This window comes from Heterodontus francisci, chromosome 18 (genome assembly GCF_036365525.1).
Source record: "Heterodontus francisci isolate sHetFra1 chromosome 18, sHetFra1.hap1, whole genome shotgun sequence".
Taxonomy (NCBI): domain Eukaryota; kingdom Metazoa; phylum Chordata; class Chondrichthyes; order Heterodontiformes; family Heterodontidae; genus Heterodontus; species Heterodontus francisci.
This window is the reverse complement of record NC_090388.1, coordinates 26,061,076-26,133,164: the sequence shown is the minus strand read 5'-3', so window position 1 is coordinate 26,133,164 and position 72,089 is coordinate 26,061,076. Positions and strand designations below refer to the sequence as shown.

Below are 72,089 nucleotides of genomic sequence, written 5' to 3'. Positions count from 1 at the left end.
CCCATTCACCTATTACCCCTATACTGGTTAATCTAAATTGACTCTTGGTTAAACCATAGAAACCATAGAAAAATTACAGCACAGAAAGAGGCCATTCAGCCCATCATATCTGTGCCGGCTGAAAAAACTAGCCGCCCATTCTAATCCCGACTTCCAGAACCTGGCCCGTAGCCTTGCAGGTTACAGCACTTCAGGTGCAGGTCCAGGTACCTTTTAAATGAATTGAGGGTTTCTGCCTCCACCACCGACCGGGCAGTGAATTCCAGACATCCACCATCCTCTGGGTGAAAAGGTTTTCCTCATGTCCCCTCTAATCTTGCTACCAATCATCTTAAACCTGTGGCCCCTGGTAATTGACCTCTCTGCTAGGGGAAACAGGTCCTTCCTGTCTACTCTATCTAGGCCCCTCATAATTTTGCACACCTCAAATAAGTCACCTCTCAGCCTCCTCTGTTCTACGGAAAACAACCCTAGCCTATCCAATCTTTCCTCATAGCTGCAATTTTCAAGCCCTGGCAACATTCTTGTAAATCTCCTCTGTACTCTCTCCAGAGCAATTATGTCCTTCCTGTAATGTGATGACCAGAACTGTACACAATGCTCCAGCTGTGGCCTAACCAGCGTTTTATACAGTTCCAGCATTACATCTCTGCTTTTGTATTCAATATCTCGGCCACTAAAGGAAAACATTCCATATAGTTTCTTCACCACTTTATCTACCTGTCCTGCCACCTTCAGGGACCTGTGGACATGCACTCCTAGGTCTCTCACTTCCTCTACCCCTCTCAATATCCTCACATTTATTGTTTATTCCCTTGCTGTGTTTGTCCTCCCCAAGTGCATTACCTCACACTTCTCCAGATTGATTTTCATTTGTCACTTTTCCTAGAAAGAAAAAAACAAAAGGACCACACTACCCTCAGTTATTCTGACATGAAAAAGCATGCAAGGGTCAACATGCACCCTGTAATGGGAATTCAATGGTTTCCACCATCATTGGGTGTTCTCGAATTCTCCAAGAGGACTTTTCTCCTCCACCTAATGTACTGCAGGTGCAGTGCCCTATCTGCACCAGAAAGTCAGCGCTTTCTGTCCTTGCAGCAAATGTTTCCAAGGCTATATGAAACTGATGTTATTGCTAGCTGAAGGTTTTCTGACAATGCCTACTCATTTAAGTTACTGCAGACACTTAATAAATATGCATATGCTGTTTAGCATAATTGTATTTTTGTTGCTGAATTTATACTGCAGCTTATTGGCCAGATACCAATGGATAGGTTCCAACAAAGCAGCACACCATTTACATTGCCTTAATGGAACTCCAATCTAGGTCTGAGGAAGAGTCCATACCCAAAACATCTTTTCTCTGTTCTTTCCATAAATGCTTCCGAACTCTCATTTCAGATTTGTACTACAAAGTTGAAGTGGTATGGAAATTGTAGTGTAAACACACCTGGGTGGATATTCAACTTAGATTCACAATGGGCGGTCACCAGGCGAAGCGCACCTGCCACCCATTCTTTTATGATCTATTGAGGCCCAAACTAATTTGAGGCCTGGGTCACATCTGCAATAGACCAAACCGGTGCTCTGAGGAAGCTCCCCAATTGGGGACTGTGGGGAATTAGATGCCTCCTCCTGATGCAAAGTCAATGAACAGATGGAGCCTGGGGTGGTGGGGTGGGCGGTCGAGTAGCCATTCAGGGGACACTTCGCACAAGTAGTCAGTGAGCTGGTGTATTTTGGTGGGGTTAGAAGGACTACTCCTGCTTCCTCAGCCCCCCAAAAGGTAAAAGTTAAAAATTTCTTGTGGCTGTTTTTTGAACAGCCTCCAGCAGTCCCTTCAAGGTAAATGAGATGCTGTTCCTCGAGCTTGCGTTGATGTTCGCTGGAACACTGCAGCAATCCCAGGACAGAAAACCAGTCCGATTGGTTCTTTTATGATCATAGCACATAAAGGGTTAAACACTCAATGAATTGGTAAGCATATCCACTGTTGAAAAGAAATAAACCCTGTTCTGGTCAACCAAGGAGAGGGACAAGAGGGGAGCCTTTCTACCTTTCTTCACCTGATCGTAACACTATGCTACAAGTAACATCCTCAAAAAACTCCAACAGATTTGTCAAACATGATTTTCCTCTCAAAAATCCATGTTGACTCTGCTCAATCGTACCATTATTTTCTAAGTGTCTAGTTTTCACATCCTTCATAATAGACTCTATCATTTTTTCTACTACTGACATCAAACTAACAGGTCTGTAGTTCCACGTTTTCTCTATCCCTCCTTTCTTAAATAGTGGGGTTGCATTTGCTACTTTCCAGTCTGCAGGAACTTTTCCAGAATCTATATAATTTTGAAAGATAACCACCATCCACTATCTCAATAGCCACCTCTTTCAACACTCTGGGATGTAGCTCATCTGGGTCTAGGGGATTTATCAACCTTAAATTCAGTTAATTTTTCCAGTACTACTTCTTTATTAATGCTAATTTATTTCAGTTTCTCATTTTCACAAGTCCCTTGGTTCCCTAGTATTTCCTCCATGAAGACAGACACAAAGCAATTGTTTAGTTTCTCCACAATTTCCCTTTTCTCCATTCTAAATTCTCTTGTTTCAGTCTGTAATGGACTCACATTTGTCTTTGCTAACCTTTTCCTTTTCACATACCTAAAGAAGCTTTTACAGTTGCCTTTATGTTTCTTGCTAGCTTGCATTCATATTCTCTTTTCCCTTTCTTTATCAGTTTCTTGGTCCTCCTTTGATGGATTGTAAATTGCTCCCAATCATTGGGCTTACCACTTTTTTTGGCAACCTTATATGCTATTTCTTTTGATAGCCACAGTTGATTCACCTTTCTTGTTGGGTTTTGTATCTTAGAGGAATGTTTATTTGTTGTAGACCATGTAATACTTCTTTAAATACTAGCCATTGCCTGTCTACTGTCAAACCACCATAGCCAACCAACCCCTCATATCTTCATCGTTTCCTTTGTTCATGTTTGAGACTCCAGTTTCAGAATGAACTAAATTACTTTCAAGATTAATGTAAAATTCTATCATATTATGGTCACTATTTCCCAAAGGCTCCTTTACAGCAAGGTTATTAATTAGTCCTTTCTCATTACATAGTATTAAATCTAAAATAGCCTGATCCCTAGTTGGTTCTTCAACATACTGCTCTAGAAACCCATCTCATACACACTCCAGGAATTCATCCTCCACAGCATTAGTGTTGATTAGGTTTAGCCAGTCTACATGCAAATTGAACTCCCCCATTATTACTGTATTATCCATGTTACATGCACCTCTAATTTCCTGATTTATACCATGTGCAAGATTACCACTACTGTTCGGTGACCTATAAACAACTCCCACCAATGTTTGCTGCCCCTTGCTGTTTCTTAGCTCTACCCTAATTGGTTCTACAGCTTGATCTTTCAATCAAAGATCCTGTCTCACTAATGTATTGATCTTGTCCCTTGTTAAGAGTGCTAGCCTACCTCCTTTTCCTTTTTGCTTATCCTTCCTAAATGATGAATATCCTTGAATGGTCAGTTCCCTGTAACCACCTGTCTGTAATGGCAAATCATACCCATTTACCTCTATTTGTGCTTTAAAATCATCTGCCTTGTTGCAAATGCTGCATGCATTCAGATAGAGTGCCCTTAACTTTGTCTTTCTGACATTATTCTGCATTTTGATCCTATTTGATCCTTCCCTTCGCTTCATCTGTCTTCTCATTTCATTTACTACTTTTCTACTTCCTGTTCCCAGTTTTACTTCCCTCCAATTTCCCTTTCTGCCACATTCAGATTATCAATTCCTTTATTGTTACCTTGCTCTCTTGCCTTTTCCTCTCTCTCTAAATTATCACATCTTCCCTCACTTGATCCCTCACCCCCACTGTTTAGTTTAAAGCCCTCTCTACCACCCGAGTTATACGATTCATCAGATCACTGGTCCCAGCATGGTTCAAATGAAGACTGTCCCAGTGGTACAGCTCCCATTTCCCCCAGTACTGGTGCCAGTGTCCCTTGAATCAAAACCCATTTCTCCCGCACCAATCTTTGAGCCATGCATTTAACGCTCTAATCTTATTGACCTTACTCCAATTTGCTCGTGGCTCAGGTATTAATCAAGAGATTATTATCTTTGAGGTTCTGCTTTATAGTTTAGCCCCTAGCTGCTCATACTCTGTATGCAGAACCTCTTTCCTAGTCCTATCTATGTCATTGATACCCACGTGGACCACAAAAACTGTTTCCTCCCCTACCCACTGCAAGTCCCTCTCCAGCCCCAAGCAGATGCTGCGAACCTTGGCACCGGGCAGGCAATACAGCCTTCTGGACTCTTGCTCTTGGCTGCAGAGAACTGTGTCCATCCCCCTGACTGTACTGTTACCTATTACCATTACATTCCTATTTACTCCCCTAGCTTGAATGGCTTCCTGTACCACGGAGCCATGGTCACTTTGTTCATCCACGCTCCAGCCCTCCCTCTCATCCATACAAGCTGAAAGAACCTCAAACCACTTGGACAATTGCAAGGGCTGAGGCTCCTCTACTTCTTCCTTCTGGATCCCTTTACCTGCCTCACTCGCAGTCACACCCTCCTGTCTCTGAACACTGAACTAATCAGAAGATGCTAGCCTATAGGATGTGACAGCCTTCTGGAACAAAGAGTCCAGGTAACTTCCCCCCTCCCTAATGCATCGCAGTGTCTGTAGCTCGGCTTCCAGCTCATCCACTCTGATCCGAAATTCTTCGAGCCGCAGACACTTACTGCAGATGTGGTTGCCGTGGATCACACTGCTGTCCACCAGCTCCCACATGCTACAACTGCGACACATCACCTGTCCTGCCATCTTTATTGTGTTTTAATTAACTATTTGATAAATTATTTAATTAATTAAATTGTTTAATTATTTTAAAATAATTTTAAAATATTTTTTAATTAATGCCACTACTCACTAGTAACTCATGTTACTAATTTAAATCTTAGTAATACTAATAAATCTTACCACTTATAAGGTATCTACTTGAGGGTTATTTTAAAAGAAAATTTTATGTTTTTCTAATCTTCCAGCTATTTAAACACAAACCTAACAGCAGTTACTCACCAACCAATCAACTTATGGCTTTCCTGTCACTGTTCAATTTTTTTTCACTCTTTCATCAAACCCAGTGCATGCTGACTTCCAGCCTTTCTGCTCTCCCAGGTAAATGTAGGCTCCAAGCCTCGGGCTGGATTTATACTCTCCCTCTCTGGGGCGTTTCCTCGCAGGTCCATTGCCTCTCCGCTCTCCCAGTTGAATCAGGCAGTGAGGAGGAAAGGGCCCCAAAAAGGTAAGCAAAAAACTATCTTTGAGAGACCAACAAAGCAACTGGGGCCCATAATGTCGCAGAAGTGCCACTACACCAATGCTTGTGCTGTTCAGGCTCTATGTCCACATGCTTGAGTTTAAAACATCTTGCACCACTTTGAAGAGTTTTCTAGTATGGTTCATGGCCCTTATGCTAAAAGCAGCAGTTTCCCACAGCTATCACTCTGCACCCTATTGTGCACATCAGAAAAAAAAACATGAAAAAAATGGGCCTGCCATCCATTAAGCTACTAAATCAATATTGCAAGTTTGTTCTGACACTTGGCTTTGTTTACATTCTCAGCTCTTATTCAATAAAGAGGACATGACCTTGGCCTACAAAGACTGTAGCAACTGGCTCTTAAACCCACCTTGAAGCAAGCTTACTGTGGAAAAATACCTGGTAGTTGTCAGCTGCTATATTAATGTAAAGGATATGAATTAAATGTTCTGTAAAATCCAGCTGTTCATGTTTTTTTTAAAGTAGAAGGGATAGAGCAAAAAAATTGAAGTTTTTAAGCAACTAGTCATTGAAAAATCAGTCCGTGCAGTTCTTGGCATGGACAAAGTCACACCCTTTACAGCTGAGGATAAACTTGACTTTGTTGTCTCAAAAAAGTTTCTAATTCGATTCATTTTCAGTTTTTTATCCACATTAATATTACTTTGACAAATATTTTAGGATTACACAAAGAAAGTTATTTGGGATTCATATTGTTCTGAATTGAATCCTATCTAACAGCAAAGGAGGCAGCCATTCAGGCCACTGTTTCTGTGCCAGCTCTTTGAAAGCTATTAAATTATTCCCTCTCCCCTTCTGTTTTCCCATAGCCATGCAATTTGTTTCCTTTTCAAGTATATTTCCCATTTCATTTTGAAAGTTACTATTGAATTGGCTTCTACCACACATTCAAGATCATTGCAAATCGGTGTCCATTGGTAATCAACCCTCCTGCCAGTGGAAACAGTTTCTCCCTATCTATGCTATCAAAACTCCTCATAGTTTTGAACACTTCAATTAAATGTCCCCTTAACCTTCTTTGATCTAAGGAGAACAATCCCAGCTTCTCTCATCTCTCCCTATAACTGAAGTCTCTCACCCCTGGTGGGCTTCTGGTAAATCTCCTCAGTACTGTCTCCAAGGCCCAATAGCTCAAAAACATTTAAAGTACATTTATCCCATTGCAAAATATCATAGTTTTACATTCATGACCTAGCCCATTGTCTGCATACTGCCAGAAAGAGGAAATAACATCCCAGTTAAGACTTTTAAGGAAAGTATTACTCCCTCTAAATAAATTGTTAAAATTCCCACCCACTGAATGACTTTATTTTCATTTTATCTTTCAGCCTTTAGACACCCACCATTTAAGTCTCTCCTTCCTGCTAATCTTAGCCATGGGAGGATCAGTAACTGGTTCCACAGGGAATACCAGGCCATTGGAGTACCATCACATTGGAAAGTGAGCTCTAGCTAAGACATACCCAACTGATACTGATGGCGGGAATCCTCAGCCTCTGGGAGCACAAATCTGAAACCTGAGTACGTGCGATACATAATTTTCCAGCCAAAATTTAAGTGGTTGGAAAATTATGTGCAGCATGTGCCGGAATTTCTGCTATGCACTTCCAGCAGGTGGGGCTCACTGCCAACAGTACTAAATCAGAAATTACCCTACATATTTAAGGGCATTTAAGTGGTCATTGGATAGACATATGGATGTAAATGGAATAGTGTAGGTCAGATGATCGGCGCAACATCGAGGGCCGAAGGGCCTGTACTGCGCTGTAATATTCTAATTCTAATTCTAATATTCATTTTATAGGTGTCAGGTGACTAATATCATTCCTTGTTACTATATCATGTGAAAATGCTGAGCACTCATTTTCTTTCAAATGAAACTTGAAGTCATGAACTTGCTTTTCCTTATCACCATTTTGATCAACATTAGACTTGCAACTATCCGCCTTTATTTTGTGTTGTAAGGATTGAGGGTTATATGTTAACAGTATCAAGGGATAACTCATGATCAATCATTCCAGAAAGTCACTGTCCTTGGTGAGCATATCCTAGGCTTCTTTTGCCTGTACTCCTTCATTACATAGATTACATAGAATATACAGCCCAGGAACAAGCCTTTCAGCCCAGCTAGTTTGTGCTGGTGCCTATCCTCCACACGAGTTGCCATATATCAGGTTGTATAGATATATTCGTCAATAATGATTTGTTTCTTGGGTACTCTGTAATCCTATGGTTTATAATTGTTGTTAGCTACTAGATGGTAGCTATTTGGGGAATCTAATGCTGCATTGGAAATGTCTGTAGAGTATACCTGAGCAGTATTAACTGAAAGGAGAGGAAGGTCAATGAGGAATATTTCTTAATTAAAGTATCCCTTGTTTGATATATGTATAAATTACAGTTACCATTAAATTGTTCTTTTTTTTGTGGAAAGATCAATTTTATTGCCCACATGGGAATTCTTGAATTGGATTTCCCTTGCTGATTAGCCACTCTGATAATGCTGCAAACAAAGAGCACCTCATTGCTTCCTGTACATAGTAAACAACTGGCACCATGACTTCAGACTGGCCTGAGACCCAAAGTACTCCAGGAAAGCACTCTGCCAGCCGTGGAATAGATTTCCCAGCTAATAGTTTGGCTTACTGGGTTCCCCAGCTCAACTGCAGAGTTCAGGTTGATGTGTGGGTGTGTCTCCCATTGTTTCCTTTGGAGTTGCTCCATGTGCTCCCTGGCAATTACACTGTTGCATCAACTTTAGAAGCATGAAAGATGCAAACCAAGGATCTCTGCGTGGGTAAAAAAAATGACATTTCTGCTATCCAGATGGCTCAGTTAGTTTATTCAGTGAGTAACTGAGCCATATAGACCAGGAAAGTCCCAGGCTGATTCCTGGAACTCTCCTGAGTTGGTTATTGCACCTGAGGTAGCTCTGAGTCACTGTAATTGGGAGGGTGGAAGTCAGCCAGGATTCCTGCTCATTATGCATATGTGCACATTAGATAAGGACAGCACCAGACTTGCTTGCAATGACTCAAATGGTTGAATAGCTTGTTGATACTCACCATCAAGACTCATAGGTGAATAATGACTATATGGTGAATGTTTCAGAGTGTGTGAAACTATTCCATATCAAGAGATTAACACCTTCAGGAGAGGAGAGAAAATTGGGAAAGAGAAACAAATGTATAAAAAACACCAAATAAATTAACGGGTTTATTATTTTTCTGAATAGAATAAGGAATGCTTTAAACCTTTATCTTTGCTCCTTTAAGTTTTCCCAATTCTAATTTGAGTGATTTAAAACAAATTTTGGGGAAAAAAAACATTATTTTGTGAAGGTCGAAACCTTACATGTTATTGACCAGTGCCATGGTGACTATAGCCAGATATTTTGGGGTAAGATGGAATTTTTAGGAGAAAAACTATTGGTATAGAGGTAGCTGGATATGATCATTGGTACCAATCTCACTCCAGGACTTGAGCACATAAACCAGGCTGATACTTCAGTCCAGTATTGAGGGAATGTTGCATTCCTCAAGGTGCCATCATTTGGGTCAAATGTTAAACTGAGACTCATCTTTTTGCGGATGGATGAACCCCAGGCATTATTCATTCTCCCTGTGAATTATTGTTAGCTCAGCAAGGTAACCAAGAAGGTAGAAGGCCCAAGCTCTGCTAGTCTTTGCTGAGTTGGCTAAAGGAGCTATGTTAAGTTAGTTGTACAGAGCCACCGCAATTGGCCTCAGTGTGATTGGATTAGGGAGAAAATGTGAGCCAGGCATCAGCAACAAGAAATAGTGGCATAAGATAAGCTGCAAAAAACATGGATAAATCACAGAGTTAGTGGATTAGAAAGCAACAAGAACTACAACTTACATTTATGTAGCGTCGTTAAAGTAGAAAAACATCCCAAAAAGGATTTTCATGAACGCATAATCAGATAAAAATTGCCAAAAAGGCAGGGTTTGGAGGGTGTGATTAAAATCTTGGTGAAATGCGTGGTTTTTAATGATGGTCTTTAAGAGGCAGGGAAGTTTTGGGTCTCGCTGATGGTCCGGAAGGCAGGGGCGACCTCGCCTCGGCCCAGTTTTGGATCCCCGGCCGAATTCCATGCTGGGCAGCCAATGAGTTGCCTGCTGTCCGGGTCCCCATATCTTTAAGGATGGGGATCCCACCTACAAGAGCTCCCAGCTAATCAGAGGGCCGGCAGCTCAATAGTAGTGGCAACACCACCGGGAGCAGTGGCCACTGCTGGTACTACAGAAGGCCCAAGACCAGGACCAAAACCAGCGCTGGAGCCCCAGACCTCAGCTAAGTGGAGCAGGCTCACCGGTGCCAGTCTGGATGGTCTCGGTGTTGGCAGTGTTGGGGGGTGGGGCGGGGGGAGAGAGGAGGGGAAGGGTGGTTGTTGAAGGTTGGGTAGTTGTTTGCGGAGAAGCAGCATTTTCCACAAGGGGCCCTTCGTGGGCCACAGATTGCCCATGGACGAGGACCCCAACCACAGCCCATGGAAGATGGAAGGCCACCTTCTTTCACTGGGCAAGCTTCTCACATGTCAAGGTAAAATACCAGTGGCAGTGGGAAGAAGCCCTTAAGTGACCATTAATTGGCCACTTAAGGGCCTCAATTGGGCTCTGGGTGGGAGCGTCCCAGACTAAATTCGAAGGCATCCATAAAATTCAGCCCAATGTGGGTCAGCGTGTAAGGGGGTGATGGATAAGCAGATTTGGTGAGAGTAAAGAGAGTTTTGGATGAGCTTAAGTTAATGGAAGCTGGAGAATTGGAGGCTGGACAAGTGAACATTGGAGCAGTCCAGACTAGAGATAACATGAGCACAGATCTAGGTTTTGACAGAAGATGGACTAAAACAGTGGAGGAGATGTGTGATGTTACGGAGGTAGAAGTAAGCAGTCTTTGTGATGGACAATATGTGTGGTGATAGCTCAGCCGGGGGGGTCAAATAAGACACTGGAGTTGCATACAGTTAGCTTCAATTTGAGTCAGTGGTGGGGTGGGGTTGGATTCAGATGCGAAATGTCAAGAGAAGTGCTGAAGTGGTAGAGTTGGGTACTGTCAATGTAGATGTGGATCCTGATGCCATGTCATTGAGGGGCAGCATGTTTGTGATGGAGAGAAGGGGGCCAAGGATAAATTCTTGGGAAGACAAGTCATCGCTGGAGATACTCTGGCTATGATTGGATGGGTAAGAATGGAACCAAGCAAGAGCAGGCCCACTCAGCTGGATAACAAAGAAGATGTGCTGGAAGAGGATGGTCTGGTCAAATATGTAGAACAGCTATAAAGCGGTGTAAAGGGCTAGGAGTGATAGTGCACCATAGCCGATCAGGGTCATTGTCGTGTTTTTGGTGCAAATCTGATTAGAGACATTCAGAATTGTGAGATATGTATTTTATATAATTTTGTATTCTGGATAAATAAAGATGTTGAATAAATTTCTTTCCTAAGCATTGAAAACGATCAAGTTTTTCACAAACAAAAGGTTGGCATTTGGATGGTGAGATGCTGCAGTGTCGTGGAGATTTAACATTCCCCATCATGAAGTATGTTATAGGTCATTATTTGATTTCTTACATAACAAGTTTCTAGTCTCAACTATGCTAGTTTTACTATTAAAATATAATCTATGATAGAGGGGAGTATATGATTATCAAAGGCGTCAAGTGTCATTGATTAAATTGTACTAACCATGTGAAATTTTCAGTCATGTAGTCAACATGAACCAATTACAACCAAAATTAAATTCCACAAGAACATACACTTCATGCTAATCTCTTTGTGTTTATTCCTTTAGATTGATTTTAATCCCAAGTGGTTTTCATGCAGGTGGGTGGAGGGGTGAATGTGCAAAACACTATTAGGCCTATACATCAGACCTGGGTATTTTAACGCCTGGCCTCTATTTAAATGCTGCCGGTCCACTTCCCACCCATTCTGGGCCAGGAGAGGGTCCAGAACAGCTGCCGACAGGGAAAGATTGGACAGCCCTTGGCTGCCTGCTGGATTTCAGGTAAATCATGGGAAGGAGCTTTTGCAATAGTCTTGTGGGAGGGAAAGTGTGGCGTTCAGGAGAATAGAGCCTGTGATTTTCCTTGTGGGACCCGGAGGAGTTCTTCTGCTCCACGAGGCCCCACAAAGGAATGTTGTATGATTACCTTAGATGAGCCTTTTCAATCTGCAGACCAGCTTCAGGTTGGTGGGAAAACTATGGCACCTCCCCTGCTCAGACCCCAACTGATGTAATGGATTCCTGTTTGCATGAACTCATGAGACCCCCACCTGTAGTGTTTTGCTGTGTTCTTAAATCTCCTTTAAAGACAGGTGCAGGCTTTATATTCAGATTCAACAGAAACACTATGTAGTGTCTTAATTATTTACATTTGCATGATTTCAGGTACATGTCTTTCCTCTGTTTCTCTTTCCACAGATGCTGCTGGACGTATTGTGTATTTCCAGCATTTTCTGTTTTTATTTCAGATTTCTAGCATCCGCAGTATTTTGCTTTTATTTTAGTGTTTAATTCACTGCCAATTCTCTTCCAGGAATGCCTACCTTGAAGAAGTTCTGCTCTTCTCTCCGACGGGATTTCCATTTGTCTCTTTTACGTTGTTCACATTCATTGATTTCCATTTCCCTCCTGGTGTTTGATAAGGTGTCTACCAAAACTCGTTTTTACAGCCACATTTCCTTCTTCAGCGACCGTCCCTGGCTCTGACTTATTTCATGTGGATTCCAACAGAAGTTCCATCCTTTGTGTTTCAAATTCACCCAGAATATCTCTGAGACATACAACATTCCTCAGACTGCTGTTCTCACTGCACTCAGTGCATGTGCCAGCACATGTATACACCCGGCCTCTCTCTCCAGCAGCACCAACTCACCCCATTACAAAGCTGTCCTGCTCCGCAGTTTCATTTCATTCTTCATCTTATCCAGTGCATTAACAAAAAACTTTTTCTCTTCCTTTCATGTGTGAAGGAACGCAAGCTCCAGCAGCTCATGTGCAGCAACGTCCCTCCAGATCTTTCTTCCCCTTCACTTCCCTTTGACTCCATCCCTTCTTCTAATCTCACTCCATTCTTGATATTCACCATACCCTCTGACCTTACCCTCGCTGACGCTGAATGATTTGTACTCAGCAAAGGACTCCGTTTTATCCCCTTATGCTCCCACCTCAATGAATTTTGCGCTCGGCATGATGTTGAACATAAGAACATAAGAAGATAGGAACATGAGTAGGCCATTCAGCCCCTCAAGCCTGTCCCGCTATTCAATGAGATCATGGCTGATCCACGGCTTAACTCCATATACCTGCCTTTGGCCCATATCCCTTAATATCTTTGCTTAACAAAAATCTATCTATATCATATTTAAAATTAACAACTGTTCTAGCTTCAACTGCTGTTTGTGGGAGAGAGTTCCAAACCTCTACCACCCTTTGCATGAAGAAGTGCTTCCTAACATCTCTCCTGAACGGTCTGGCCCTAATGTTTAGACTATGCCACCTAGTTTTAGAATCTCCAATCAGTGGAAATATTTTATCTTTATCTAGCCCGTCTTTTCCCATTAATATCTTGAAGACGTCGATCAGATCACCCCTTAACCTTCTAAATTCTAGCGAAAGCAGGCCTTATTTGTGTAATCTCTCCTCGTGACTTAACCCCTGTAGTCCAGGTATCATTCTTGTAAACCTAGGTTGCACTCCCTCCAAGGCCCATATAACATTCCTAAGGTGTGGTGCCCAGAACTGCCCGCAGTACCCCAAGTGGGGTCTAACCAGGGTTTTGTTCTTCCGTTGCCTTTGCCTCTGAGCTCAGTTCTTTGGCCAAGTGGCCCCTCCCCGAACAGCGGACCTATTCACCTGCCTCCAGTAAACTCTGTTTCTCTCTCCACAGATGCTGCCAGACCTGCTGTGTTTTTCTAGCACTTGTTGTTTTGATTTCAGATTTCCAGCATCCGCAGTATTTTGCTTTTATAACGGGCGGCACAGTGGCACAGTGGTTAGCACTGCAGCCTCACAGCTCCAGTGACCTGGGTTCAATTCTGGGTACTGCCTGTGCGGAGTTTGCAAGTTCTCCCTGTGTCTGCGTGGGTTTCTTCCGGGTGCTCCGGTTTCCTCCCACATGCCAAAGACTTGCTGGTTGATAGTTAATTGGTCATTATAAATTGCCCCTAGTATAGGTAGGTGGTAGGGAAATATAGGGACAGGTGGGGATGTGGTAGGAATATGGGATTAGTGTAGGATTAGTATAAATGGGTGGTTGATGGTCGGCACAGACTCGGTGGGCCGAAGGGCCTGTTTCAGTGCTGTATCTCTAAACTAAACTAAACATTACCGTTCTTTCCTCGCCAATGTGTATCTACTCTCTATAAAGCCATGCGCTGAGTCTGCGTCCTTATATATGCCTGATGATGTCATCAGTTGCAGCAGTCGCCGGATCTCTTAAAGTACAGTTTGTTAAAGGTGAAGTCACTACACGACACTACCCCACCCTCAACTCACTTGCTTTTAGGCAGGCTCCTCATCCACCTGCAGAATCCTGGAGGATAAAGTCAGAAATGGTGGGAAAGTGTTGAGCTCCAACCGGGAAAGTAACTTGCTCATTTTTAAGTTCTACCCATCCAGCTTCTGTTTGGTGGGTACTGTGAAAACTAATTGCTTTTGTCTTTCCTTAAGCCTGCCTTACTGCTTATCTATGCTATCTCTGCTTCTCAGGCCATGGGCAATACTGTAGGAAATATATTAATATTTTTATTAAATATCTATGAATTTTAATCTTAATTTCAGCTTTTCAAAACAATGTTTTTAGCAGTTATGTTTCGGTCGTCGGCTGTCCCTTGATTCAAGGATAACGTCTACTCTGGGTTGCAAGTTTCTTCCATGGGTCTTCATGTGACTAAGCAGGCTAATTTTCAACCAGCAGAACTTTGGGCATAGGGGACAGGATGTCCCACGTGGTAGTGGGATCTGGAGTGTAGGATTTACTTCCTTTTCTTTCCTTTTCTGTTGTCACTCTGCATCATTATTAAAGCTTTGGGACTTGAAGCATGATGCAGCTTGGTGGACAAGTTGTTGCCATTCTGAATGATTGGTATCAAGCTCTGCTCTGCCCAGTTGTTAAGGTCAATGCAGCTTCATTTCAAGGGCAGCTTCAGAGTGTCTGTGAAGCATTTTCTTTGTTCTTACCTGGCACGTTGGCCTTATGAGAGTTGTGAGAACAGGACCTGGCAGGGGTAATGAATTTCAGCCATGTGGACACAATGACCAGTCCATTGGAATTGATTTTGCAGGAGTTTTGCCTGACTGCTTGTGGATGTGGCTTCAAGAAAGACACTAGTGTCTCTTTGATGGTCCTCCCATTGAATCCGGAGGATGTGGTGGAGGCAATGCTGGTGGAATTTCTCTAGCCCTCTTATGTATCACTGATACGCAGTCCAGATCTCACTTCAGTAAAGGAGTGTGGTGACAATAACTGCTCTGTACACTAAGACTTTTGTTGATTTGTGGAGGTCTTTGTTGTCAAACACTCACTGCTGTAATTTGTAGAAGGATGAACTGGCACAGCTGATCCAATGTTGGATTTTGTAAATGTAAGCCTTTTGAGAGAAGTAGCTGCCCATGTATGAGAAGTGCTCAACGTGTTCCAGAGTCTCTTCTTCAACATATATGGGAGGTGGAATATTTGACTGACCAGGTGTGGGTTGATGTGAGGCTTGTTTTGTTGACATTCAAGGACAGGCCGAGTTTTTGTATGCAGAAATGAAGAGATTGAGGGTGGCTTGCAAATATGATGCAGAGTGGGCAACGACACTGCAGTCATCCGCAAACGGTAGCTCGTGTAGTCGGTTTAGTTTTGGCATGGAGGCAACTGAGGTTAAAGAGCTTTCTATCCAGTTGGTATTTAATACTGACAACAGAGGACAGTTGGTTTTTGATGAGATGAATAGCCACTGTCAGGTAGATAAATAGTATGAGGGCTATCACACAGCCTCGCTTGACCCCAGCCCCGATTTTGAAGGAGTCTGTTCAGATCCTTCACTCAAAGCAGTTGCAGTTGTCATGCAGGCCGCCACCTGCCAAGAATGAGGCACATTAATTTCACCACATGGACATGAAATTTCAAATTGTTGCTGGGAAGAAGAGAAGGCCTGTGATAAGAGGTTGCCAAGCCCCTGGCTGGAAAAACATCCTTGCACATTAACAGACAGTGCTTGGAACAAAGGAGCTATCCCCTGCTCCAATACAATCCACAGACGTGGTCAAACCGGTTAATCACATGACTAACCTGCTTGGCAGTCTGGGTTTTTTTCTGAATTGTACAGTTTGAACTGAGAGTCTGCAGAAAGCTGTTTGCTCCTGGACTGAGAAGATCTCTCTCCTGTCTGCTCCCATCTCTTTCTCACAAGCCTCTGAATCCACTGACACACATGAACCCCAAAACAGAAAAGTCTCCTACAGTGAACGAGGTTTAAGAAGAATACTGGGCCCCAACAAAAAGCAAGATCTACCTATAATCAAGGACTCTACAGTGAGCTCGAAGAACCGTAACAACAACTCTTCAGATATTGCCTTAAAACTTTCCACTTTATTTTTCTTCTCTTTTCTGTCTCTATTTGCATGTGTGTATCGCGTATGCATATTAGCATGGGGCACAGCGTGTATCCGTAGGCATTAACCAAATTAGAGTTTAAGTTTAGTAAATGTCAACTTTTCTTTTTTAAACCTAAGAAAGCCTGTTTGTGCTGATTTCTTTGCCTTAAAATTGGAAAACGGTGAACAAGGATTCAACAAGGTGGAGCTAAAAACACAGTGTGTTTAAAATAAAACCCTGTTACGGTAAGACCAGGTGAAGGCTGAGAGGGACCCTAGACCTCTTTCTCACTGGGTCATAACACAGTCATGTTATGAAGCCATTTCAGGATTGTGATGAAGTTTCTTGGACATCCAAATCATTGAAGCACAATCCACAGAGCCTCATGATTTACTGAATCAAATGATTTGGTCAGGATGATGAATGCATTGAAGAGTTGTTCTCGACTTTTTCCTTGGATTTGTCTGGCAACAAAGACCATGTCAGATGTTCCTCTGGAAGGCATAAAGCAGCACTGTGTCTCTGGGAGAATTTCCTCAGCCACAAGAAGTAGGCGATTCAGGAGAATGCATGTCAGGATTTTCCCTGCTATGGAGAAGAAGGAAACACCTTGATAGTTTCCACAACATGGTTTATCTCCCTTCTTGAAGATGGGTACATGTCACATTCCTGAAGTTGGTAGGGTGGGGGTGGGGGCGTCAGGAAGAGTTCTTTTGCCTCCCAAATTGGTAGGATGAGTTCATGAGTCTTGCTGTGAGTAAAAGTCTTCTGGCTTTGAAGACCTCAGCTGGAATATCATTGGAGCCACAGGCTTTGTTGTTTCTCATCTGTTTGATTGCTTTTTGCAGCTGTCCCATTGATGATGATTCATCCATGGATTCTACCACAGGCACTGGGGATAGCCTGGAGGGTATCAGCTGCCACTGTGAATTCATGGTTGGAGGAGTTGTTCAAAATGTTCTTTCCTTTAAGAAGAGAAACACCATCCTATGAATGAAAGGGATTTTCCCATTTGACCTCATTATATAGATGGTCCTGGTGGCTTCAAAAAAGTTTTGCCTGTCATGATGATCAGCATACTATTAGATCTCTCAGGCTTTCTCTTCTCACCACACATCCCTATCTTCAGGGTTTGTCTTTGGGTGTCAGCCTTGAGTTGTTGGTATGCTGCCTTCTTGAGTTGCAACCTTGGGTTGTTCTGCCAGGCAATGAAAGCTACTTGTTTTTGTTCCAGGATATCACATGTCTGAGCACCATTTTCGTTGAACCAGTCTTGATGATGGTGATGCTCAAACCCAATGGTCTGGGAATAAGAGTCTAGAATAACTGACTTTATTTGATCCCACTGTTCTGAAATTGAGTTGGATGTGTGAAGATTTTCCAGATTGGTCGTGATCTGCACTTTGAATTCCTCTCTTTGGTCAGGCTTTTTTAAGGCTGAGACACTGATTTTCTTCCTCTTAAACTTTTGGGCCTTGCAATGTCTTGGTGCTAGGTGAATGTTCATCACTGATCGAACAAGTTGGTGATTTATCCAGCTGTTATCAGTCCCCCCATGGATTGAGTGATCCAGACATCATTTAGATCTTTGACCCGGTTAATGACATAATCCAGGAGGTGCCAATGCTTTGATCTAGGATACCACCATGTGGTTTTATATTTGTCCTTCTGGAGGAAGAAGATATTTGTTATCATGAAGCCATGCTGAGCACACTTTGTCAGTAGGAGGAAGCCGTTTGCATTGATTTTTCCCAATGGTTCTGCTCCTCACTTTGGAGTCACAGCAAACCCTGGCATTAAAGTCTCCCAAAAGGATGATTTTTTTCTTCTTTTGGGATGGCAGTGAAGACTTCATCAAAGTGGAAGTAGAACTGTTCCTTAACATCTTCATTGAGGCATTGAGGCAGGATCGGGACATAAGTGCTGATGATGATGGCATATTGGTTATGGCTGAGCTGCAGGTGAAGTGTCATGAGTCTTTCATTTATGCAGTTGGGGAGTTCTGGCAGTGCATCCAAGTTCCTATTCCAGATGGCAAAGCCAAACCTGTGGACACAAGGGTCGCTGTCAGCCTTTTTGTTCCCCTCTGCTTGTTCCTTCAGCTGCCCCTCTCCAGGAAGGCGAATCTCCCTGTGGGCAGCAATGTCAATTTGGAGTCTTGTTAGCTCACATGATATGATTGGAGTTCTCCTTTCCAGATGGTCACGCTTGAAATTTTCCATGAGTGTTCTAACATTCCAAGTTGCAAAGTTAAGAGTTTTCTTTCTTTGACCACAAAGATGGTGATCCCGCTGGGTGCAGTTCCCTAGCCAGGAGAAAGTCAGACAGCCTATTTGTAGGGCACCTTTTTCTAGCCTTCTCCCCATTGGGGTGAGCAGAGGATATCTTGGAGAGGACTGCTCAGTCACAGATGCTGCTGCCCAAGGACACCTCTGTCCCAACACAAGTGTCCAACGGCCTTCATGCATCTATTGCTTGTGCACAGATTCTTGACTAGGGTCTCCCAAGTTCACAACCCTGTCCCCATCGTCAAACCTCCAGGATTTGACAGATGGACGCTGGTAGAAGCCTGTACATGACTTGTTTAAAGTGGGGACCTTGGCGTGCCATCTGTGGATCGCCACCTTGATGTGGTGGAGAGGCTTGTGTGTCCCGATGATCCCTTGAGTGATGCCGTCTGGAGCTCTTTGCTCCTGCTAGGGCTTCTCATGGTGGCAAGGTCGGGGAAGGTGCTAAACAAGGTGCAGTTGAAAAGTCCTCAACAGCAGAACAAGCGAAGAATGAATGTGTTTCTCAGCACACGCAAAGGCGAAAGAAGGCTGCAGCTGCAAGGAGGTCCTTGTAATCGTGGTTTGACACGTCACCAAAATCTGACCACCAACCCATCAAGATTGTGTGGAGCAGTTATGTACATGATTGCTAAAATTTTATGTGTTGTTTAAGAAATGCAATTCAGTAGGAGCAGAAAGGAAACACCCAATTAAATTTCTGTTCTGAAGCACAGCTAATGTGTGTCTAACTTTAGCATCGCATTGGTATCTTTTATAATTTTTACCATAACAAATTGAAATTTGCTGGAACATTTTAAAGGAACATTATTGTATGAATTTGATGATGATTTTTACAGTTACCAGTTGTGATGCAAATACAAACTCAATCAGGTTGAATGTTTTTGGCTGAACATCAAATGACTACGAGTGTATTGAGCAAACTTTGTCACAGTACAATAAATCTTTTCTGGTCTGCGACAGTTTCTCTCTTCCAGTTTCACAAGTCATTTTAGCATGTAATAAAAAGGAATCTGTGAGAGGTTGCCACCTCCTACATGTTTCCCAGGTATCTATAACAGATGGATAATCCCAGGCTAGCTAGTTTATACTCAGACAGAACTATGAAGCTTTTGTGTTTAAGTACACTTGCAGTAATTGAAATGTTTAAATATTCTGAACTCTTACAGTTGAAATATCTTACTGCTGTGCTTAATATTAAGATGAAGTCCTTGATAGTGATTAACACATTCCCTGTGGAAACTTTAAATGCAATTTATGCTCACATTATGTTATAAGTGGAGTAAAAGCATTTTGCATAGATATTTATAGAAGTGGATAATTATACATTTTCATTTTGAGATATTCTCTTCTAGAAGTTACAAATGGAAGCTCTTGATATGTGCAATACTAAAGAATTTAACCTATCTGGTAAATTCAGCTATCCTGTGTTCTCAGCTGGGAGCTACACTCATAGAGGGTGCAAGTTAGAGGCAGGGCTACCACATTGCAGGTTGATTGTTTGACCTATGCCCAATGAGAATGAGGTGTGTGGGAGGTTATAATAGGGCAGGGTACTTAAACTGCACCCCGCCCCCTTCACCCAGATTTCAGGAGGCATCAGAGGCATCAGGTGAGATCTTCATAAATATGCAAAAGTCAGGGTTCGAAGAATACTACCACTGAACCAGTGGTCACTCCCTTCAGGCCCATGTACCCCCCCGGATACAAACGCTAGTTTCTGTAAACAGTGGGACGACGAACCCTTCATCTTTTGACTCAGAGGTGAGAAGGCTACCACTAAACCAAAGGATCACTCCTGGATTAAGTATTAACTAGAATATCAGTTGCTAAAAATTCTTCGATGTTACTAAATTAAGACTGTCACCATGGAAAATACATTCTGCTATGTTTGTTTAATTTATTATCTACTGTCAAAAAATTGAATGTCAACAAATTATTAGAGATAAATTTAACACATACAAAGGGATCGTGTAAGAGATGTTAATCTTCACCTTTCAGCAGTGACTACATTCTTCATTTGAGTATTAAAATGGTTGATTATTACTAACAAAAACCAAGATTAAGTGACAGTGAAAAATAACTGTGGAGGGACTGTAAGAGTTTTATGTATGTGATAAGCCAATATTATTGCGATGCAGGGAAAACTTGGCCAAACAATGTCACATATTTGCTAAAGCAGCTGATGCAAGTGCAGACAGAGCTCCAATTCTCAATAAATTGCTCAGGGTGAGTTAGAAGGTGAGCTGTTTTATAACAATAGGGTGTTATGTGATGTGACACATGATATATGATCACAAGGGTCACTGATTTAGGGTAACAGAATAAGATTAATTTTATTTACAGATTTGGAAAGTGTGATGAGAAAAGTTATGCAGGAAGTAAATGTAACACTAAGAATTGATATGCTATAGAAAACTTAATGTTTTAATATATGGAGGAAATCAAAATTTGTGCAGTATTGAAAAGTTTTATTTGATCTTGCCAAATAATAGTACGCCCTAGAACAGGGGTTGGCAACCTGCGGCTCAAGTCGCAAGCGGCTCTTTTCAGTTGGATCGTATTATCACGAAATAAGCCTAAAAATAAAAACCTGGAAAAGTAAGACCCATGTTTTGATTGTGGGTATAAAAGGCTAATCACTATGCTGCACTTTGCAGTTTTAAATGATTATTTAATGAAAAACAAATAAACCTGCCCTAAATAAACCTATTTGAGTGGGATAACTACACCATGGTTATAGATAATGTCTTTGGTTTGTGGAACAGGCTGTATGGTTGTGCCCATTATTGTTTGTAACTTATCTGACAATGTATTCTGAATGTGCCATTAGAAGCTTTTTTTAATCACAAGAATAAATAGCCAAAAAAATTGTCTTAGTTCTACGCATGTTAAGTTAAAGTTTGTTTTAAAGATGACGGGCTGAATTTTATGAATGTGCCACAGTTCGCGACGGCACACTCTAAGAACGGCGTGCATCCTGTGTGGATGCGCCATCCCTGAGCCCCCGGACATGGGTAAAAGGGGGGGGCCTCCGTGTCCCCAGCAACGGTGTCCGGTGCCACCACGCAGGCGCCGGCGCCATTTTTAAAGGGCTTTAAGCCCTTACAAAGAAGTTCAATATTTAAAGGGTAAATGTGAATGATGTTTAATACATTGATAAACAAGTGATGGAGGCCCTTCCCCAACCCCGTCAATGGTCATTTCAGGCAATGAAATGACCATCAGTTGATATTTCAAATACCCGAACTTCCCCCCCCACCCACAACCTTCAATATTTTGCTCTTCATCCCCTTCCCACCATCCCCACATCCAATAAGAATCAATTTCCCTGCTGCATCCATCCGTCCCGCCCTGAAAATTTTATTCCTCCCCACTCCCCACCAGGTTCTCACCCGGAAGTCGGAGTCGGTAAAATTGGAGTGTGATGTTCGCCGCCTGCAGCTAAGTTTATTAGCATGTAAGTTTATGTGTATTTGCATATTTAGATGAAGGGCCCACTGCCGTGCGATGAGGGAGTGGGGGATGCACCAAGGTCCCCCTGCCGCCGGTAATATGCGGCAGGCCCTTCTCGACATCGCGGTTCGAGGCGGGCCTCTCCCCGTAGCATTTTATCGGTCCCCACGCCACGACCTGCGGCTTCGCGGGGCTGGTAAAATTCAGCCCGACTTTACTGACAAAAGTATAGTAAAAAAAAATTCTGTTATAAAAACACAAAGGCAAAACATATTCTTTCAGTTTTATATGTAAATTTCTCAAGTTTTTTTTATTCAAAGTGGAAATGTGCTGTTTTTCCATCAAATTAATATGGTTCACCATTTTTACATTTTCTTTCCAAACATGCTTATGCATAATTCATGCAAATTGACACACCAAACCTAAACATGCTTTAATTGACATATGAAGAAAAAAATCAAAAATGCAAAAACACCAAAAAAATGATAATTCAGAGTTAGGCCTACTTTAATTGATTTTTTTTTCTATTGATACATAAATGATACAAAAATGCATGTGTTTTATTATATATGCAAATTATGCATTCTGCTGGAGACAGTTGGCCATTTGCCATGTATTTGGTTTAGAAATGATAGATTTTCATCTTGCGGTGCCAATAGTTTTTATTTTAGGTTTTTTTTTAAAGAGGTTCTTCAAGTAAAAAAGGTTGCCAGCCCCTGCCATGGAACAATGGACAATTACAATAACATGGAAATTAAAACTTAATGAAATAAATGCGAAAATTTACCCTGGAGTTAAACTCATCAGAAATGTTAGCCCAGACAAAGTCGACTTTTAGTTGTTGTGGAGAAGCAGCTATTTGAAGAGAGGAGCTAGAAACAGAGCAGTGTGACTCAATCAATGTGCGAGTGAGCAGGCCATGCAGAGGATGTGAGACATGGGAAAAAGTGATGCAACATTTTCTCCTCGTGGTGTGAGGTCCATAATTACTGCATGACTGGCAAATGTTGACATAGAATTTTGCCACTAAAAATGTTGACACCATTTTGCAATTATAAAATATTAGCAGGTTGATAAAGAGCTTTAACTTTATAAATGTTAACATTAAAACTGCACCTCAAAAATTGTGACTTAAAAAGGCAGATTATTGTGAGCAGAATATATGTTCCATATGCAAGACTTTTAAGTTGCAGACATCTTCAGCCAGAAGTGTTGAGTGGATGATCCATCTCGGCCTCCTCCTGAGGACCCAAAAACATAGATACCAGTCTTCAGACAATTTGATTCACTTCACATGTTATCCAGAAATGGCTGAAGGCACTGGATACAAAAAAGGCTATGGGCCCTGGCTACATCCCAGCTGTGGTATTGAAGACTTGTACTTGAGAACTAGCTGTATCCTTAGCCAAGCTGTTCGAGTACAGCTACAACACAGGCATCTACACGACAATGTAGAAAACTGGCCAGGTATGTCCTGTCCGCAAAAAGCAAGACAAATTCAATCCAGCCAATTACCGCCCCATCGCTCTACTCTCAATCAACAGCAAAGTAACGGAATGTGTCATCAATCGTGCTATGAAGCGGCACTTACTCAGCAATAACCTGCTCAGTGACGCTCAGTTTGGGTTCTGCCAGGGCCACACAGCTCCAGACCTCATTACAGCCTTGGTCCAAATATGGACAAAAATAGCTGAATTCCAGCGATGAGGTGAGAGTGACTGCCCTTGACATCGAGGCAGCATGTGACCCAGTATGGCATTAAGGAGCGCTAACAAAATTGAAGTCAATGAGAATCAGGGGCAAAACTCTCCATTGTTTAGAGTCACACCTTGCACAAAGGAAGATGATTCTGGCTGTTGGAGGTCAATAACTTCAGTCCCAGAATATCGCTGCAGGAGTTCCTCAGGATAGTGTCCTACTACCTTCCTTTCAACTAAGTTCAGAAGTGGGGATATTTGCTGATTATTGCACAGTGTTCAGTACCATTCACAACTCCTCAGATATTGCAGCAGTTCCGTGCCCGCGTGCAACAAGGCCTGGACAATATACAGGCTTGGGTTGATAAGTGGCAAGTGATATTTGTGCCATACAAGTGCCAGACAATGACCATCTCCAACAAAAGAGAATCTAACCATCTCCCCTTGATATTCAATGGCATTACCATCACCGAATCCCCCACTATCAACATCCTGGGGTTGCCATTGACCAGAAACTTTTCGGGACCAGCCAGATAAATACTGTGACTATAAGAGCAGATCAGAGGCTGGGAATTCTGCAGCAAGTAACTAACATCCTGACTCCCCAAAGTCTGTCCATCATCTACAAGCACAAGTCAGGCGTGTGATGGAATACTCCACTTGCCTGGATGGGTGCAGCTCCAACAACACTCAAGAAGCTCACAACATCCAAGACAAAACAGCCTGCCTGATCAGAACCCCATCCACTACCTTAAACATTCACTCCCTCCACCACTGGCACACAGTGGCACCAGCGTGTACCATTTACAAGGTGCACTGCGGCAACTCCCCAACGCTTCTTCGACAGCACCTTCCAAATCTGCAATCTCTACCACCTAGAAGGGAAAGGGCAACAGATGCATGGTAGCACCATCATCATTAAGTTCCCCTCCAAGTCATTCACCATCCTGACTTGAAACAATATCACCATTATTTTACTGTCACTGAGTCAAAATCCTGGAACTCCCTACCTAACAGAATTATGGGTCTACCTACACCACATGGACTGCAGCAGTTCAAGAAGATGGCTAATCATCACCTTCTCGAGGGCAATTAGGGATGGACAATAAGTGCTGGCCTTGCCAGCGACATCTACATCCAAAGAATTAATTTTAAAAAATGCAATCTTCGGAAATCTTCTAAATTGTTACAAATCGTTATTCTTACTGATGTACAAATGAAAATAGAATTCTAGAATGGTTAAAGCACAGAAGGAGCTCATGGAATAAAAGGGACAGCAGCAACATGGATATGAAATTGGCTGAGTGACAGGAAACAGAATGATTAATGGATGTTTTTCAGGTTGGAGGAAGGTTTGTAATGGAGTTCCCCAAGCAGTTAGGACCCTTGCTGTTCCTGATATATATTAATGACCTGGACCTTGGTATACAGGGCACAATTTCAAAATTTGCAGATGATTCTGAAACTTGGAAACATTGTGAACTGTGAGGAGGAGAGTGCAGAACTTCAAAACGACATACACAGGTTGGTGGAATGGGCGGTTAAGTGGCAGATGAAATTTAATGCAGAGAAGTGTGAAGGGATTCATTTTGGTAGGAAGAACATGGAAGGGTGAAATTCTAAAGGGGATGCAGAAGCAGAGGGATCTGGGTGTATATGTGCAAAGATCATTGAAGGTGGCAGGACAGGTTGAGAGAGTGGTTAATAGAGCATCCTAGGCTTCATTAATGGTGGCATAGAGTACAAAAGCAAGGAAGTTATGTTAAACTTGTATAAAACACTGGTTCAGCCTCAACTGGAGTACTGTGTCCAGTTCTGGTGCCACACTTTAGGAAAGATGTGAAGGCATTGGAGAGAATGCAGTAAAGGTTCACATGAAGGTTCCAGGGATGAGGAACTTCAGCTACATGGACAGATTGGAACAGTTGGGACTGTTTCCTTTGAAGAGAAGCTTGAGAGGAGAGTTGATAGAGGTATTCAAAATTGAGGGGTCTAGACAGGGTAGATAGGGAAAAGCTGTTGCTATTGGTAGAGGGATCGAGAACAAGAGGGCATAGATTTAATGTAATTGGCAAAGGATGAGGAAAAACCTTTTCATGCAGTGAGTAAATAGAATCTGGAATGCACTGCCTGAGAGTATGGTGGATGCAGGTTCAATCAAGGCATTCAAGAAGGAATTGGATTGTTATCTGAAAAGGAAGAATGTGCAGGGTTATGAAGAGAAGGCTGGGGAATGGTACTAGGTAAACTGCTCTTTCCGGGAGCTCGCGCAGAGTGGCCTCCTTCTGTGCTGTGGTGATTCTGTGATTCGGCCCATTGAGTCCCTGCAATGAAATCATTCTGTTTCTATAGTCACACATTCCATAACCAACCCAAACTTTTTCACATTTGACATGGAGAACAAAATATACGCTGTGGTTTCCAGGTGTTGGAGATGATACTCAAAACAGATCAATAAACCCAGAACAGTATTGATTTAACCTCTGAAAATTCATTGCACAAAAGTCACTTTTTTTTGTTAAATGTGCTCAGAGAAGTTGAGCATTTTATTACGTGTCTTTAATGCTAGGCATTAGCATTATTATAAGAAGTTTACATACTGAACATTATTTTCTGCCCTGAAGAATACCTTATTCCAAGGATTATTTTCGATATAACTGCAAACGGATTGATCGAAATGACAAAAATGGTTTAATGGAACTTCAAGGATGCAAAGCTTTTTGAAATATTTGAAGTCATTATATTCTTAGGGCACCTAATTTCCTTTTGCTTTTGATGTGTCATCAGCTTACCACTCCAAACCACACAAAAGTGATCAGAAGCAGTTCATTAAGTTAAGGCTGGCTCAATATAAGGCAACTGGGAGACCACCGAGCTGGCAGCAAGATGAACCACGGAGGGCTTTTGGGAGAGTTTTGGCAATGTTGAGAGGAAGCCTGGAGCTGTAGCAGCCTCAACTGCTCCTCTAGGCCCCACAAAAATAAGTTTAAAAAAAAAAATTTACTCTGTTACTGGTCTGCTTCTACTGAACAGAACAGTCATGGTAAATACTCCATCCAGTAGATTGTAAAGATGTCTTTGGGGTCCTATCTCTCAACATCTCCGTCAACATTCCCGATCCTTGGCAGATAAATCATCATCCTGTTAAGCTTTTCCTCAGGACAGAAACAACTATCTATATAACACAGTTTATTTCCTCTTTCACTTTCTCTCACCACTCCCTCCTCATTCATTCTGCATTTTCTTCCTCAGCAGCACCTTAGGTATTCCCCATTACCTGCAACATGTTTGACATTTCTGTTCTCTGCAGTATTCCACTTATCTTTCCATTTCTCCTTACATATATGCACTCACTTTCTCCTATCTCTGCCTCTTCTGCCTCTATGATTTCATTAACTGACATCTCTTGCTGGTCTGCAGCCTCACTTGTTTCACCTCTCGATCCAATACCAGCCATATGACATTATTGAATTGTTTACATTCATTGATCTCCCGCACTACCCTAATTCACTGAAGAGTCTTAATTCTTGCGATGCTTGTAACAAAAATCCTGTGTGACCATTGTGGCAGTCAACATACCATCGCGCATAGATCCTGGGATTCATTTCACTCTCCATCTCCGATGTCACTAAGCTTTTAATGTAGAGAGCAGCTGTGGCTTCAATAACAGCTAGTTTTTATCACCCTCTTTTTCTATGCTGGTAAAACAACATAGTAATGAATTGTTAGGAATTTAACAAGAAAGACAGAGGCCATTTGCTGGCATTCAACTTCGAACAGAGTGCCTGCTACGAAATTGTGAATATTTGACATCAAGGGCTGCCATGTTTGAAATCAACATTATATACACTCCTAATCAAGACTGAGAATAATTCAGTAGGTTAGTTATCCATACACACCTTTCATTCATCTGCAAAATTATGCAATGTTAACAAGTGTTAGGCTTAAAACAACACATTTTTAGATTTGCAGATCTACTTAGGTTCATAAGCTGTGTATATTGGAAGAAATTAATGTCATCACAACATTTAGAATATGTCATAACCATTAAAGTTCAAATGATTTATTATTGTTTGTATCTTGAGATGAGACAATTTTTATCGTAATCACTTCGACACATAATTTTTATATTAATGGCATTGTTATTTAATATTCTTATTTATGACATCACTGCAAGATGGCACGAATTTAATCTTTAGTAGAACACCATAAAATATACTGCTTTTCTTTTAATAAGTCATAAATTATAATAAAATAAATCCTTTATTTAATGGTAGTCTCCTGATGGCTCAGTGGATAATTGCATTGATTGAGTTGATACTGAACTATACAGAACAATACACTCCCTAATTCAGTCAACCATCTCATCAGTTAACTTATCTCAGCCAGAGTAACCTTAGGGACAGTACAATGAAATTCAGTGCTTGGGGAATCCAGGATTTCTGTGCCTGATTAATACCCAGTCGTCCCTGCTGGAAACTATTCTAGTGTGTTACTGAGATGATGGGCTAAGGTCTATAGTGAAAGATATCATGATTGGCTAAAAGGAATGAGAGAAGATACCATGCGGCTGAGTTCCAGTTACAGGTCTAAGGGTGCTAAATGGTTTAAAATGCTGTCTTTAAAGGTCAGGTATTAATTGTACTCCTGCTCGAGAGTTAGCTCATTTGTATAATTATTTACAACACCAGATGGGTCTAAGAAGCACACTTACTGTTAGCAAAGCAAATTTTCAAGGGAAGGGAACACTTAAAGGGGAATGTTACGATGACAAAAAATTACAAGCCTTTGACAAGTATCAAAATGCATCTCAAACTATTACCCATCTCAGCAAAGGATAAAGGAGCAAGGGTTTAAGAAGTGGCAGGGAAAAAAAATGAAGGGATGGGGGACCTAGGTGCAGGCATAGACAAGGAGCACAGAAACCATCCCCCTACTTGAATGCTGCTAAAGTTAAGGTGATGCTTGTGGAGAGGGTTGTTGTCTGTGCCACCTGATGGTACCATCACCAAAGGTCAGCATTGCCTGTAAGCAGATCTAGCCACATTTCAGGCCACAGATAGCCATTAGTGTCGCTACACTGCATGGCAGTTGCAGGTGTTCTTACACCAGATGACACAGTCCTGTATCTGCTTCTCTGCCATACCCTGAGAAGACTATTACATAGCATCACTTAGCTGTTACGGCACAGAAACAGGTTATTCGGTCCATGCCAGTGTTTGTTTCACACAAGCCTCCTCCCACCCTTCTTCATGCAAACCCATCAACATATCTTTCAATTCCTTTCTCCTTCATGTGTTTATCTAGCTTCCTCTTAAGTGCATTCATGCTATTCACTTCAATTATTCCTGTGGTAGTGAGTTCCACATTCTAACCATTCCCCGGGAAGAGAAGTTTCTCTTGAATTCCCTATTGGATTTATTAGTGACTACCTTGTATCTATGGTCAACATTCCCTCTAAATTTTCTTTGCATTAGCAGGCTACAAACTCTTCTTGACACTACTTTTTTTGTTCATGGGCAGTTACATTTTAAAAGCCAGGACTCACATTATGCAGGAAATTTCTCCCAATGAATAGATAAAGTTGTGACCGGCCTATTTATTTCATTGTGTGGTACATTCCAGATTGCTGCGTGGCAGTGCACTTTCACATCTTAGAGGAAGCATTGCTCATGGCCTCTGGTTCTCATCTCATCAGAAAGTGTAAACATCTTCTCTACGTCTATCTTATCAAACATTTTCATAATCTTAAAGACCTCCATCACGTCACTCCTCAGTCTTCTCTTTTCTAGAGAAAAGAGCCCCAGCCTGTTCAATCTTTCATGAGAGGTATACTTTTTCAGTTCTAGTAAATCTTTTTTGCACCTTTTCCAGTGCCTCTATATCCTTTATTATAATATGGAGACCAGAATTATTCACAGTACTCCAGGTGTGGTCTAATCAAGGTTCTGTATAGTTTAACATAACTTCTCCTCTTTTCAGTTCTATCCCTCAAGCAATGAACCTTATTTATGGCTTTATTTACCTGTGTCGTTACTTTTAGTGAATTCTGCATCTGTATCGCCAGATCCTTCTGCCCCTCTACCCCATTTAAACGCTAGTCCCTATATTCCGTGCAGGGCCTGAAGAAATGTTTGATGGCAGCTTGGCAGATATGGACAATCAGTTAACACTTTGTCTTGATCACTCTGACATATTTTCATGTAGCTCTGTATAAAGCAATACATGCTTTAATTCGGGTTCTTCTGAAGAACTATCCAGTAAGAAAGTTAATCATCATTTCAGATATCTTAGTGAAGCTTCTGGAGTCTGTTGCCCCAGTTTGTTTTGGGAAGAGGAGTCTCCACCGACACTAAATCTGACCAACTAGGTAATTTTGCCTCTGTCTGTAGATGCTGTTGATAGTGGGGTTGCACCGCAGGGGTAATCTCGTGATTAAATGACACATAATTTTAGTTTTAAAGTTTTCAGATCATAGAAGGAAAGGTTTCATAGATTTGAGGTACTGGGGAAGAATAGTTACACTAGGATATGGTCTGATGCGTCTTTGATACAGAAAGGTTACAGTAAGGAAAATGTTAAAGAAAAATACTTGCATTTATATAGCACCTTATGCTGAAAATTTTCAAAGCATTTTATACAATGAATTTGGTCTCCTTACTTAAGGAGGGATACACTTGCATGGAAGCATATCAGAGAAGATTCAGTAGGCTGATTCCTGGGATGAAGGCATTGTTTTATAAGGAACAGGTTGAGCAGGTTGGACCTCTACTCACTGGAGTTTAGAAGAATGAGAGGTGATCTTATTGAAACATATAAGATTCTGAGTGGGCTTGACAGGATAGATGGTGAGAGGATATTTCCCCTCGTGGGGAAACCTCGAAAGGGGGTACAGTTTCAAAGGAAGACAGGGATGAGGAATTTCTTCTCTCAGAGGGTTGTTAATCTTTGGAATTCTCTTCTCCAGGCAGCAATGGAGGCTGGGTCATTGAATATATTGAAAGCTGCATTAGACAGAATTTTGATCGACAAGGGAGTCAAGGATTATGGGGGGCAGGCATGAATGCGGAGTTAAGGCCACAATCAGATCAGCCATGTTCTTATTGAATGACGGAGCAGGCTCAAGGAGCCAAATGGCCTACTCCTGTTCCAATTTCTTATTTTCTCGTGTTAATTTGTGCCAACAACATCTCACAAGTAGCAATGAAAGATCAATGAATCTGTTTGCTTGTGTTCATTAGGGGAGGAATAGTGACGATGTGACAATAACATGAAAGAACTCCGTGACCATTTTAACATAGTGCCCATGGGAATTTTTCATCCTGAAAGACCGTAACTCTGACAGTGAAACTTGCCCTAAGTATTGCATTTGACTGTCATTTGAAGTTAGAAGTAAAAAGAGAGAAAAGTTCAGAGGAGCAATCTCCATAATAGCATTGATAAAGTGAAGACAGAAAGAAAAACTGCAACAGAGCCTGTCTTGAAAACTATTTTGGTACTAAAAATAACAACAACTTGTCTTTATATAGCGCCTTTAACGTAAGGTCCCAAGGTGCTTGACAGGAGTGTTATAAGTAAAGCTTGACACAGCAGGTACAGCAGATGATAAGGAAGGCAAATGGAATTTTGGCATTTATTGCTAAAGGAATAGAGTATAAGAGTAGGGAAGTGGTGCTGCAACTGTACAAGGCATTAATGAGACCACACCTGGAGTATTGTGTACAGTTTTGGTCCCCTTACTTGAGAAAGTATGTAGTTGCATTGGAGGCAGTTCAGAGGAGGTTCACTAGATTGATTCCAGAGATGAGGGGGTTTGTCTTATGAAGACAGATTGAGCAGTTTAGGCCTTTACTCTCTGGAGTTTAGAAGAATGAGAGGAGATCTAATTGAGGTATTTAAGATGATTAAGGGAATTGACAAAGTAGACATAGAGAGGATGTTTCCTCTTGTGGGGCAATCTAGAATGAGAGGTCATAATTTTAGGATCAGGGGTAGCAGATTTAAAACAGAGATGAGGAGAAATTACTTCTCTCAAAGGGTCGGGAATCTGTGGAATTCACTACCCCAGAGTGCGGTGGATGCTGGGACATCGGGTAAATTTAAGGAGGAGATAGACAGATTTTTAATTATAAATGGGTTGAAGGGTTATGGAGAACAGGCAGGAAAGTGGAGTTGAGGCCGAGATGAGATCAGCCATGATCGTATTGAATGGCAGAGCAGGCTCGAGGGACTGAATTGCCTACTCCTGCTCCGAGTTTTTATGTTCTGAGCCACATAAGATGATATTATGGCAGATTAAGGAGGATAAAAAGGTAGAGAGCCGAAGAGGTATAAGGAAGAAATTCAAGAGCTTAGGGCCTAGGCAACTGAAGGCCAGCCACCAATGGTGGAGCAACTAAAATCAGGAATGCTCAAGATCAGAGTCAGAGGAGTACATATATCTCAGAGTGTTGTGAAGCAGGAGGAAATTATAGAGAGAGGGAGGGGCGAGGCCATGGACAGATTTGAAAACAACGAGAATTTTAAAACCGAAGAGGCATTGATTAGAAAGGAGCCAGTGTAGGTCGGCAAGTACAGGGTGATGAGTGAATGGGACTTGGTACCAGTAAGGACATGGGCAGCAGAGTTTTGGATGACCTCAAGTTTACAGATGGAACAATTTGGGAGGTCTGTCAAGAGTGCATTGGAATAGTCAAGTCTAAAGGTAATGAAGGCATGAGTGAGAGTTTCAACAGCAGTTGAGCTGAGGCAGGGGCGGAGTCGGGAGTGACAATGTGAAAGTGGAAATAAACAGTCTTAGGATGTGTGGTCAGAAGCTCATCTCGGTGTCAGATATGACATCAAGGTTACAACGAGTCTGGTTCAACCTCAAGACAGTTGCCAGGGAGAGGGATGGAGTCAGTAGTTAAGGATGGAGTTTGTAATGGGGACTGAAGATAATAGCTATGGTCTTCCAATATCTAATTGGAATAAATTTCTGCTCATCCGTTTCCTCACATGGAACAAACCACAAATTGAGGTGTGACCCAAATAGAGCAATGTGAAGTGTGGCAGTTCATAAATCCTGGATCCACATTGGAATATTGGCATTGTTTATTTTGGATCACAATTGTACATATTGGTAGCTTAATAAGTTCCTGCTTTCATTTTTCATTTTTCACTTTCACCTGATCTGTAAATACCATCTTTAAGTGCAAGGTTATTTAGAGTTGATATGCTAAATATACACTTTTCATTAAGCTGGAAATGTTTGTTTATCAGGCAGTTTATCATCCAAATATTTTTTCCACTGCTGAAAGAAGTAAAGTTACATCTACACTCAAGAGTGTCATTGTCTTGTAGTTTTTTTTTCTGGGAATATACAATTTGCCTTTAAGGCTTGCAAAGGATCAGTACTGCTATAAGAACCAGCAAGCCTCAGGAGTTAGAGAGATTGTATTTTCGGTTGTCATTGGGTACAACCATTCGGAGACTGTGTTTCAAAGGGTGCATTCTCGTTACCATGGATACAGCCACTAGGATTGAGCATCATGCGATACATTTACTACAATTCAATTTTGAACTGGCTTTTTAGTTGAAGGCAGTCTGTTCTAACAGTACACACACAGACACAGACAGCTGTGGTGTTAGTACCTGAAAAAAGAGCTCTCAGCCATTTAAACTGAAGGAAGAGAATTTTAGTCTGTTTAATTATTATTATCTCTCAAAATTCAAAAAAAAAGTCAAGCCAAAACGGAGATCTCTGGTAATTAAAACTGAAGGAAAGGAAGTTAGACTGTGACAATCTTTTATCCCTCAACAACTCTAAAGTCAGATTGATTCGATTGAAAGTGTTCTCAAGTTGTTAATTGTTGAAATCCATCGCTGAAGAAGGAAACATTACTTACTGCTGAAATTAGACTATGGGCTGTTCTACTGTGGAAGAACCTTTTTTCCCCATCGGACGGCTGTGAGGACTTCAAGCAACATTGGACTGTAAATTTGCAAGGAGTCTAACTTTTTTCTATTTTAAATGTTGTTTATATCTTCATAGTGTTTATGAATTTAGTTTTTTTAATTAAACAGTTAATTTGTTGATTTAAAGACACCTGGTTTGGTTAGCCTCATTCGGGGGTTAATAGATGGTACAATTTGGCTGGGTCTTTCTTTAATTTGGAAAGTTTAAAATGATATGTTAGGTAATCTGTGGAGGGACGGGATTGAATTAACAGTGCCTTTCTCCCACCACAATCAGAATCCTATATTTTGACTGGGCGCTTTGACTGGAGCGGTCAGTTGTAACGAGTGTTTCTCACTTAAAATTTTCCAACATAGCAATCAAATTTTTTTATTACAATGTTGATTTTTGAAAATGTCAGGTGTAAATTGTTCAGTCATAAACCAAATGAGATCACCTGTAAGTTTTAAAGTTCTAATGCACATTGCATGAACAAGTTTCATGTAATAAGGCACTAAGATACTCAGCAGTGCCCATATGCAATATTGAAATGTATTCAATGTAAGTCAAAGATAGTCTCCAGTTTCTGTTTGCCACAAGTGATCAAAGCGATTAAAAGCGAACTAAAAACATAGGCCACTCCTTCTGAGTTTTTTGCTTCTAGTTTTTACATGCACAACTATAAAAAAGTATGAAGTCCTTCATTAAGTTTCATCGTGTGGCCATAAACCAATGGTTTCAACATATTAAATCTTGATGTTGCATTATTGAAAGAAATCAATGTGCTTTAAAAATAATAATTTGGGCACAAGAAGTATTTGTTGCTGTTCAAAAATGTACAAAGTTAGAAATTGTTAAAAAATGGAATATGAAACACTAATTCAAATTAATTCAAAAATACGTTTTCATTGAATTAAATGATTATGGGATCGATTTTTATCGACAGTAGTCACTGTTGTAATGTAGGAAACGTGACAACCAATTTGCACACAGCAAGGCCACAAATGGCAATTAAATAAATGACCAAAATATCTTATTTTAGATATTTAGTCAAAGCCATAACTTTATATGATGATAATAAAAGCCAGTGGCGGCCAAAGATAAATTCAAGAGAATCAACAGGTAGCAAAGAACAATCTGCAATTTGCTTTCTCATCAAGCATTTTTACTGACTGTTTCATACTTCTCATTATGCAGAATTTCTCAGAAGTAGCAAGAATAGCAGGATCAAAAAGAATCATTTCATAAATGATTTATTCAGCTACCATTTCATAATTTGGTACAAATGGGACTGTGAGCAATCAATTTTGTAATAAGGTGTGAATCAATGGAAAATAATGATAGTACCATTGTATCTTACAATATTGAAGAGATAGGTGGAAATTATTCTTTATATATTTGAGCATTTTTATTTTTGTTCAGTCAGTAACACAATTGCATGAGATGAATATAAAGAAAAGCTTTATAAACTGATCACAAAGTATGAAAGGAGATAAACTTTCCATAAAATAACAGAATACAAACAGAATGATTAACTTTTACAATTGTCACACTTATTATAAAATGAAAGAAAAATACTGCAGATGCTGGAAATCTGATCATATCACTTATCATAATTGATTTCTTCACAAGGTGTAACATGAGAATACTCTATAAAAGCTGTCAAAGAGACATTTTATTAACAACATCATGACCCTTCCATTTTATTACCCTGTTGTTGGCACAGATTATATAGCAAGATCTTCAATTTTCCTTCAACACTGTAATTTATCTGGAGCATGTCATGAATAAATTACTGTGAGGAGGAAGTTGTTAAGGTGAACTGGAAACTTGTTGCAAAAAGATTTGGAATAATAAATTGTTTAACTTTCAAAAAAGCACACATTGGTAATTTTAAGTGTTCCTCATGGTTTAATGTATAATTATGTGGTCAAAATGTTGGCTCTCTCAAATGTATGTTGCAGAAAGTTTCAAATATATATTTGAGGGGAAAGTTTCATTTCAGCTGGAGAAACAAACACTTGTCACTAATGACAAGCTAGTACAATAGAAATTATTGAGTTTGATATAGTTTGCACTTTGTAAGATTATTGCAATGTCCAGCACTTCTATTTAAAGCAATGGAATAGCACCTCCCTTTCTCACCAAGTACAATGTACATTTCATCCCTTTGAAGTTTAGAGTATGAAGTTTATTTTAGCCTTATGTCAACACATTGGGTGCTGCCACTTTTGAAGTGCTATGAAATAATTCATCTAATATCTGGCCATAATGTCAGTTGTGTGAAACCAGAAAACACTGACTGTCGATACTAATTGTTTCACTTAGCATTTTCATGATCCAGGATTACTGTTTAATAACTACAGTTTCATCTCCTTGAATCTGCAAGGAACCAGAAAAGACAATACAAACAGAAATATATTGCTGTGTAAATGTTTTATAGTCTCCAATAGGGTAAACAAACTATACAGACTGGACTGTTGCATCAGCAGGGATCAATATAAGTGCCCTTGGAATTACTTTGAATATTTCATGCACAATTATTTTGAAGTAGACCAAGAGGGCCCACTGAACAATATCCAATACATTCTTCCTAATGTAAGCACTAAACAGCTGTGGAGCATTATAAAGATTCATTTCAGGCAGCTATGAAAATCTACACCACTTTAAAGAATGCTTACTATAATTTGCTATTTTATGTTTTCCTTTTTGCATTTTTCAGCAACATCCATACATCATGCTGCTCAGTGAAATAGAATTAGTTGTCAAGGTGAAAATAGATGTCATGAAAAATGTCAACCAACCATTGAGAAAGGAGACCTGCTTTGATCATTGCTAACCTAACCTAACCTGTATATTTTCAACAATTTAAGGTGACTTTTAGTGGAGTAACGTCATGGTCAACAGTTCCAGAGACTGCTGATGTAGCTGTTGTTTTTTAAATTGAGAAATCTAAGTGGTCAAATGTTACAATGCAGGACACCACCAGCATTGAAAAGGGTAGGCAAGTAATGATTAGGTGATACCAAACTTGTGCTTTAAATGCCTGTAGATTGTAAGAGGAAGGAAAGACTAAAGCAAGTGAAACAAACTCCATTTGCTTATTAATTTATGCTGTTAAATATACTTTAAGCTAATTCTGCATATAATCAAATACCAACCTTGCACATCAACTGAAGTACATTAAACACCCACTTTTGTGGAGACATCGATCTTTCTATTGAAGTCATAAGCATCTGTAAATTACCATTCCTAAGCATTTCAGAAAGTAGTTTGACAACTTGGTTAAAGTCAATCCAATTGCTTACAGATATACATGTAGCTGGGGAATTTACACTCAGTTAATGAAATAAATCTGGAATAAAAAGTTAGTATCAGGAAACAGTGACCATGTAACTACTGGATTGCCATAAAAACCCATCTGGTTCCCTACAGGGAAGAAAATCTGCTCTCCTTACCTGATCTGGCCTAAATGTGACTCCAATGTGGTTGGCTCTTAATACCCTCTGAAATGGCCTAACAAACCACCCAGTTGTCAAGAAGGTAGCTCACCACCACCTCCTCAAAGGAAGTTAGGGATGGGCAATAAATGCTGGCTGTGCCAGTGATGCCCACATCCTGTGAATGAATAAATAAATATATATATTATACAGATATGCACACAAACTTAGGAAATTTCAACAGTTACAATTAGGAGAGGTGAACCTTTGATTAGTGGGAGCATTCCTACCCCTCTGAGTTTCAAGGTGAAGGACTTGAGTACCACTCATGATAGTCCTGGCGAGTGGAGACTAGAATATGGTCTCTAAATAAAGGGTTGACATCCAGCAGGGTACTTGCATCCAGATTCACTGGTTCAGTGGCAGCATTCCTGCGTCTGAGTCAAAGGGTTGGGTTCAGGCCCCACCTCAGACAAACCTGGCAAGTGCAGCTCTGAAAACTGGGTTGACAGCCTGTAGGGTACTTAAGTCCAATGTTTATGGGTACCCCTCTTTGTCATAAAATGGTTAGTAGGGCTCTATAGTATTGGTTGCAGCCCACCTAGGAAACATTCCTCTGAAGATAAAAACCTGTGAGGAATGCAATATGAAACCACATGAGCTACTCTCCCCTAGTAAGTGGCTCAGCATTCTCACGTGTGCATCTTCAGTTTCGGGCTTGCTCCAGGGAAGAACACAATGGACAGACTCACAATTGGACTTTTAAAAATTAATTCTAAAAGCCTGAAAACAATTAAGATAAAGATTGAAATAGAAATTTCTCTCTTTACAGCCTGTTAAGCATCACGAGGGAAAATCTGGCACAAAGAATTGCATGACACTTACAGGAGCAATGGATTTTTCTTTTATTCATTTCAATGAAAGGAAATTTAGCCTGGCTCTGTTACTGCCATGCAATCCTCCCCACCAGATTTTCCTTTCTGCTCGCTGTCCAAGCTGTGCTTAATGCTCACGTGGGAAGATTACAAATTACTCCAGTATGTCCATATTGTAAAATGGAAAGTGGTCGCATTTAAACCAATAGCCTTTTATTGGCGTGTTATAATAAGAATTACTGTCTATTTCAGTTTCTGATATGTTAACATGCAATCTATTTTTGTCTAGATACAACTTTGAAACACATTTCTCAGTATTCATTATTCAAATTCACTTTTTTTGTTCTAGAAAATCACACGACAATGTTTGATATTTCAGTCCATATGCACAGTGCAAAATAATCACCCTGTTCTCACTACTGAAAACGTCAATCTGTTCATTGTTCAGCAAAATGAGTTAACACCTTATTGTTCATTTTTGGCATCTAACCAAAAATATGTCAGAATTTTAAATTATATCATTTATTTTATTGTGATTATGAAATATGTTATAGCTCACTTTTGTTCATGGTACTCATTGGCTAAATGATATACTTCGTACTATAGTGAACTTACAACAACTTAGTGGATACGCCCGAGATGAAAAGTGTCGGAATAAGCTGTGCAGTTAGGAGGGATACACTGTAGGGCGGTTAATTTTGCAAACTACATCACCCTAAACAACTACAGATTCCTTGATCTGCATCATCGATATCTTATACATTTACTAAAGGCGCAATCTGGCACATAAACTGTTAGATCGGATCCCTGCAGTCTTGTTCCACTCCTTTAACGATATTGCCAGGATGTTGGCCAAATTTGAAAATAAACAGGGTGAGGGTTTATGTTGTCTACTTCTCTGGATCACAAATTACTTTTGCGACTTACATCCATTTTGTGTTTCTTAAGCAATGGATTTTTGTATGTAATACACCATTAGGATCCAGGAACTTTTCTCGATGAAGTCTAATCTAACGTGTGGGACCAGAAAACTCTGGACCTTTATTTTAAGAATTGCATTAGTTTAAATACTATAATTTCAAAATACTATTTAATAGCTTACAGTTAGACAAAGGGACAAATCTCAGCTTCAACAAAACTTTCTAAACACGGAGTTGGCGGAACGCTGCCTATTTCTGCGTTGCATTTAAGTTGAAGTCACATATTCTGGGCATTTTTTTTAAAAGAGACACCGAATATCTAACGATATAAAGGAGCTTTTAAACGTCGTGTCCTCGTACAAAGAGAGCTATTATCCTCCTATTCTGTTACTAATAAACCACAAGGTGAGGTTACATAAGGATGATTAAGGATAATTTGGCGAAGTGGAAAACACCTCGACACCAGGCGGTTCTGAGTCCTGACTATTGGTGGAGCTTATCCCCGTGTCAGAGTCAGTATCGTTCAGGTCGCAGGGAGAGAGAGACTCGGAGCAGCTTCCAGGCGCATTCTTCACACCGGATCGTGGCAAGTTACACTTTGCCAAATCCTTACAGCCCCCCGTTAGCGGGGCTTCACTGTCCGCATCCTCTCGGAGGTTCAGGGACCTCAGCTGTTGGACTAAGTGCTCACATTCCTCCGCCTTTCCAGTCAGTAGCACTTCCTGCTGTTTCACTCTCTCCTGAACATCCATGAAGTTTTTGCGCAGTTGGAGGGCACTGCTCATGCTCTTCTCCAACTCGCCCTCAGCTTTCCCCCTCTCTGCCTGGCAGCTCTGTTGCTCATGGCACAGGGACTGGGGGTCGCTTTGCCCCTTGTCCTCTGCGTTTGGCCCCCACACCTTGCCCAGCTCCTGTTGGATTTGCTGGCTGAGTTTCTCGATGAGCTCCGTGTTCTGCTGTAGTTCTTGCTCCAGCTGCAGAATGGCCTCCCGCTTGTTGAGATACTCCTGGAGCTGAGCGGAGCCTCCTTGCCCGCTCTCTCTGCTCTCTAGTAAATAAGTTTCTTGGACATAGTTCTCTCCCTCGTTCTGTATCCGCTCCAGGTGCGTGCGGGACTCGAAGCTGTCGATGTCTCCGTCCAGCTCCCTCATCCTGTTCACTTGTTGGCGGATGGTGTGATCCTGGGAGACAATCAGATGGAGCAGGGTCTCTATCCCTTCCTGACCCTGCCTCAGCCTCTTCATTCTCGCCAGCTTCTTGAAAGCTTTCCTGACCATCCTCCTCTGCTTGTCCACCGGCAACTTCTGGATATACTGGGCAGGGCTCAGCTCCCTCTGGCCGCCCGTGTTCTGGATCACCTTCGCCTCGGCTGCCCTCAGCCCTGGCAAGGGCAGAGAGGCGCCCAGCTTGACCAGGACAAAGTGCACGTTGGGCTGCTCCTCTCCCCAGGAGAGCCAGAGCCTCAGCAGCTTGGTCGGCGGGGGCAGCAGCCTCTCGAAGCCCCTCCACTTCTCCACGATGCAGTAGTCCCTGGGCGGGGCGTGCAGCAACCTGCTGCCCCCGGCGTGGGCCAGATGATCCTTCAGCAGGGCTCTCACCACCTGGGCACAGCTGGTACGCTTGGTCAGTCCGCACACCACCTTCTCCTCCTGGCACACCCACACCGAGACCTCGGCGCCCTCCGGGGAATCCATGGTCACACACTTGGGCGAGATCTGCAAAGAGCAAGGGCCGAGCTGGGTTAGGACACATAAGTCAGATTCCCTGCCTTTCCCTTCAAACACAAACCTGACTGAGTGGAGCTGCAAAGTGAACGCGATCACGTGGCTGCAGGTAACAGCTCACCAACTCCCTGCGGGCAAACTTTCCTCCTGTCCCAACTCTCTGAGAATATTACCTCTTTAACTGAAACATCTCTCAATTAGCACTCCAACTGTTCAAACTCATGTTAAAGATGACAGCAGCTTCATACATTGTCTGTTCCCCATTGACCTGTTTGCCTCAGGAAAAAAACACTCAAAGATGCCACTTGCTCTCGTTTTGCATGCAACCCTCCCAATTAATTCCTCAAAATATCGTTTGTGCTCAGAACATTTTCATTTTCTTTTTGGTAGCTGGATATTTTTAAGATCTTTGAGCTCAAAGCTATCTTACAGATTGAAAGAGAAAGCATTTCTCGATCTCGTTTTTTTTTCACCTCTTGGCTGCATCCACACTACAATTCAGTTAATAGCTTCTTAAAACTTTCTCACGCTTTTTCAATGCTTTAAAACCAGTTAACCCAGAGATCTGCCTGTGAAATGCTGCTTGAAGTAAACAATTTAGCCTGGTACTGTTTGGGAGGTGTCCAATCCTCAGAAATTCAAGGAAAAGCAAATCATTTTTGTGCACTAAATAGAGAAAAATGTGTTCTTGCATTTTAGATTTGAGTGAGAATTAAGTATTAGTTTAAATAACAGACTTATTTAATTACAATAAATGGTATGAGAACATAACATTTAGTACTGCCTGTATTTTTAAACTATATATCAAGTGTTGCTTTTGTGGTTTACAGTATTTTTGAAATTACTTATTTCTTTTTTGTTTCTGTTTTCTAACTTTCTTCCCTGTTGTGCTGAAAGGTTTGATTCCCACTGGGATGCTGTTTCACAGGCATGGTCACTCTTAGGTGTGAACATCAGCAGTGAACTTTGGCAGGCTTTTTACCTCTGGGAGAATTATGACAATTGAATGGCATCTAGTATCTAAACAGGGGCGACTTTCAGCATGGATTACTGGATAAGGAGAGGAGCTGATTGTTCCTATCTATAACCAGGGGACACATTAACCAACTGAAATTACTGGAGTCTCCAGCTCCCTATTCTTTTTCACTTCCATTTTTACAGTTTTAAATTTTAGTTGTTTCTCAATAACGATCTGGACTTTACCTTTTCTAGAGCTTTTTTCCGATGTGTTAATAGTTAATGTACATCCTGACTTTCATTACCTCACCACTGGTGGCTGTACCTTCGGCCAACTAGGTCATAAGCTCTGTAATTCTCTCCCCAAAGCTCTCCAGCTCCCCACTTCTCCCACCTCCCTCAAGACATTTCTTAAAATCTACTACTTTGATCAAACCTTTGGTCACCTGTCCTAATGCCTCCTTTGGTTCAGTGTCAAAATGTCCTCTGGAGCACCTTGGAATGTTTTCCTACCTTAAAAGCACTATATAAATGCAAGTTGTTGCTATGCATATCTCCAATAAGTTTTTTTTATACAACTGAATTGTTTTATTATGCTATGATAACATTCAAGTCTTCAGTGTACATGAACGCAAATCATTCAATTATAACTTTAGAACCATTGTTTCCATTGTCGCCTGTCCTGATCCTCATCAACATTTAAACAAGAACAGACCCCATATTTCCTCAAGGCCTGGACACAATTCTGAGTTAAACGGTAGAAGCACAGTGGGGTGGGAAATTGAATGGGGCCTGGAAGTTCTGGATTGCCTCCCTAAGGAATGACTAAAGGGAATTCTCTCTCGGTTCTGGAGCAGATGGAAGTGCCATTCACTCCAAAAATAAAATATTAACATAAGGAAGGTGGCAGGGTGGATAGGATGGCATCAGTTGCTAAAATTCCCACCAGTTCTACCTCCTTTGTACCTAGTGACCTGGATGCTGGAAAGATACTAATATAGAGGTCCATGGAGGGGTACAAATGAGGCCCCCAGAGATCTCCAGGCTGGAATTGTGCCCTGGAAGACCCCAAATTGATGTTTCTTTTAATATATCGGTCATCTTATAAACATTATTTAATATGTGCTGATCTTTTAAATTTAAAATGGTGGCAATCCAATGCGGCTCTACACTGCCACACCTTCCATTCCCTATTTGCTGGGCATCCAAGATTGGCCATATTGGTGTGACTGCCCATGAGAATTATCAAAATTAAGTGACCCTGTCCTGATCCTGGGTACTCTGGTGAGGTCAGGAGCAGAGGTCAGCGGCACATTGTTAGGTCAGAATCCTGGAAATTCCCATCGAACGGCACTGTGTGAGTTCCTTTAGCCCATTGACAGCCACGGTTAAAGAAGGTCAGTTCACCACCACCTTCTCAAGTGCAACACAGATGGGCAATAAATGCTGGCTTTGCCAGCCACACCCATATTTCAAGAATGAATTTTTAAAAAATGAAGATTTCTGTTTCATTGCTATGAGCAGAATTAAGGAATTTGGCCTCAATAGTATTTTGATTAACATCACACACTGGTCAATAAGCAACATGGTACATCTGCCATCAGAATCCGAAATACCAATTAGTTGCTCACTTCAACTTCAAGATTTTACCATAACTATCAATCCTAAAGAATTTCACATATTTAACATAGACTTTCCTCTTTTGCCCAAATGTGCAATTCTTAAATTTTCTATGTAAATTGAAAATCTGACCTTGGTTGTTTGAAAAAAACATTTCAGACAACCAAGTTCCATTAACCTTTGGATCATGGTAGATATTTCAAACTACTTAGGGCTGAATTTTATTGGGGCACCGCCAGCTGCAGAGGCGCCCTTTGAAATCGGTGATGCGCCCGCATTCTCTGGCCGTCGCCGAGCCCCTGCGATATTAATCGCAGGGTACTCATTAGAATCACGGCGCTGAACCGCCCTCCCCATATTACGTGGGAAGAAGCGGGACATTCGGCGCAGTGAGAGAGTTTTTGACAGTTGTGCAGCAGGTGCTAGGGCCCTATTCTGAAGCGCCCCAGCACCTGCTTCCTGACAGCTGTCAAAGAATACTTACCTGACTGCTGAAGAGTGGGGCTGCTGTCAATCTGGCAGCAAAGCTGAAAGTGCTGCAGAAATCCAGCAGGTCAGGCAGCATCTGTGGAGAGAGAAGCAGAGTTAACTTGTCCAAGTTCACAGACGTGAAAGTTAACTCTGCTTCTCTCTCCACAGATGCTGCCTGACCTGCTGAGTGACCCTAACACTTTCCGCTTTGCTGCCACATACTTACCCTGCTGTGTCCCAGTGTCCTGTGAAGTTGCGATCCTCTTCTTCCATTCAAATGTAACTTTCCTTCTTGTAGGTGTGTCGCACCTGAGTGAATAATCTTAATTTTGCACATTCCGGGACGTGAGACTTAAACAGACCATAAAAGATATTACAGAGGTTTACAGAGAACACACTGACACAAATGGGAATGCATGGGTGTCGCAGCAATGTAAATATGTCTTTCACTAAATGTTCCTCACCACCGTGTGTGTCCTTTTCTCTGTGTGAATGATGTGTGCCAGCATGTAGCGCCAATGTCACATCCCTTTGCATCGTTGGCCTTTCAGGAGAGCCAACATATGCAATAACATCATTGCCATGCTACCATTACTCATGAGTGTCTCCACAGACTCAGTGACCTGGAATTTGGCTTAGTCAGCTGCTGGCTTACACAGGGATGCTGCAGATGTAGACTGGTGCACAATAGGTGAGCAAGGGTGATGTGTGGCTTGCAGAACTCATGTTGGTTCCTATGGAGCACACAGCCTTTGACTGATGAGCCACTTCCATATGTTCCTAGCTCACTGCTAGCCCTGCTTGCAGAGTCTGGCTGCCATATGACCTCCCATTCGTCTTTCATGTTGTAGGTCCTCAGCGTCCTCATAGTCCGAGGAGGAATCCTGTTGATGTTTCTCCTCATCATGCCAGGCCTGGCCTCTATTGGGTGCGTAGTTGTGCAGAGCAGCAAAGAAAGGAGCTGGCCTTTTCAGTCCATAGTACAGGGCATCACCCTATTCATACAGGCATTGTAGGCGCTCTTTCAGCATGCTGATCTCCTGCTCAGTGGTGGCTCATGTAGCTCAGTGGCTGGAGCCATGTCTGCAAAGGATAGCCCTTCTCTCCAAGAAGCCACCCCGCCATCTGAGCCAGTTCAGTGAACAGCGGTGGCAGCCAGGACTGGTGCAAGACCCAGGTGTCATGGCAGCTGCCTGAGAAGCAGTCACACATTCACTGCAAGCATCTGCAGTGTTCACATACCAGCTTCACATCGATTGAAAGGGCTTCTTTAATGGTGATGTCTGCAGGTGGTAGCCTGGCAGTAGGCCTGATGGTCACATGAGTGCAGTCTATGAACATTACAACCTATGGTTCTCCAGCAATGGTGCCAGAACCAATGGCTCTCTGGGCCTGGCTGTGAGAGTCCGTCTGAAGTGGACATCCTCACTGGCCCTCCGGTGCAGGGCATTGGTGATCTCCCTGATGCAGCGGTGCACTGCTGACTGTGTGACTCCACTAAGGTCTCTGGTGGGCCCCTAAAAGGCTGCAGAGGCATCAGGCTTGAGAACTGCTGCCACTATGAGGAACAAAGGCATGGAATGTCCATCGGAGCCCATGGGCTGCAGGTTATCCTTGAGCAGGGCACAGAGACGTGTCACCACCCTCTCTACATGCGCAATCTCCTCTGACATTAGTGCTCTGACATTTGATGGCATGTCATGTAGATGCACGGAAAACGTAATGGCCGGCTCCCCTTGGGGGCTGCTGCACACGACCAGGGGCCTCTATGTGGATCACACCTGCCTGTTGATATTGCCTCTGGCACATATGGATCCTCACATGCAGAGGATCACACAATGTAGGATAAGCCATACCTATTTCCATGTGATAAATAAAGTTGAAACCTGCATGTATTCAAAGGTTCCTAACAGGGCAGGGATTGGTGTTGACGGGTACATCAGCTGCTTTCCTGGATCAACTATGTGGTGTGCCATGATATTGCCCATCTTGGCCAGCACTCGAGTGGGACAGCATGACCACATCAAGATCCTACCAGCTGAATCTATTGCTCCCACCATCCATAAAACCTTAATGTTCCTGCCCCTTCTGGCACCCTCCCCACACACAAAGTGCCTAGTGTACCAGTGCCCCCTCACAAACACAGACCATACACTGTTAATGGAGGGTTGGTACACGGTACATCCATTCATGCCAGCACAGCTTTCCCTCCAGCAATCCCAGAACCCCTCCCTTTCAGAATCCAGAGTGAGACCCCTGCATATCCCCCCTCCCTCCTCCCTTTAAGAATGCAGAGTTAGACCCGTGTATCCCCCCTCCCTTTAAGAATGCAGAGTTAGACCCGTGTATCCCTCCTCCCTCCTCCCTTTAAGAATGCAGAGTTAGACCCGTGTATCCCTCCTCCCTTCCGTAATGCAGAGTGAGGACCCGCCGGCTTTTCAGATCGTGAACGGGACAGCACATGACGGCCCACCGTTCAACGAAAAATTTGGCAGTGTCTGTGGAGAGGTGGCGGGCTGCATAATCAGCGTAGTTAAGTAAGCATTACCATATGCTAATTTTGGCGCCGCCACCATGCAGCGGGGGGCCGCACAGGTCCTGCTGACGCCGGTAATATGCGGCGGGCCCTTCTCAACGTCGCAGGTTGAGGCGGGCCTCTCCCCGCAACATTTTACCAGCCCTCGCGCTGCGACCCGCGATGTTGAGGGGCCGGGAAAATTCAGCCCTTAAAGTGAGTCCTGTATAATGCAAGACCTCACAAAATATACAGTGGTGACATAATGCCAAATGGAATATAAGACATAAACTTAATATGTTACATGTAAAGGTTTGTAGTATAAGACCACTCAGAATTTCGGGTTATTTTATTTGGTGATTCATAAAGCAATTCATCATACACCATGCTATATCATGCTGAAATATGCATATATACTTGTTCAAAATGTGCCGTCCTGACTTATAATTATAAAGTTCGCTTTGTTGCGATCAATGCAATATATTTTACAAAACATGTTATTTAACATTCCATATTATATCCTTCAGGTAAATTATATGTTCATTTAGGGTTTAATTGCACAGATTTAACCTTTCCCTTTGAAACTTCATTAAAAACATACTACAGTATTTAGAAATGTTTAAGAAGTGTTACGACCTGGTGAGAAAGGTGTCCAGGGGTCCATCTCAGCCTTCACTTGGTCTTACCGTAACAGGGTTTAATTTTAAACACACCGTGTTTTTATTAGCTCCCCCTTGGTGAGTCCTTGTTAACCCATTTCCAATTATAAGGTAACAAAACCAGCACAAACAGGCTTTCTCAGGTTTAAAGAAGAAAAGTTGAAATTTATTAAACTTAAACTCTAATTCGGTTGACACCTACGAATACATGCCGCGCCCACGCTAGCATGCATACGCGATACATACATGCAAGTAGAGACAGAAAAGAGCAGAAGAAAAATAAAGTGGAAATGTTTAAGGCAATATCTGAAGAGTTGTTGTTACGGTTCTTCGAGCTCATTGTAGAGTCCTTGATTGTAGGTAGATCCTGCTTTTTGTTGGGTCCCAGTATTCTTCTGAAACCTTGTTCCCTGTGGAAGACATTTCTCTCTTGGGGTTCATGTGTCTTCAGTAGATTCAGAGGCTTAGGAGAGAGATCTCCTCAGTCCAGGAGCAAACAGACACTCTGCCTTCAAACTCTCTGTGGTCAGTTCAAAAGAAAACCCTGGAACAGCCAGGTAATCATGTGACCAGCTGGTCTAACCAGTCCTGGCCCTTGTGGATTGTATCCTCCTTAGCAGGCCCTGGAATGCTTCCTCACCTTCGATGTCTGTTTGTATGTAAATGTTTTTTTTCATCCATGACTGATCTGTTTAACAAGTCATTCCCTCGCTCCAACAACAGTTAAAAATCAATAAAAGCAAAATACTGCGGATGCTGGAAATCTGAAACAAAAACAAGAAATGCTGGATTCACTCAGCAGGTCTGGCAGCATCTGTGGAAAGAGAAGCAGAGTTAACGTTTCGGGTCAGTGACCCTAGTTCCGAAGAAGGGTCACTGACCCGAAACGTTAACTCTGCTTCTCTTTCCACAGATGCTGCCAGACCTGCTGAGTGAATCCAGCATTTCTTGTTTTTGAGTTAAAAATCAATGTTCGTGAGAAAATTGATGTGCCTCATTCTTGGCAGGTGGGGGGGGGTGTGGTGCTGGCATGACAAGTGGAATGATTATTTATGAATCTGTTTACTTTGATAGATTAATCCTTGAGGAAAAATGCATTCTAGGTATTTGCAGCATTTACAACTCAGTTTTTTTTTATTAGCTAATAAATGCAGTCCTGGTTTAGATACAGTGTGTTCCAAACTTTCAAAATTACTTTTCAACAGATTAGATTAGAACAAAGGATTCTTAGAAAATCGAGAATGCCATGTTATTATTTGAATAGACCGATAAATAAAAATGACATTTCACAATGTGCTGCTATGCTTGACCTTAGTTGCTTAAAAGGAATGTTAAATTTGGTTAATGTAGAAGGAAATGAGATGTAGGTTTTGAAATCTTTTGCTTTCGTTCAACTTTGCAGGCCAATAAAGGAATAGCTTAGAGAAATCTTGTTTGCTTCTTTTTTTACTTCTGAGTTTCAAAGGATTTTCTGCCACCAGCATTTTGAAGTGATTAGTGACAAACTTCTAAGCTCGTTTTACATGTAAACTATCCAATTTATTAAATGGATTAAATTATATACAGAATTGCACATACATCAGAGAGAGGGCTCATCACTCAATGTATTTGTGATAGTTATATATGTGGTGGAGTGGAAGAGAATTGGAGATGGAATTGGAAATGAGACTTTGTGATCAACACATCAATCAAATACTTGGATTGATCTCAGAGGAACTGGGTAGTTTAATTGATAAAGCCACACCTAAAATGTTTTGTGTTACTTTGGTCAACCTACCTTTAAAAATATACTGGAGCGGGCTTAAAAAAAGAACAATTTCAGGACCTAAAGATTTAACTTCAGAGCAGAGGCTCATGGAATAAAGAAGATGGAGAAGATATGATGCAAGTAATTACAATGGTCAAATGCATTATAACATGACATTACTTGGAAATACGAGTATAAAACTAACAATCCTAAATCAGATTAGGAATGACAAGATATTGTTCCCCAACAGAGTTGTAGATATGAGGAACAAACACCCATCAAATGCAGCCATTGCTGCATTACAGATAAATCATGATCTAATTGAATGATGGGACAGGCTCAATGTGCTGAATGGCCTACTCCTGTTCTATGTTCCTATTCCTATGTTAATAAACATCTTCAAAAAAAGATGGATAAATATCCGATTGAGGCTACAGATTTTGCTGCTGTTTTCCTGACAAAGTGAAGTAGTTTCAAGTATGCACTTATGCAGAAGACAGTACAATTCCGGAACTGGTCCCTGATCTGACTTCCAGGTTCACAAAATCCAAGTGATACAAGACCCTACCAAGTAGCTTCTCACATTATTTGGATTTCACATCTGGTGGGATATAATTCCAGACTTGTATGAAGCCAGCTATAAAAAGTGCTTAGGTGATTAGTTGGATCTTCTAATCATTTTATAAACTGAGTGTTTAACTTTTTATATTACTAGCTAATCTTCAGTAATGCATAGGTTGTCTACAGTCCAGTGCATGGTCCAAATAAGTATATCCTAAGGTCAATTTGAGCCTAATTATGAATAGTGTTGGAAGTTCTCTAGAATAGCAGTTGCTTAGCTCCCTGCCAGCATTCAAGGACAAATAGAAAACATAGCATTTTAGGACATATTAGATGAAACCACCTATAAGCTGTATAAAACCTTGGAATGTCTGGATTCTGAGTTTTGCATTGAGTTTTGGATCCTACGCATTGATGAGAAATAAAGAGCCCCTACAGAAGATGAGTAAGTGGGCAAACAATATGATAACCCATCTTAGGGTTCTCAGTTATCAGGACAGGTTTGACGAGTCGGATCTATTTTCATTAGAGAAATGTGGGCCCAGAGAAGACATATTTGAGGCTTTTAAAATTAGGAAAGGTAAAGATTCTGTGAAGTTAGGTAGGTTATTCCAGATGGATAGGGATTTGTGAATTAGAAAGCATGAATATAAAATGCATCAGCAAAGTTAAGTTTGATGTTAGGAAGTATTTCTTTTCACAGAGTGTCATTACCCATTGGAATAGATTACTAAAGCATGCAGTGAATATAAATTTCCTACAAGCCTTCAAAAGGAGTTAAGAGTACATTTCATGCTGTAAAAGTAAGTAGCAGGGTAGCTGGGGACAGCATTATGGTGTCCTGGAACATTTTTGGTGGCTTCACGGAGTCAGAGAGGAATTTTTCACAGCTTTTCTTAAATTTACTGGAGTTTATTTTCCCTTCACTTTCACCCCTCCAGGGAATTATGTGGCTTGGGTGGGGGAAGGGTTGGAAAGTCATGTTCGTAGCTGCACTGCTTCCTTTTCCTCTCTTTTTGTACATTTGAAAGTTCATATACTTCCTATGAGGAAGTGTCCTAACTATATTCTGACGTCAATCAGAATGTAATTGCTATTTAATGAGGAATGTTTCCAGATTGCCAGGTGCAGCTACAGGTCAGAACAGAGCGTGCTTTTCTAAAATGTAGTTTTGACACTTTCAAGTGGGCTGTCTCAAGTATAGTCTCAAAACTATTATAAAGATTTGCTGATATCCCAGAAAATAGCTCACAATGAGTTGGAGAATTCAGAATGAAAGGAACTTTATATCATGTAACATATGGGCTGAATTTTATTGAGCCCTTGATGTCGGGAACGGTGGCGGTGGGGGGGGGAGGGGCATGAAGATCGCTCTGGATGAGGCCCGGCACTGACCTTGATGCTCGGCGACGGGACCGCTATTTAAATATTCAAATTAACATACATACCTGACTTAATTGCAAGCCCGCCTTCAACTCCAGTCCTGTTGCGATCTTTGTGCTGCTAGCCGGCACTCCTGCGCCTTCCGATCCCCGTCCGGGGAATTGAGACACTACACTGGTTGGGAGGGGAGAGGAGGTCAGTTTTCTGTGCGGGGGTGTGGGGAGGGGGGGGGAGCAGTGATAAAGTCTTCCCATTGGTGGATGGGACGGTGAAAAGGGGTAAAGTTTATAGTTAATGTACTGTGAGGGGGGAAAGGTCATTTGAAAAAGGAAAGTGTTTTGGGCTGTACAGAGCAAGCATATAATATTGTTGTTACTGGGATGGGGAGGGAGGTGTGGTGGTGGGAGAGCTGTAAAAATACCGGTGTTAATTTTTAAAATAAATGCTCAATGGTTTTGTTGAAAATCCCAGAAGGGCTCAAAGCCCTTTAAAAATGGCATCAGTGCCTGCGCACAGGCAGCTGACAGCATTGCCAGTGATGGACGGGCCGCCCCCCCATGTGATCGGAGAGGGCGGCCCGCCCCGGCTATTTAAATGAGCCGCTGCGCTTGAAATCACGGCGGCTCTTTGACGTGCATCCTGTGTGTGCGGGCCGCCATTTTTCCCGTCTGCCACCGATATTGGCGGTGGCCTATAGAATCCTGCCCATGATATATTATATCCATCACGTGTGGTGAAGTATATCGGCAAAAAAAGGGCTTATTTTCTCTGCCGTGCATCCGGGGGAGCTTAGTTGTTGGGTGCAGAGCAGAGTAAAAAGAGACAGAGACCGAACATATTGGATTTGATTTCCTGATGATTTCTTGGTGATCTTCCAAGGATGGGAGTGGAGCTTAAGCAATATCATTAAAAAAAAATGTGGTAGAAGGGGCACAACAGGTCCTCACACCTCAGTTTCCTATTAGAATACCGGGTGGGCACACATTTGAAATAGTGCTTAGAAAAAGTCAGACATACACATTGTGTTCAGCGATGCATTTTTGGAGGGTCTGAGTGGGGCCTGGATGCCACGTGTTGCAGAAGCCAGGTACATGCTTTTAAGGTACAAGAAAAGGATCAGGTCTGTGGCTTTCCAGCTTCTGTTCTTGCCCAGCAGCCTCCCACAGCTGGTAGCCATTATTATTGGCTGACTTTGGTTTCCTGCTTGCAGACACCCGGGCAGGTCAATGCAGGGGATCATCTGGCCAACATAAATAACCTGAACTCCAAAACAAAGATGGCTCAGATTATTAAGGTGGGACTCACTTTGGGGAGGTGTGGGTGGGGAATATTAGTCCTGATATCTATCTGCACATAGCGGTCAATCCTCACCCTAATTCAATGACAGCACTTTGCTTGTTTCCAAATCTCCAATCCTTTTATGCAATGCTTTCTGTGTTTGCTTCCACCTTTTCTCTCGCTTTCTCCCTTTGCTCTCTCTCTCTCTCTCTCTCTCTCCCCCCTGTACAGCTTTCACAAACCTTTCTCATTGTGATGTCTGTACACTGTGAGACTCATTTTCATTGTGTCTGTTATTTTTCACTCTCTTTTGCATGTCTTCAATGTGACCATATGGCTATCTTTAATGAAGTACTCAATATCTACTTTTTCTTAAAGCCCTGGAGTACACAGGTAGATTATATGCAAAATATACTGTGCTGGAAGTGGTGGTTGGGAGAAACTACTAGAGAGGGTAGATGCTAGAACTAGGGGTCACAGTCTCAAAATAAGGGGTTGACCATGTGGGACTCAGAAGAAAAATTTCTTCACTCAAAACGATGTGAATCTTTGGAATTCTCTGTTCCAGAGAGCTGTGGATGCTCAGACATGAAGTATATTCAAGACAGAGATTGATAGGTTTTTGGGTATTAAGGGAATTAAGAGATATCGGGATAGTGCAGGAAGGTGGAGTTCAACTAGTAGATAAGCCATAATCTTATTGAATGACGGAGTAGGCTCGAAAGGCTGAGTAGCCTAATCCAGCTCCTATTTCTTATGCTCTTACATGAGATAGTGCAAACCTGAGAAATTATAAGGAAAGGTATGGTTACATGCCAGATTACAAAGCAGTAAATGTCGCAGTTAGAGCTTGGGAAGGAGCAAACTGATGGGGCAATGGCTTGAAAAGTAATGACTGGAGCTGAAAATTGAAGCAAGTGGCATGGCCTGTGGCAGTGCTGAGGCTTGGGAACAATCAGTGGGATTACACTGAGTTCTGGGAGGGCTTTGAGGGTGACTAGGTTCTGGTAATAGTCCTGAGCAGAGGGGCACGGCAGTACTGGCAGGGTGGGCTTTGAGGAGTTGGAGTACTGGAGAAACGGGGTGTGGTGTGTGTCACACCAGAGAAAGGCAGGGGTTGGTGGGAGCAGACAAGGGGAAGACTGAAGATTAGGAGCTGGGTGTTGAATGAAACTGGAGGACTAGAGTCTGAGGGCAGTCAAGTCAGGGCGAGATTTCAATTCATTGAGGGGGTGAAGGCCGAGAACACTGGGAGCACTGGAGTTTGGAAGCACTTTCACCCACTATAATTTTTTTTTTATTCATTCGTGGGATGTGGGCATCACTGGCTAGGCCAGCATTTATTGCCCATCCCTAATTGCCCTTGAGAAGGTGATGGTGAACCGCCTTCTTGAACCGCTGCAGTCCATGTGAGGTAGGTACACCCACAGTGCTGTTAGGAAGGGAGTTCCAGGAGTTTGACCCAGCAACAGTGAAGGAACAGAGATATAGTTCCAAGTCAGGATGGTGCGTGGTTTGGAGGGGAACTTCTAGGTGGTAGAGGTCACGAGTTTGGAAGGTGTTGTCTAAGGAGCCTTGGTGCGTTGCTGCAGTGCATCTTGTAGATGGTACACACTGCTGCCACTGTGCATCGGTGGTGGAGGGAGTGAATGTTGTGGATGGGGTGCCAATCAAGCAGGTTGCTTTGTCCTGGATGGTGTCGAGCTTCTTCAGTGTTGTTGGAGCTGCACCCATCCAGGCAAGTGGAGAGTATTCCATCACTCATTTTCTTGTGCCTTGCTGATGGTGAACAGGCTTTGGGGAGTCAGGAGGTGAGTCACTTCTCACAGAATTCTTAGCCTCTGACCTGCTCTTGTAGCCACGGTATTTATATGGCTACTGCAGTTCAGTTTCAGGTCAATGGTAACCACCAGGATAGTGGGGGATTCAGTGATCGTAATGCCATTAAATGTCAAGGGGAGATGGTTAGATTCTCTCTTGTTTGAGATGGTCATAGCCTGGCACTTGTGTGGCGCGAATGTTACTTGCCATTTATCAACTCAAAGCTGGATATTGTCCAGGTCTTCCTGTATTTCTACACGGATTGCTTCAGTAACTGAGGAGTCATGAATGGTGCTGAACATTGTGCAATCATCAGTAAACATCCCCACTTCTGACCTTATGATTGAAGGAAGGTCATTGATGAAGCAGCTGAAGATGGTTGAGCCAAGGACACTACCCTGAGGAACTCCTGCAGTGACGTCCTGGAGCTGAGATGATTGACATCCAACAACCACAACCATCGTCCTTTGTGCTAGGAATGACTCCAACCAGCAGAGACTTTTCCCCCTGATTCCCATTGACCTCAGTTTTGCTAGGGCTCCATGATGCAGTACTCAGTCAAATGCTGCCTTGAAGTCAAGGGCAGTCACTGTCAACTCACCTTTTAAGTTCAGCTCTTTTGTCCATGTTTGAACCACGGCTGTAGTGAGGTCACCAGCTGAGTGGCCCTGGCGGAACCCAAACTGAGAGTCACTGAGCAGGTTATTGCTAAGCAAATGCTGCTTGATTGCATTGTCGATGACACCTTCCATCACTCTACTGATGATTGAGAGTAGACTGATGGGGCGGTAATAGGCCGGGTTGGACTTGTCCTGCTTTTTGTGTACAGGACATACCTGGGAAATTTTCCACATTGCCGGATAGATGCCAGTGTTGTAGCTGTAGTGGAACAGCTTGGCAAGTGGTGCGGCGTGTTCTGAAGCACAGGTCTTCAGTATTATTACCAGAATATTGTCAGGGCCCATTGCCTTTGCAGTATCCAGTGCCTTCAGTTGTTTCTTGATATCACGCAGAGTGAATCTAATTGGTTGAAAACTGGCAACTGTGATGCTGGGGACTTCAGGAGGAGGCCGAGATGGATCATCAACTCCGCACTTCTGGCTGAAGATTGTTGCAAGTGCTTCAGCCTTATCTTTCGCACTGTTGCTGGGCTCCCCCATCATTGAGGATCGGGATATTTGTGGAGCCACCTTCTCCAGTTAGTTGTTTAATTGTCCACCACCATTCACGACTGGATATGGCAGGACTGCAGAGTTTAGATCTGATCCGTTGGTTATGGGATGGCTTCATGCGGTTTGGAGTCAATGTTGAGGACTCCCAGGCCACCATCTCCCCCAAGTGTTCACACTACCCAGTGCCCTCCAGCATACTACTCCCAATATGTGCATGTTCCATTTCACCCCACTCCTCCCATATTTCCCGTGGGGCTGCGGTCGTGTCGTGGTATTGTCACTGGACTAGTAACCCAGAGACCCAGGGTATTCCTCTGAGGACATGAGTTTGAATCCCACCAAAGCAGAAGGTGGAATTTGAATGCAATTAATAAATCGGAATTAAAAGCTAGTCTAAAATTGGCCATGAAACATTGTCAATTGTTGGAAAACAAAACATCTGGTTCACTAATGTCCTTTACCTGGTCTGGCCTACATGTGACTCCTGACCCACATCAATGTGGTTGACTCTTAAATGCCCTTGCAAGCCACTTGAGAGTATACCATTGTGCCACCACCTCTGCTGGATCTGTCTTGCTGGTGGGACAAGCAGTGTCTGGGCCATTGTCTGTAAGGTATGATTCCGTGAGTATAACTATGACAAGCTGTTGCTTGACTAGTCTGTGGGTCAGCTCTTCCAACTTTGGCACATGCCTCCAGATGTTAGTAAGGAGGACTTTGCAGGGTAGACATGGCTGGGTTTGCTGTTGTCGTTTCCAGTGCCTAGGTCGATGCCGCATGTTCCATCCGGTTTCATACTTTATTGACTTCATAGCAGTTAGATACAACTAAGTAGCTTGCTAGTCAACCAGTCACATGTGGACCAGAGCAGGTAAGGACAGCAGATTTCCTTCCCGAAAGGACATTCACACATGCAGATAGAGACAGAAAAGAGCAGAAGAAATAAAGTGGAAAAGTCAGAGGCAATATCTGAAGATGGTTTTGGTTACTGTTCTTCGAGCTCGCTGTAAAGTGCTTGATTGTAGGTCTTGCTTTTCATTGGGGCCCAGTATTCTTCTTAAACTGGTGTAGGAGACTTTTTTCTCTTGAAGTTCGTGTGTCCTCAGTGGGTCCAGAGGCTTGTGAGAAAGAGGTGGGAGCAGACAGGAGAGGTCTTCTCACTCCAGGAGCAAACAGTCTTTCTCAGTTCAAACTCTTTGTACAATTCAGAAAAACCCAGGTTGCCAAGCAGGTTAGTCATGTGACTAGCTGGTCTGACCACGTCGGTTTGTGGATTCTCTTGTCTTAGCCGTCCCTGGAATGTCTCTTCTTACACACAATACCTGGTGCTCAAAGTCCATTGTGGGTTAAATTACAAATGGCGGCCTGCACCTAAGAGCCACCACAATCTCAACTGTGGTGGCTCATTTAAATAGCCGGGATGGCCCGCCAACCCCCAATCTCGTGGAGGGGGGTGGGCTGTCCGTTCCCAGCAATGGCATCAGCTGCCTGTGCTCAGGTACTGACGCCATTTTTAAAGGGCAGCCAGCCCTGCCGCCCAATTTAAATTTTTGAAGTCCTACCTCCCAAAATTAAATAAATAAATTTCGAATGCCTCTTTCCCACTCCACCCATAACAATTGCAATAACTATTTGCGCACCGCACCACGTTTAAGGTTCAACCCTTCTCACCATCCCCTACACCCATTACGTATATTTGACCCCATTCCACCCCCCCCCACCCTCTTACGGCCAAACCTACTTCCTTCCCCACCCCACCAGTTTGGCACCGCGTTTTCCCAGACGGGATTCAGAGGCACGGGAGTGCCGGCCGCTGCACCGAAGATCGCGGCAGGCCCTCAAGATTGCAGATAAGTCTATTTAAATTTAATAATTTTATTCATTTGAATATGTTAATTGTGGTCCTGTCACCCAGCAACGGGGGGGCCACCATGGAGCCTCGCTGCCACCGGGAAGTTCGGGCCGGGCCCTCACGGCATCGAGGTTCACAGTGGGCCTCATCCGGAACCATCTTCAGATCACCCTCACCCCACACCCCCCCCATCCCGCCACGGAACCTGACAACTGGGGGAGAACAAAATACAGCCCACTGTAATGTGAGGCAAGGGAAGAGATAGCAAGGGCTCTGACACAAATTTTCAAATCCTCTCTGGCCACAGGAGAGGTAGCAGAAGACTGGAGGACAGTGAATGTGGTACCATTATTCAAGAAGGGTAGCAGGGATAAAACAGGTAATTACAGGCCAGTGAGTCTAACATCAGTGGTAGGGAAACTATTGGATAAATTTCTGAGGGACAGGATTAATCTCCATTTGAAGAGGGAGGGATTAATCAAGGATAGTCAGCATAGCTTTGTCAGGGGGAGATCTTGTCTAACAAACTTGATTGAATTTTTCGAGGAGGTGACTAGATGTGTAGATGAGGGTAAAGCAGTTGATGTAGTCTACATGGACTTCAGTAAGGCTTTTGATAAGGTCCCGCATGAGAGAATGGCTAAGAAGGTAAGAGCCCATGGGATCCAGCGCAATTTGGCAAATTGGATCCAAAATTGGCTTAGTGGTAGGAGGCAGACGGTGATGGTTGAGGGTTGTTTTTGCGAGTGGAAGCCTGTGACCAGTGGTGTACGGCAGGGACCGGTGCTGGGACCCTTGCTGTTTGTAGTGTACATTAATGATTTAGATGACAATATAGGAGGTATGATCAGTAAGTTCGCAGATGACACGAAAATTGGTGGTGTCATAAATTGTGAGGAGGAAAGCCTTAGATTACAGGAAGATATAGATGGGCTGGTAAGATGGGTGGAGCAGTGGAAAATGGAATTTAATCCTAAGAAGTGTGAGGTGATGCATTTTGGGAGGACTAACAAGGCAAGGGAATATACAATGGATGGTAGGACCCTAGGAAGTACAGAGGGTCAGAGGGACCATGGTGTACTTGTCCATAGATCACTGAAGGCAGCATGCACAGGTAGTTAAGGTGGTTAGGAAGGCATATGGGATACTTGCCTTTATGAGCCGTGGCATAGAATATAAGAGTAGGGAGGTTATGATGGAGCTGTATAAAATGCCACAGCTGGAGTACTGTGTACAGTACAGGAAGGATGTGATTGCATTGGAGAGGGTACAGAGGAGATTCACCGGGATGTTGCCTGGGCTGGAGTATTTCAGCTATGAAGAGAGACTGGATAGGTTAGGGTTATTTTCCTTGGAGCAGAGAAGGCTGAAGGGGGACATAATTGAGGTATACAAAATTATGAGGGACATTGATCGGACAGATAGGAAGAAACGTTTTCCCTTAACGTAGGGGTCAATAACCCGGGGGCATAGATTTAAGGTAAAAGGCAGGAGGTTTAGAGGGGATTTGAGGAAAAAATGTTTCACCCAGAGGGTAGTTGGAATCTGGAACACACTACCTGAAGAGGTGGTAGAGGCAGGAACCGTCACAACATTTAAGAAGCATTTAGATGAGCATTTGAAACGCCATAGCATACAAGGCTATGGGCCAAGTGCTGGAAAATGGAATTAGAATAGATAGGTGCTTGATGGCCAGCATAGACACGATGGGACAAAGGGCCTGTTTCTGTGCTGTATAACTCTATGACTCTATGACTCTAAGTTGAGTGCTACTGGAACTTTTCAAAACATTTTTTGTCCCTCTTTCTCCTCCTTCTTGTTTCCCTCTTCATCTATATCTTCCCTTCACTCCTGTTCATCTATCCTTTACTTCTATCTTTCTGCTCTTTGCCCTCCATTTCTATCTGTGTCATCATTCTTATATGCCACTTCTTTCTCTTTCTGTCAGACTACCTCTCTCTGTCTTACTTCATGCCCTGTTTGCTTTTGTAATTCTGCTTCACAAGTACAGCCAGAAAATAGAGAAGAGCCAAAGATTGCAACTACCGATGAGAAAACTGTAGCTGAAAAACTTAGATAGGAAATAACTCTGAGGGGATCATGGGTTTAGAGCTGAGAATGATTTATGGTAGGTGGATTGGAATAGTCTGGAAATGACCTTGGAAGGAAAGAGTGACCGCAGTACAATGCAGGTGGGTCAGAGCTGGCTGGACATATCCAAGCAGGCTGAGAACAGAGGAAAGTTTCACGCTGGGTGGAGCCAAAGTGAAGAAAGGAAGGACTTATCATGATTTGTATAGACTGTAGCCACTTGGGAGGAACAAAAGCATTTACAAAAAAATAAAATGAACACAGCCCAACTCAATAACTGAAGCTCCAGCCAACAGAGTATTTGGCCTCTCTGGGAAAATATCTGAAGGCATTTACAACAGCGTAAACACAACTCTACTGTGTATAACTGGCCTATAAACTACTTGTAGTGTTTTAAAGAGTGTTTGATCATTTATAGCTATTCTTACATGCAAACCATAGAGTATGAAAAACAGTCAGCAAGAATTAAAATATACTAGTCTACAACCTATATTCTGCCTGTCTGAAGAGAAGTCTGCATACACACACTTCATGGATGTGAAGGGTCCCACTTTACCAGTGGCCATGTTTTAAAAATATTGGTCGAATGCACTGATCATTACTTTTTTAAATTAGTTGTACTATTACATATGTGACCTTGGTTGATAATTTTTTAATTCAAGGTGAAAACAGCAGAGTAGAAATTGGTGTATGTTGTGCCTGTTTTAAATGGGTCTGAAGCATACCAATTTCGCAGCGGGAAGGCTTACGCAGGTATTGATCCCACTGCTAAATTTGTGGGGCCATTTTTTCGTCATCCCAGGTGGGTGTTTAAAACAGGCATCAGGCCTCTGTTAATTAGGGGCCTAACACTTGTTGCAACACTGCATTGAGAAATTTGTTAGCAATGAGCAAGGCAAGTGATAGACCTAACTCACTCAGAATTCTTCAGCAGTTTCCATGCCTGCCAACTCCAAGTAATCCTTAGATTCCTTTGTTTAAAAAAAATGCATCCTGTGAATCCAGGAGGAGCAGACTGCTCCCCAACTCCATAATAATCACAATCACCCTGACCATAGCCCACTCCATTCCGCCTTCACAGGACTTACTGATGGTGAGGCAGGTAGGCTGATATTAACACTTTTGCTTGGGCGAGCTGCCTGTGGAGGCATGACCAGTGCTGCCAACCCGTGTCATGTTAATGAGTCCCGTGGATTTACTGTCATTGAGCTTCGAACCTTTCAGTTTGGGAATGTGCCAACATTTCTAGCCCAATATTTTTGGAGCAATTTTATTGGTCCCTACTGTTACTTGCCATTTCACAATTGGTAGCTTAAAAAAAGGGCAATTTGATTGATTGGTTTCCTGCTGCTAACTTGTTCCTTATTGGTAATTGCCAACAGAATCAAATGGCCTTTGATTCATTTGTGTTTGGTCAGTAGTGTATTTATTTGATCATTGATTTAGCAGATGAATTCTCATTTTAGTAAATGATTAAATTTTACTCTAAGGATGGGGGAATAGAACCATAGAAAAATTACAGCACAGAAAGGGGCCATTCAGCCTGTCGTCTACGTGCCAGCCGATAAAACTAGCCACCCAATCTGGTCCCACCTTCCAGCACCTGGTCCATAGCCTTGCAGGTTACAGCACTTCAGGTGCAGGTCCAGGTATCTTTTAAAAGAATTGAGGGTTTCTGCCTCCACCACTGTTCCTGGCAGTGAATTCCAGGTACCCACTACCCTCTGGGTGAAAAAGTCTTTCCTCATGGCCCCTCTAATCCTTCTACCAATCACCTTAAATCTGTGCCCCCTGGTAATTGACCTCTCTGCTAGGGGAAACAGATTCTTCCTGTCTCCTCTGTCTAGGCACCTCATAATTTTGTACACGTCAATTAAGTGACACTTCAACCTCCTCTCTTCTAAGGAAAACAACCCGAGCCTATCCAATCTTTCCTCATAGTTGCAACTTTCAAACCCTGGGAACATTCCTGTAAATCTCCTCTGTACTCTCTCCAGAGCAATTATGTCCTTTCAGTAATGTGGTGACCAGAGCTGTACACAATACTCCAGCTGTGGCCTAACCAGTGTTTTATACAGTTCCAGCATTACATCCTTGCTTTTGTATTCTATACCTCGGCCAATAACGGAAAACATTCCATATGCCTTCTTCACCACTCTATCTACCTGTCCTGACACCTTCAGGGACCTGTGGACATGCATTCCAAGGTCTCTCACTTCCTCTACCCCACTCAATATTCTCCCATTTATTGTGTATTCCCTTGCTTTATTTGCCCTCCCCAAATGCAGTACCTCACACTTCTCTGGATTGAATTCCAAATTGCCACTTTACCACCCACTCAACCAAACCATTGATATTATTCTGGAGTCTACGGCTATCCTCTTCACTATCAACTACACGGCCAATTTTTGTGTCATCAGCAAATTTCTCAATCATTCCTCCCACATTTAAGTCTAAATCATTAATAGATACCACAAACAGTAAGGGACCCAACACTGAGCCCTGTGGAATGCCACTGGAAACAGCTTTCCATTCGAAAAACATCCGTCGACTACTACCCTTTGTTTCCTGTCACTGAGCCAATTCTGGATCCAACTCGCCACATTCCCCTATATCCCATGGGCTTTCATTTTACTGACCAGTCTGCCATGTGGGATTTTGTCAAATGCCTTACTAAAATCCATGTAAACCACATCAACTGCACTACCCTCATCAATCCTCCTTGTTACTTCCTCAAAATCTCAATTAAATTAGTAAAACATGACCTTCCCCTAACAAATCCATGCTGATTATCCCTGATTAATCCCTGCCTTTCTAAGTGGCAGTTTCTCCTGTCCCTCAGAATTGATTCTAACAATTTACCCACCACCGAGGTCAGACTGACTGGCCTATAATTATTTGGCCTATCCCTCGCACCCTGTTTAAACAATGGTACAACGTTCGCAGACCTCCAATCGTCTGGTATCTTGCCTGTATCTAGTGAGGATTTGAAGATGATCCTCAGCGCATCCGCTATTTCCTCCCTGGCTTCCTTTAACAACCTGGGATGCAATCCATCCGGTCCTGGTGATTTATCCACTTTCAAGGATATCAGACCCTCTAGTACTTCCTCTCTCATTATGGATACGCCATGCTGTGACATTTCCACCATTACATCTTTGAAACGTTTGGTGCGAGATTCATGTATTGGTGCAAGTCTTCTAACTGTACAGATAGATAAAGGAGAGAGCCAATGCTGTCATTTGCACTCTCCTAACGTTAAAAGATAACCACCACAGAAACAGAGCTCTTTATACACATGAAACAAATATGTTTGATGATCCGTCCTTGCGAGGCGGTGTGCAAGTTGCAGATATAGTACCATTCCAAAATGCTGGCCATCCTTTTTACTCTAGAGTTATAAGTCTAATAGATGTAAATAATCAGATATACAATGGAACACTAAAAGTAACTTGCAGGCCTGTTATCTAATACTTTGTATCAATGTAAAGTGGTTTTGGCTTTTATTTATTTAGAGATACAGCACTGAAACAGGCCCTTCGGCCCACCGAGTCTGTGCCGACCAACAACCACCCATTTGTACTAACCCTACAGTAATCCCATATTCCCTACCACCTACCTACACTAGGGGCAATTTACAATGGCCAATTTACCTATCAACTGCAAGTCTTTGGCGGTGGGAGGAAACCAGAGCACCCGGCGAAAACCCACGCGGTCACAGGGAGAACTTACAAACTCCACACAGCTATTTAAAGGTTCAAATTGCAAACTCCAAGCTCCAACTACATGAATCCCTCGTGGCCAAATTGATATAACACTGCCCATCCAGAATGTAAAGCTTAACTTTGACTTGAAATTGCTTCATGCTTTTATGAACAACATGAGATCACTTTGAGGCAATTTGGCCATCAATGAAAATGATGGATCTGGAACTAATCCATTGCAAATTAATCATCCATATCCAATAACATTAACCTTTATTGTTACATATCACGTATTGACGCTCTGGATTGATTTGTGCCTTGTTCATCTTAATTGCAGATTTTTGGCATTTGGATAACTAAAGATCAAATATCATTTGTTAAAAAAAAAAGTATCAATCGGTGAGAATACAGCTTGACCAACTGATTTCATTCCCAGGCTAAGAAGCTCCATGGTCCCACACTTCCAGCAGACAGCTGTGCTCGAGGGGAGGACAGGTCAGAGATAAGACTGCAATTCACGTGCCAATTCTGCAGTCACTTTGAGCGTGCTTGGTAAATTTACTCTAAGCATTCTAGTGATGGTCTCATCACCTTCATGACTGTCCAACCACATCTAGCCTTATTTGGAAGAGGAAGTAAATCATGCCATTCCTTATTTTCGAAACCAGATCTATGTCATTTGTGTCAGAAAGCAAAGAAAACATAGAAAGTGGAAAGCAGTTATCATAAAAAGAAAATTTCTAATTGCTGAATAAAAAAAGCAAAAATGCCAGAAATGGTCAGCAGTTCTCCCAACATTTGAAAGCAGAAAAGACAGACTAACTTTTCAAATGGACGTCCTTCATTTCTAACAAAGAATCTCTATCCAGAACATTAACTGTCTTTTTGTAAATGTACATAAATTGTTATTTTATTACTGGTTTTCCAGGGTGTACAGTGAGCCATTGCCGCAGACTTTTATCTGCCATTTTAATAATATATTAAGGTCGTAATTTAATAAATGCCGAAGCCAGTTGCACACAGCAATGTCCCAGAAACAGTAATGACCTCATAATTGGTCCTGTTGCACTCTTTTCCAGGGAGCAAAAAGGACCAATTTTGAGCGCAATGTTTCTTGTGCCACCATTTTGATAAAGTTGGCTTTGCAGGCATTCTGGTGGCTGCCTAAAACATTAGCTGGGCCCCTTACATATATAAATGAGGGCCTAACATCTGTTTAGGTCCGCTTGCTGAAATTGGTTGGTGCTCATTGAAGCAAGTGCCAGGCCTTTAGATTCTTTAGTGGCCAACAAAATGCAAGTAACGTATTTTCCGAAAAACTATCAGTAACCATTACTGTGAAGCCAGGAGAGGCATCCTCTCTCCACAACATTCATGATCAACCACCACACGTTACCATTCCCCCACCCAGCACTTACCTTAGGCCACTGCTAGCTAGGCAAGCACCTGATATTCATATTTTCAAATAGTGGAGCTGCCTCTAGACACCCAACAGGCACTGTTTTCTCATCTAAATTATTGAAATGAGGCCCCAGGTCTAATTTTTGGGTGGCTTTGGACCTAATGGATGGGGCTTTTAATACCTGTCCAGAGCTGATTCTGGACGTGAAAACAATGCCCAGATGAACTGATCCTCTTAAATCTTGTAATTAATTCAATGATAATAATGTGACAGCAGTGAGCATTCTAAAAGTTAATAAATGTAACAAAAGTTGCAAATGTGAAAAGAAATAAAAACAGGAATACTGAAAATCTGAAATAAAAATATTAAATTAAACAGCAAGCCAATGCACATCTAAAAAGAGAAAAACGAGTTAACGTTTCCGAACTGGAAAGGAAAGGCAGTTAAGCCTTTTTATAGGACTGACCAAAACAAAAAAAAAGGACAGAACAAAGGTGAAAGTTGCAGGCCAATTTACTAAAAGAATGAGAAGCTACTATTGTGTTTAACAGCACGAGAATGGATTTCAAAGAAAGAACTTGCATTTATATGGCATTTTACTCAACCTCAGGTCATCCCAAAGTGCTTTACAGGCAATTTAAGTATTTTTGAATTGTAGTCACTGTCGTAATGTAATAAATGCAGAAGTCAATTACACACAGCAATGTCCCGGAAACAGTAATGACCTCATAATTAGTTTTAGTGCTGTTGGTTGAGGGATAAATATTGGCCAGGAAGTTGAGAAGAACTCTGTTGTTCTTCTTAAAGATAGTGTGATGGAATTTATTACATCCACCTTAGAGTACAAATGGGACCTTAATCTAATGACTCATTACAAAGATAGCACAACATTCTCTCAGCACTACATTGAAGCATCAGCAGACATTCTGCGCTCCAGAGTCTGGAGTGTGATTTGAATTTACAGCCTTGTGATACAGAGGTGGGTATGCTACCACTGAGCTATAGCTACCACCTAAGAAGATTGGAAAGAACTGCAAACTATTAGGTGTCTTAATGGCTTTTTTTTTCATTATAGGCTGAGGTTTAGGAAATATCCAAGGGTGCTCTATTGAATTTCTGCTGTTGGTCTCTCTAGGAGTCAACAGTAAAGGGGAATTGTGTGCACAGAATGGCAGCAGCTGCACATGTACAACATAATTATGCCACAATGTCATCAATTAGTGAGATCAATATGGAACATGGCTATATAAGTGGTAATGTCATGACATGGGGGTGTGCCTAGATTATGGTTCCGCAGGTGCGATGATTTTACTAGGCACAGTTAATCCACAGGAAGATGCTGAGATCCAAGGAAGAATGGATCACCCCTTGATTAACCCCTAACTCTAGGTGTTATATTGACATTTTAGTATTATCTCACTGTAGAAATTGTTTTGCTTTGCAGTAGCTAAATTTGCTGTGCAAACATAGCATTAAATGTTCAGATAGTGCAAATATGAACAGAAATGCTCTGTTCTTAAAATTTGCAAATGTTCACAGGTGGCAGCAGGAAGGAGATGTGTGTTGTAGTAAAAGTAAATTTTAACCTAGACTATTGACCAGAAAAGACAGACTATTATTTTATAAGAGCAGTGTTAACAATGGTTAGTTTTTTTACAGGCATGTATATTGATTTTTGCTTATCCCAGAATAAAATGTTCACCTTTACTTTAGATCGCTGTATATTGACAGAGACAACACATGGACGTTTTCCTGCCCTGACCTGTCCCAATTTCTTAGCTGGTTTCTGTGTGTTACCAAATTTATTTTAAGTTCATCAAAATGTTTGCACAACATGTTGCTGCAAAAGCCTTTCAAAAAGACATTCAGTAAGTTGGACACCTACATGTGTACCTGCCTCAATGATTTCCTTCACGTCTCTAATTTTGTAAGGATGCACACATTAGTCCTAAAATGTAACTAACACTGTTAAAACCATGGCCCAGAGATCGCTGGAGTGGCGCATCTCATGGCGAGCACCGTAAATTGCATTTTTTATTCTTACCCTTTTGAACTGCAAATTACTGGAAATGTGAATTGAAATGCATCATCAATGGGGCCTCTAGGACCTCCTGAATGCCAGGTCCAATTATCTATCACCTTAACCAATGAAATTTAAGGTTGGAAATAGGGTGAAATAGAGTCAAATTAAATATAGAAAGCGGAAGAGAGGGAAAAGAAAGAACAGATGAATGAGAGAAAATGAGACAGAAAGGAAATTAAGAGAAAAATTACAACATTTAAAATTTAAACTGTACAAAAAACCTCTAGGAACAAGTTAGTACCTGTGGGAGTGATTCTTCACAGTTTCATTGTTCTCTTTCTGCGCCTCCAAGGTTGAGTGGCATGCCAGAACCATAAAACATGTCATAATCAGCATCTTTATGACATTAATTACCAGCCCTAAATGACTGCAGCGGATTAATCTGTATTGACAGCACAAATGCAGCAAGTTCGTGACACATAATGGGAGGCTCATGGCGAGATGGTCATTCTTACAGTTTTGGCGAGGCTAACAGCCAAGCAATGTAAATTATCCAGCAATTTGTGGTGAATCAGAACTCACAGCGTATCTCTTCTTGGCCGCCAATTGTTTTTTTACATGATGGAGGGCACCGTGAACTCCATGTTATTTTTCCAGTTTCTGAGCCCATGTATTTATTTATCAAACCAATTTCACTTCATGGGATGTTAGCAATACAATTCCCAAGAATTATAGAGATTGTCATTTATGTGACTTCAGCTGCAGTCCACAATGACCCTGATGTCATAGAGTCATAGAGTCATTTACAGCACAGAAGGAGGACATTCAGCCCATGCTGGCTCTCCACGGAGCTGTCCAGTCAGTCCCACACCCCTGCTCGATCCCCATAGCAAGTTTAATTCCTTCAAGTGCCCATCCAATTTCATTTTGAAATCATTGATTGTTTTCGTTTCCACCAGCCTCGTGGGCAGCGAGTTCCAGGTCATTACCATTCGCTGCTTAAAAAAGTTCTTCCTCACATTTCCCCTGCATCTCTTGCCCAAAACTTTAGATCTGTGTTTACCATGTTTACCATAGTCCATGTTTACCATAGAAAGTGTTTCTTTGACACTTTTCACACTTATTACCATGTAACAGCAAGTAGGTCTGAAATATTACTTTCCACTACACTTTACAAGTGTCACACATTTATGGTTGAAATTCAGACCTAGTTAAAGAGAACATAATGAGGTGACCATAGCTACCCATCTCATCCAGTACAAATAATATACCTTTCCCCTATGAGACTGCCGCTGCTATTTCTACTGCACAATTGTAATAACTGAGATGCCTATCATCTCATAACTCCCACTCATGCTGGCGCTGGAGCCCTCATAGAAATGTAACTGGTCGGCAAGTCTACATAATAAGCTTACCTTGCTAATTTCGGCTAACTTTAGTAATTGTTTGAAGCAGAGAACGTTCGACTTCTGCAACCAACATTCCCGGAAAGCCTCCTTCAAATAAAACATTCCATTCCACTGATGGTTTACTCATTAATTGTGACCGGAATACCGGAGATGCCTAGCAAGTAGTTTGGCACGATCCCACGACTAAAAACCTCCCACCTGTTTCAAAAACAAAGCATACGTTTTAGAAAGGGCCCGAAACTTTCGAAGCAAAACACAAACGCAGCATCATTCAAATCATGTTCCTGATTCGCAAAACAAGTATTGCGAATGGAAATATTGTCCTCACCCCGCGCAAAAAAAGTACCAGGCAGAGTCACCCCGAGATCGTCAGTTAAAGGACTTAATGTTGAAAGACTAGTAATCCAACTTAACAGTAAGAGCCAGTGTTTAGCATTGTCACTGGAATGTTTGAATAATGCCTATATGACTTTGACCACAATTTATACTCCACTCCATTGTAGTTATACAATCGAAAGTCTACCTTCAATATACCTTCTGAGAGTGTTTCATTACATAATTTCTCACTGGATTTACCTTTCCTTGTATTTATTGGGAACCTCATTTATTTCACGTCTTAAGTTCTGATGGACAATGAAAGTCAATCCTGTGTGTGTTTGTTGTTGGTTACCAAAATGAAAGGAAGTTTGTGGCAGCGAAAGTTTGTGCTCCCGGTCGCTGTCCAGTGACCCCTGCTGGAGTGTGTCGGTGTGTAGATTTGGAGTGGGAACAGGAGCAGGCACAGTTCTGAAGCCTACAACAACCGTTGGATTTCTGGTTGCGCTACCTGAGGGCAGGGCTTTGCTCAGATAGAGATGGGAGAGAGAGGAAGAGAATTGGAGCCATTGTGGGCGGAATTGTTGATGCAAGATCAGCATTCCACTATCCAGGGTTCTAAAGCGCTCAGTTAACAGTCTAATAGATACATGACTGGCGCCAGAAATCCCAGCCTACCTGCTCACTTAGTGCCCATATTGCACTTGGATGGGGTGAACACAACAAAGATAGACATTCTCAACATGGCAGCATCTGAAACATGTAGAGGATGCAGGGAAGAATGTCCATCTTAATTATGTCGAGGTACCAGCCCAGTTATTTCACAACCTGAACTGTCACATCTCCAAGTTCCACTAGGAGAGCAAAATGCTGTAAAAAAAACAACTCAAACATCTCTAGCTCCCAAAACAAGAGGGGTGCATTCTCAACATAAACTATCTCACTCCCCCAACCTCCCCTGGAGTAGTAACCCATTCATTGGCCCCAACCAACGTGACCAACATTTTGCACTATTACAGTCTCTACTGAATGGCCCCATGCATAACTGATCCCCAGATCCAATGGCCAAACAAACTGCATTAGTCCTGCCCTCCATACGCGTACCTGGTAAGAAGTCCAGATGTGGCAATGCATTCCAACTGTAAGTGTTGTGCAGTTAGGATGCACTGTGACTTCATAAAGCATGCATAGGAAACATGGGCGGCACAGTGGCGCAGTGGTTAGCACTGCAGCCTCACAGCTCCAGGGACCCGGGTTCGATTCTGGGTACTGCCTGTGTGGAGTTTGCAAGTTCTCCCTGTGTCTGCGTGGGTTTTCTCTGGGTGCTCCGGTTTCCTCCCACAAGCCAAAAGACTTGCAGGTTGATAGGTAAATTGGCCATTATAAATTGTCACTAGTATAGGTAGGTGGCAGGGAAATATAGGGACAGGTGGGGATGTTTGGTAGGAATATGGGATCAGTGTAGGATTAGTATAAATGGGTGGTTGATGGTCGGCACAGACTCGGTGGGCCGAAGGGCCTGTTTCAGTGCTGTATCTCTAATCATAATCTAATCTAATCTACACTCTTACAGCTAAATATGCAATAACCTCAAAACATATATGTGAATGTTCCCTTAATTGTACAGCAGCTTGACAAAATACATGTAAAAGCACACCTGTATGTAAAATAGTGTTACGGACAGAATTGAGAGTTCTTTTTCCCTTTTCTGTCCATAATCAGGGTGTTTCTGGCAAGGATGATGTGTGTTTTTCTTAACCCCTGAGTGTATGGCCAATTTGAATAAACAGCAGCATGTTTTTCATGGGTTTAAATAAAATTATTTTTATTCACACTCACCCAAAAATCTAATGCTACATCACACAATCACCACTCACACACACACACACGAGAAAGAAAGCCATTAAAGAGAATAGTGCACTTTAACAAATTACAAGCAAAGGAATAGTGCAAAAGTCACGTGATTTGGCTTGTCTTGGGGAAAAGGCATGCTTTGCGGGCCTGGTGAAGAAGACATTTTCACTCCTGAAATGTAGTTAGGTGGATTCAATAGCCGGAGTTGTATATTGAAGTCGTAGCAGGATTCTCTCGAAAAGGAGGATTTTCAGCAAGTCATGAAGTTAGTTGCTTTTCACTTTATCACTAGGAGGTTGGTTTTCTGTACTGGTGGACTTGAAAAGGAACAGGCTCGGAGACCTTAAGATGTTACAGTCTCCAATTCCTTTAAGATACGATGGTACTGCCTTGTCTGCTTGCTGCTTTTTCTGCAGTCTGTATTTAAAAGGATATTTTAAAGGAGCCCAACATGCTGCCCCACCATGTGAATTTTCACAGTTCCTTTTCCAAATATGGTGGTGGGGAAGTTGGTCTAGGTTGATTAGCCTCATCCTGTTTATTGTTCCAAGACATTCATCCTGAGGAGGGTTAAGACAATCACCTTCTTTGTTTCAGGAGAAACTCATTCAATTCAGGAATGTCTCCCCATGGTTCCAGGACAGACGTTGAAGACACCTCTTATATAAAAGCAAAATACTGCGGATGCTGGAAATCTGAAACTAAAACAAGAAATGCTGGAATCACTCAGCAGGTCTGGCGGCATCTGTGGAAAGAGAAGCAGAGTTAACGTTTCGGGTCAGTGACCCTTCTTCGGAACACCTCTTAGTCTGGAAGGTATTCTTTGGTCCTTTCAGACAATGAGTCCATTCTTGAATACACAAGACAAGGTTGGCTGACCTTCGGAGGCCATCTTTGCAGCCCATGTCCACTTTTAATGTCCATTGTAGTTCTTTTAAAACAGAAGGCCAATTCAGTTCCCGAAGATGCGATGCTGAAGATAGTCCATATTTAAAGTTATGAATAATACATGCCTGTACTGGGCATGACAATAGCTTAATAAAATCCTAATACACTTTCTTAACAATCCAATAGAAGTAGAAATGAAGGAGAAAACATTCATATATCAAACTTATAGCATGATGAGACGAGATGAAGGTGGATGTTTTTCAAAAAGGGCCAGTAGTGAAGCAGGGTTCTATAGAGTATCATATGACACCATGTTCTTTCTCCCGCAAGCAAAGTCCTCTGGCAGCATTCATGTTAATTGTCTCACATCCTGCAATGTATGTTGAAGCCCCTCATCATAGGTCCTTGTTCCCTTTCACCTACAATTAGTGCCACCAATTCCGTGAATTCTGACTGATTGTGACTGCGGGATCTGGAGACTGCAGCAGCAAATTAATGCTATGCATTACCCCCGCAGGAGAAGACAGCACACAAAATCAGGGGTAGGAAATGCAACAATCCAAAATTAAACACCACGTAAAGGGGAAGCAATGACAATCATTGGCTTCAACTCTGGCCTGGTCGTTGGGCATGGAAACGTGGGAGTGACTGTGCCATTCTGTGGATTCATGAGAAAGCATACCCATTATTTACAACAACAACTTATATTTATATAGGGCTGAATTTTACTGGCGGCAGTGAACTTCTAAGATGGCGGCCTGCGCGCGCGGATTTTAGTCTGCGGAGCCACCGCGATATTAGACGTGGCAGCTCAATGCCATGGCCGGGGGTGGATCGCCCCCTCCCCACCACCCCCCCCCCCCCCCCCCCCCCGATGACTTGGAGGGGGGAGGGCGCACCGTCCCCAGCAACGGCATTCGGTGCCACTGTGCAGGCGTAATTTTTAAAAGGCTTAGAGGCCAGAATGGCAACTTAAATTCTGAAAGAAGCAGTGCATTTAAAGGTATTAAAAATAAATTTAAAAATCTTTACAGTCCCTCTTCCAGTCCCCCCCAATAGCCTTACATGTCATTCCTGTCCTCTCCCTGCCCCCCGCCAAAATACTTACCTTCAGTACCTGACCTTCGTCCCCACAAAGTTCAGAAACTTTTACCTTTACCCCCTTCCCATCATCCCCTTGACCAATCACGTAAGTTTGACCCCGCTCCCCCCTCCCACACTGAAATACTTACCTCCTCCCCCCTCCCTGCCAGTGTCCCGCATCGGATCTCTGTTTGGAGATCCGACTGCGTGGGAGTTCTGGCCACTGACTGTAATATTGGAGCAGGATGGCCATCGGGATGAGGATAGTAATTATTTCTTCATTTTAATGTTTTAACATATTCAAATAGATGTCTCATCGGTAGCTGGTAAAATTCAGCCCAAACTGTTAACATAACAAAATGTCCTAAGGTGCTTCACAGGTGCGTAATCAGACAAAAAATTAACATAATACTGTTGACTGCCTACACACATTCACCCTCTCCCTTCCAGCAGCCAAGAGGTACCAACTTAAAGGGGTAGAGATAATGTAGATAAGGAATTGACATGTAATAAGATACAAAACACAAGAATTCCGTAAAATTCAGATGTGGAAGTGCAGCCTTATGTAGTTCAATGGAGACGTGAGTCATGTCAGTCCTTGGCAATAGAGTATTTAATTGCTAATCTCAACAATCCTGCTATGAAGAGGATACTAGCAGAACATTAGATGCACATGAAGGTTCTGCACGGTCTCTCCCAAAATGTGCAGATGCTGGGATTAAAATTGAGTCCACAAACTTGCTATGTGTCAATGTCTGAGAGAGTTTCAACTTAACAAATGGCTATCTGGAGAAAGTGCCAGCTGCAGGAACACTTGAAAATTTACATCTGCTTCATGAAAGATCCAGACAAGTAAGGCAATTTAATATTGAAGCACCAAACAAAGGATGGTAGGCCTTGGGGGTCTGTCTGGAGAAGTCAGTGTCAACAGGAATGCAACATATACAG

The 72,089-nt window shown here is 42.2% G+C and overlaps 1 protein-coding gene across 4 annotated transcripts; it reads right to left on the bottom strand.

Annotated features, from left to right (window-relative positions):
• Positions 1-22,046: 22,046 nt before the first annotated feature.
• Positions 22,047-67,663, bottom strand: LOC137379509 (ras association domain-containing protein 9-like). 4 transcript variants are annotated; one of them, XR_010976836.1, is made up of 5 exons: positions 67,578-67,663; positions 67,008-67,199; positions 36,836-40,327; positions 27,020-27,138; positions 22,047-22,984 (listed from the first exon to the last, which is right to left on the bottom strand). XR_010976836.1 is itself a non-coding variant. In XM_068050438.1 (3 exons), the coding sequence occupies exons 2-3, from the start codon at positions 67,101-67,103 to the stop codon at positions 39,038-39,040; spliced, it is 1,386 nt and encodes a 461-aa protein (XP_067906539.1). In that variant the 5' UTR covers positions 67,104-67,199; positions 67,578-67,663; the 3' UTR covers positions 34,807-39,037. The 4 variants fall into 4 exon arrangements, 1 of the variants encoding a protein (XP_067906539.1); XR_010976837.1 differs by lacking the exon at positions 27,020-27,138; XR_010976838.1 differs by lacking the exons at positions 22,047-22,984; positions 27,020-27,138 and having other exon boundaries at positions 34,807-36,995; positions 38,795-40,327.
• Positions 67,664-72,089: the final 4,426 nt, after the last annotated feature.

What these genes read in the sequence shown, in the direction of transcription:
- LOC137379509 (XM_068050438.1), bottom strand. Translation starts at nt 67,103, where the DNA reads ATGTTTTATTTGAAGGAGGCTTTCCGGGAATGTTGGTTGCAGAAGTCG. An exon ending in AGTTAGCCGAAATTAGCAAG is followed by an intron (nt 40,328 to 67,007) that starts GTAAGCTTATTA and finishes TGCTCTTTGCAG; the next exon opens with ATCTCGCCCAAGTGTGTGAC.